A 71174-nucleotide genomic window follows, 5' to 3' on the forward strand; every position below is an offset into this window, starting at 1 on the left:
GAGTTACTTCACAACAGTATTGCCAAATATCTTGAGGGCTTCTCTTCATGTTGCCACAAACACTTAAGAAGTTATCAATTTTTCTAACCAAATGTCTTGCATTTTATACAAGTTGTAATATGTGTCCCTTCTGAACCATGAGGTCATCTCCTTCTTGGTAGGTTACTGACAACGACACAAGGAAATATTGCCAGTTCTATCCTTCATCCATTCTAATCTCTCAGATCGTCTGCTTCATGATTGCAGAATGCTTCATATTCTGGAATTGCTTATTCATCTTCTCCAATGGAGGCACAATGAGCCTCACCAGCTTAAAGGACTTTTCACATTTGAACTGTCCTATTTAAAAATGTTTTTCCCCTTTCTCTTATTTTAAGGATCAACGGATGAAAGAATTTTATAAAACATTGCCCCTTAATTCATGCTCACAATCAAATCAAATTATAAACATGAATTCACAAAATATAAAAAAATCAACAACTCTTTAATGCTTTTAGGGTTATAGCTCTTTGACAAGTGTCAAAATTGAGAGGTTGGCTTAAGATTGGCTTCCTATTTTCTAAGGTTTCGACCACCAGAATGTCATTTATTTCTTGATCATTGTGAATATCGCAACATGCCCTTCTTTCTTGGCTTGGTATTTTAATCGGATGCAGACAAAATGACGCAACTAGTATAATCAATTACTAGACTTTGTAGAGCACTTTCATTTCAGTTCTCTGAAATCTTTCATTTGTTCAAGCTTCATAAGCTCCTCTAACAAAGGCAGTGTAGAAATATCGGTCTAAAAATGAAATATCTGAGTGCTCGTGTGAAATTAACTATAACAGGTGTTCATTAACTCCCTTAGTCCATATTTACCGAAACTCCTTATTCATAAAATTGATTTAATTTGCGATTTTCTGGCTAGCTGAAATCAACTTTATTGTAATTTTCCTTTATCGGGCTAGCTGAAGGATTCATCTCATCACAAAGTCTTTGACTTGACAATCACAGTGGAGCATACACTGAATTGCCAGGTACCCGATCAAGGTCATGGTTTGAATATAATATATTCATAAAGTCAGGGCTTTCGAGTTTCCTCTATGACCAATTGCCTTAGCGGAATAGCTCAACTTTATTGTATACACATATATTATATATATTTTGTTGGGTATGCGGATTTAATTTCTTAAACTTGTAAAGAAGAACCTGTCATAGACTAAGTGTTGTGGAAAGTCAGAAAATCTCATCGTTAGAGCTCAATTTCCAAGCAACTGACCTAAATTAGATTCACCTACTCGACTATTCCCTCCGTAAAGATCATAATCATCATTGAACTTTCATCAACAAAAGTATGGTCTAGACAGTTTTGTGATGTCATACACAAAAGATGCCCCATGTTGTCCGCTCCTATGCATACCTAAATACCAAGCCTATTGCTCATTTCCTTATAAGAGGAGAAGGCTATATCGGTCCATGCAAAAAGGTACGGTGTTTGATTGTATCTTCTGGGGATAAGGTCAAGGTCCTTGTTTTATCAGGTTTTAACCTTGTCATTTTGTCAAAGATTTATAACTCTAATCCTTAAAGAGCTTTTAATTCAGTTGATATTCAAAGAATTTCAAGTCATAAATTTGATTCAATGCTCACCATCCTTAAAGTAACATGAATTCATTTAAATATCATTGCAAAACTGATGAGAAAGTTTAAAAAAACATGTTCAAACAAGATATTACAAATGACAAAAGGTTTCATGATGGACAGAATGGTTTCTGCATAATTAGGATGCCCCCATTATTCTTCTGATACAGTGGCGTTTAACTCGATCGGGTGTTATACGTTGCACTCTGATGCCCCACTCTAGTTCGTCATCCATTGTTCCACCATTTCTTGTGTCAACATCCCATTTTCAACCAGCTTCTCTATCTCTTTAAACAACTTCCTACAATTCCCTGTAGCATGCCCCAATGCCCCTAAGTGGAAATCACAAACATTATCTAGATCGTAGTTGGCATAAGGGTTTGGTGGTAATTTTATTGGCTTCGGTTTGAGGTGTTGACATTTAATCAAATGTGGGTACAAATCTAATATAGAAATTTGGAACACCTTCAAAGTATCTTTCGATCGTGGGACCTTCTTTGGACGACTCGAGTAACCAGCTGCTCCTTTTCTTTTACAACTATATGAGCTATGGACGTGACATTCATTTACCTCATCAGCTCTTCCCTCTTGACTTCTTGGGCTTTTTGAAATGACTTTCAAGTTTCCTTTGCTGATTGCAACTTCAATTGATTCTCCAGCCACCATAAGATCCTTGAAGCCATTCATCGAATTTCCCAGCATTAACTCAAAGTAAGGAGCTGGGAGAGAATCATGAAACATACATGATATTTCTTCTTCTAGCAAAGGAGGCTGAACTTGTGCCATCACTCCTCTCCATCTTAGGGCATATTCTTTAAAGCTCTCAGTAGTTCTCATCCTTATCCTCTGAAGGTTATGATGTTTTGGGGCTAAGCCTTTGACTTATCGATATTTCCCCAGAAAAGCATCAGCTAGTTTGACCCATGTCTTGATATGCTCTCTGTTCAAATGATTATACCAAACTACAGCTGGGCCAGTAAGACTATCATGAAAGAAATGAATAAGGAGATTATCATCATCTAAGTACCCTTCCATCTTTCTGTAAAACATTTTCAGATGAATTAGGGGGCAACTGGTGCCATCATATTTCTCAAAATAAGGCACCCTAAATTCATGTGGGATGACCAAATCAAGGACCAAACTGAGTTCTCTGGCTTCTAACTCCTTGTGAGTGGCATTAACAACCTTCATATTTTTAACGGCTTCATTCAACCACTTGAATTCGTTTTCAAATTGCTCATAATTGATAAGGCTCATCTCTGGGTTTGGGTTAGATGCTCCGGGGCAGATTATCACTTTTGACACATTAGTATGATGAGATTGATTTCTTTTATCCTCCATTTTATCTTTACCAGCAGCATGTGGTACCGGTACTTGGATCATTTGATTCGATGGGCCTTGCAGAGAACTCGATGCTTGATTCCTCGTACATTGTTGTAACCCGACCAACTGATCTTGTGATTTCTCATTAGATTGCTCCATTGCTTTCATTTATTTGTTCATGAATGAGGAAGTGGTATGAATGAATGATCTTGTTATTACTGTCACATAAACTCCCATAAGTTATTTCCATGTTTTCATAATTAATCCATAAAAATGCTTAAATAAATACGTGCGATGAAAATGCAAATGCTAAATGCAAATACAAAATGTGTCATTCAGAGTGACCATCTTAAAACAAGTTTCATTGAACACAGGTTTCGGTACATCAAACAAACTTTTATAGATAACGGACAGCTTCCACTCCTAGTTTTTCTATCTCCTTCAAAAGCTATTTTAACTTCCACTCATGCTCAGGGGTTGAGTTGTCAATCCGCTTTAATTCTCTTGCAAATCCAGCTAAATCAACCAATTTGTGAGCCACACTGCTTGCTTGGGTCATAGCTTCTTTCATGACGTTGTCCATTTTCTCTATCTTGAGTGTCGATTCTTGGAGTTGTAGACATTGCTGTTTATTTTTCCTTGTAAGAAAGTCATTATGGTTATGAAACTCTTGCATAAGATCACTACAATCATCCACCATCTTCATCAACTTCTTGTTCTTGGCTCTAGTGGCTTCTAGCTCAGCTTCATTCTCACGCATGTGGCGTTAATAAAAAATTTCCATAGCGGTAATAGACTTGTTCAACGTCTGATTTTCAACTTGATATTTACCCAAATCATTGATAGTTGTATCGCGCCTTCTTTCTGTAATTTGTAAATCATGAGAAAACTTCTCGACTCGAACTTCGTGCACCTTGCAATTCTTTCTCTTCTGTTCAGGATCATTCTTCAATTTAGGGACCCCTGCTATCCACTCCTCTGCGACATTCCCTATGCCGGCAAATTTAAAGGCTTGGCTGATTCTTTGAAAAACGTCCCGCATGGCTTCTATCTCCCTGCTCAATTTATTATTTTCTTTTCTTAGATGATGACTCTGAGCTTCGTACTTTGGCAAGCAATCTTCTTCTTGGATGTCCTCCCTGATACCCTTACCTTTGAATACTTTCGACTCCACCTTAATTGGATAATCAGTCACCAAACCCAATCGACCTTTCATTTTGAACTCCAAAACTACATGATCAAAAAGATATTGGACTCGATGTTTGAAGGTGGTGTAATTCTCAATGGAATGTTCTTGAACCCCGACATGATATTCACAACGAATATTGACGTCATACCAATTTGGATACGGAGGTTGCAAAGGCTTCATATAATGTAGGGCCACTTCTCGGGCTTCTAACACTGCATCATACAACTCCTTATATGATAATTGGATAGGATCAAAATGAGAGCCACCTCTCGACTTAGGTTGGACTGGAATTTCCCGCTTTAATGCCCCTGATGTGAGGAGTAGACTATCAAACACCAACGAGTTCTGATTGCATGGCTTTTCTTCATCCTTCTGAACTCCTATGGTTTCCACTATTTCTTTGGCGTTTCCAAACATCTTGTTGATACGAACAATGATTGTGTGTGGCTTCTTATACTGGTTAGGATCAGCAGGCTCTAAAGTAGTCTCTTGTATATTTGATACCTCAAGGTTGCTTTCGTCGAGCTCTTTCTTTTCTGTCGTAGAAGTCTCTCTTCATTTGGACAAAACATCTATCCTATCCATCATCCTATACATCTTCTCTTTTATCTCTCTTATATCCTTTTGCTCTTCCTCAGCCATGCGATCTTCGGGTGCAAATCTTTCCACTATTTTCGAAGCTTTCTTAGGATGTCATTTCTCATCCGTGTTATAGTCTGCTTGATCACAAAACCCCTTGTCCATCATAAAAACATTCTACTATGCTGACCACTCACAAATCGACACCTTTTGATTATTTCATGATCATGCAATATAGACAATGTAAAAACAAGTCAGTACAAATAAGGTAAAAAAAAATGACAAAAAGCAACAATAGCAAAATAAATTAATAAACAAATGCAAAAATAAGAATGCAAATGCAGATGCAAATGCACGAGGTGTTAATTACGAAAGTGACCACTTATAGAACAACCGTCATTTAGATGACAAGAATTCAATAAGCACACTATGTAGTCAACATATAAATGTGATTCTTCATCTCTCAATTTCCTTGAGCCGTACACTTCGTGGAATCTCCAACGCGAATTGGTTTTCATGTCTTTATGAAGGGTCTTCTCGTCCTTGGTATGACTGTTTCCATATCTTGAGTCAACATATTGGCCTCTGCACCTTTAAAGGAATTCCCCAATCAGCTTCAGGGTTCTTCATTCATCGAATGTCCTTCTTCATAAATCGTTTGAACATCTTAAGTTCTCCCGATTTTGACTACATGGATGAGAATTTCTTGCCTCAATATGGCCAGCCTTGTTATTAGTCAATCACTTGCGAATTAACACCCCTCGAAGACATGAGGATGCAAATGCAATAAAATCACAATAAAATAGACACATAACAAAAATAGGTTAGTACACATAAGATAAGCTCCGTAAACATCAAATGAAACCTACCCTCACATGCTAGCTACCCAATCATGCTTTAGTAGATCCTACTCAACATGATATCTACCTTCATGCTTCATTATTCACAAAAAATCCTAACTGCATGATATCTAATTTACATGCTTCATACAAAAATATAAAACCTAACCGCATGCTTTTCTAGTTCTCATACTTCTTGCAAAAATAAATACATTCGAGGAAAATGTTATAATGAGTTTCCCCTTTGTGTCTGCGGACAGAGATTCAGCATAAGACTGACAGAGGTTTTGGTATCACTAAAAGGGTCCTCGAATTGTCTTTTGTTGGTGCCCCCTTGGGCTTGCCAGACCCTCGATCCTCACCTATTATAGGCTTAAAACGGATCAAGTTCAATTCGAGAGGATACATTTCCCTATGTCCATGCGAGTAAACTCAATGTGTTGAAAACATTTTGATGTTTCGATATAACAAATTAAATTAAAAGAATTTTAATTTTGAAAATGATTTTTCTAAGCATATCAAATATATTAAATCGAATATCAAAATATTACTCAAAGTATTTCAAAGTTCATTTTAAATCCTTACTCAAGTGTAAAATTAAGTTTTAATCTTAAAATAATTTCAAAACGATTTTACAAAATATTTTAAACCATTTCAAAGCCAAAAATTACAGATTGCTCAAAGGGAACCGATTCCCCCCAAGGGGGTACTGATTCCCCCCTGAATGGTTTGGCTCAGAGAATTCCAGTATTCTCGGAGGGAACCAATTCCCCCCAAGGGGTACCAATTCCCCCCACTGTTCAACGGTCGAAATATTTGAATTTTACACTTAGGGAACCGATTCCCCATGAGGGGTACCGATTCCCCCACGCTCCAAACAGAAATATTAATTATTTTCACACTTAAACGGCTCCAATAACTTCATTAATGATCCCCAACGTTCAGAAGTGATTCAAGGTGTATTTAATCAAGCTTAGAAGCCATTGATCAACAACAAGAAACATCAAGCAATAAGAATCAAGGGAGAATCAAAGAGAAAGCATCAAACCTCAAGTTTGAGCATTTCAAGCCAATTTTTCATTCAATATTCATTTTGCTTTTAAGAACACTTATTGTGCTCAATTGTATTATTCTTGAGTGTTCTTTTCTTTATTCTAGAATTGTGCAAACAATCTACCTTGTGAGGATTTCCTTGTAAGTTTGCAAATTTGTATTGTTCTCTTTGGGAGAGAGTGTTCTCAAGAATTTGGGATATAATTCTTGAGAGTTTGTAAGGCTACTCTTTGTCCTCAAAAGAAAGACAATTTAGTGAATTTGTGGAAAATCCTTAGTGTGGATAGCTAAGGTAGTGGACGTAGATTTTGGTTGAGAAAGTCGAACCACTCTAAATCGCTGTGCAATTACTTTTAATTTTCTGCAAAAGCTTCCACCAAAATTTTAATTGCCAATTCACCCCCCCTCTTGGCCATATTCGTCGATCGATTAACTCAACAATTGGTATCAGAGCCTAACTCATTTGAAGGTTCAATCACCTCTTGAGTCGATTCGGGAAGAGTTACATCGATAATCAAAGTCATCAATGGTCTCTACTTCAAACTTCAACTCCGGTCTCGATTCGATGCCCGTCAACAAGCCTCTTTTCTTCAATGGGGCTAACTATGCCTATTGGAAAAATAGGATGATGTACTTCATTCAAGCAAGTGATATGGGAATATGGAATGTCGTAGAAGAATGATATATCAAGCCTCTCACTCATCCAAGATTGTGGAGTGAAGGAGAGACAAAAATGTTCCAGCTCAACTCCAAAGCCATCCATATCATATTTTGTTCTCTTGGACCAGATGAATCGGAAGAGTTTCATCTTGTACAACCACCAAAGAAATATGGGACAAATTTCAAGTCACTCATGAAGGTACCGATGAGGTAAAGAAATCTAAAATTAGTATTCTAATGCATAGCTATGAAAATTCCAGGATGAAACCAAATGAAGATATCAAAGCTATGACGGATAGATTCTCAACGATTTTCAATGGTCTCAAATCATATGGAGATATCATTTCAAATGAAAAGCTTGTGAGGAAGTTAGTTTACTCCCTTCCAAAATCATGGCAATCAAAGAAGACGACAATCATCTAGTCTAAGGACCTAACGTCCTTAACTCTTGAAGAACTAATCGGTTCCCTCCTCACTCATGAAATGATGCTTGAAGATGAGGTGGACCTCGATAAGATTGACGAGACACCAAAGGAGAAGGAGAAGAAGAAAAACATTGGAGTTGCTCTCAAATCTACAAAAGATGAGAGTGATTCTAATGAAGATGACGATGATGAGGAAATGACATTGTTTGCCAAACGGTTCAGAAAAATGATGAGACCTTACCAATGAAGAAAATTCAAACGAAGTGAAGGCCTCAAAAATGAACCAAAAGAGAAGGACACGATCATATGCTATGAATGCAAAAAATCGGGACATGTCAAATATGATTGCCAACAATTGAAGAGAAATGGTCAATCAAAGAATAAGCACAAGGCTCATGTGGCTACATAGAGCGATGAAGAAGGTTCCGATAAAGGGGAACAAGAAGTAGCAAACTTGTGCTTGATGTCATTTGGGGAAGATTCTAAGGTAATCTCTAACTCATCTGATTTTGATGATTTATCCTATTATGAGTTATTAGAGGAATATAATGGGTTGGCTTTGGATTATGAGAAATTGTTTTTAAAATATAAAAATGATGTTTCAAAATTGAAAAATGAAAATAAACTCATATCCAAAACCAACAATGATCTTGAAAGTAAAATCAAAGATTTGCAAATCAAACTAGAAGAGTTTGAAAAGAAAATTTTGGATTTGCAAAATTTACTTTCAAAGGTCAATGATGATCATCAAAAGAAAATTGATGATCTTAAAGTTTCTTTTGATAAAGTTGGAACAAAATGTTTTGAAAATGGAGAAAATTCAAAATGCAACTTTGTTAGAAAAAGTTTTAAAAACTACAATCATAGAGGTTCCCGAAAAACCTCTAATGGAAAAATCATTAAAAGTATATGGGTTCCCAAAGAACTCATTACTACTAAAAATAAGGATATCCTACATCAATGGCTAAGGGGACTAGGATTTTGGAAACTAATGAATATGGACCCAAAAGAATTTGGGTACCAAAAATTAGAAATTAATCTATGTTTGTAGGAAAATGAGCATTACTACAAGGCACGAGAAACAAATTCAAATTCATGGTACCTTGACAGTGGATGCTCGAGACACATGACCGGAGACAAAAGCTGGTTCATAGAGCTTAACGCCAAAAATGGAGGAGAAGTGACTTTTGGTGATAATTCAAAAGGTCATATTGAAGGTATAGGTATAATAGATAATACCTCTTCCATACAAATTAAAAATGTGTTATATGTGAATGGATTAAAGCATAATCTCTTGAGTATTAGTCAATTATGTGATAAGGGATTCAATGTCATATTTGAAACTAATGGTTGTAAAGTCATTGACATTGCATCTAATAGGATTATACTTGTTGGTCATAGAATAGGAAACATATACATGGTGCATTTAGACTCTATAGAAATCACTAATTTATGCCTAGTTACAAAGGATGAGCATGATAGTTAGTTATAGCATAGGAGACTAGGACATGCTAGCATGAGTGTTTTGCAACGGTTAGTTCAAGGAGAATTGGTTCGAGGGCTGCCTAAACTAAAATTTGATAATGATAAAATATGTGATGCTTGTACTAAAGGAAAACAAAAGCGAGTTTCTTTTAAATCCATTAATGATGTGTCAACTAGTAGAGTATTACAATTGATCCATATAGATCTTTTTGGGCCAACTAGGACTACTAGCTTGGGTGGAAAACAATATGCATTTGTCTTGGTATATGACTATTCTAGATATACTTGGGTTCTATTCTTAAGTACTAAAGATGAAGCATTAGAAAATTTCATCACATTTTCAAAAGTAATCCAAAACGAAAAAGGTTACTCTATCACTAATGTTAGAAGTGATCATGGCACTGAGTTTGAAAATATTGGATTTAATGAGTTTTTTAATTCTAATGGTATTAGCCATAATTTTTCAGCACCTAGAACCCCTCAACAAAATGGAGTTGTTGAGAGGAAAAATCGAACTTTAGAAGAAATGGCTAGAACCATGCTTTGTGAAAATAATTTGCCAAAATATTTTTAGGCGGAAGCCACAAATACCGCTTATTATGTTGTAAATCGAGTAATGATTAGGCCAATTTTAAAGAAAACTCCATATGAAATTTTCAAAAATAAAAAGCCTAACATTAGCTATTTTCATCCTTTTTGATGTAAATGTTTTGTTTTAAACAACGGTAAAGAAAACCTTGGCAAATTTGATGCTAAAAATGATGAAGGAATTTTTCTGGGTTATTCCTTAAATTCTAAAGCTTATCGAGTATTTAATAAAAGAAATTTAGTTGTAGAAGAGTCTATACATGTTGTTTTCGATGATAATCTCCTTCCGAGGAAGGATTCTTGTGTGAATGATGATGTAGGCATTATAAATGACATTAGACATGACGTTGGAGAACCATCATCAAAGGAAGAAACGAAAGATGAGGAAACTCATGATCCTCTCGAGAATCCAACCATTGCAGAAAGAGAAGTATCTTATCCAAGAGAGTATAACTATGTCAAGGATGGTGAGATTATAGGTGATCCATCCAAAGGGGTAACAATTCGATCTTCTCTTAGAAATATTTGTAATTATGTTGCATTTATTTCATGTATAGAGCCTAAGAATATTAAAGAAGCATTAAATGATGAACATTGGATTATGGCTATGCAAGAAGAATTAAATCAATTTGAGAGAAGTAAAGTATGAACATTAGTTGAAAGGCCTAATAATAAATCTACTGTAGGTACTAGATGGGTATTTAGGAATAAGCTTGATGAGAGTGGTAATATAGTGAGAAACAAGGCTAGACTTGTTGCTCAAGGGTATACTCAAGAAGAATGCATAGACTATGATGAAACATATGCTCCTGTAGCTAGGATGTAAGCAATTAGAATGTTATTAGCATTTGCATGTTTTCATGAATTTAAACTATATCAAATGGATGTTAAAAGTGCATTTTTAAATGGTTTTATAAAAGAAGAAGTGTCTGTGGAACAACCTCCAGGTTTTGAAGATTCAAAATTTTCGGATCATGTTCTTAAATTGACAAAAGCACTTTATGGTTTAAAACAAGTTCCTAGAGCTTGGTATGAAAGATTGTCAAATTTTTTAATTGAAAAGGGTTTTTCAAAAGGGAAGGTTGACACTACATTTTTTTAAAGCATAAAGGTAAAGATTTATTAGTAGTTCAAATCTATGTTGATGATATAATATTTGGTTCTACTAATGATGTTCTTTGCCAAGAATTTTTTAAGCTAATGCAAAGCAAATTCGAAATGAGCATGATGGGGGAGCTCTCATTTTTCTTAGGACTCCAAATCAAGCAAACAAAAGATGACATCTTCATCAATCAAGCTAAGTACGTCAAAGATATGCTCAAGAAGTTTGGACTGGAAAATGGAAAACCTCATGACACTCCAATGAGCTCTTCAACAAAGCTTGACTTAGATGAAGGAGGTAAATGTGTAGATGATAAATTATATAGGTCAATGATTGGATCTCTACTTTATCTAACTGCAAGTAGACCGGACATTATGTTTAGAGTTTGCTTATGGGCTAGATTTCAATCATGCCCTAAGGAATCATATTTACTAGCTGTTAAGAGAATCTTTATATACCTTAAGGACACTCCTAATTTAGGACTTTGGTATCCTAGAGACTCTAGCTTTATCTTGCATGCCTTTTCTGATGCGGATTATGGAGGATGCAAATTAGATAGGAAAAGCACCTCCGGTACTTGCCAATTCCTTGGAAATATGCTGATTTCTTGGTTTTCAAAGAAACAAAATTGTGTTGCATTATCTACCACTGAAGCCAAATACATTTCAGCTGGTAGTTGTTGTGCACAAGTTTTCTGGATGAAACAATAACTTTTTGATTATGGAATTGAAGTAAGTACCATTCCTATCAAGTGTGACAATACTAGTGCTATTTGTCTCACTAAAAATCCCATCCAACACTCTAGAACTAAGCACATTGAAATAAGACATCACTTCATTAGAGACCATGTCACTAAGGAATATGTAGTTCTAGAATTTGTTGATACTTTGCAACAATTAGTAGATATCTTTACAAAACCTTTAGACAAGGAACGTTTTTGGACACTTAGGAGAGAATTAGGTTTAACTGACCTATCTTCACTTAGTGTTTAAAATAATTTTAGAACTTTTAAGACTAAATGAAAAATGCTTATAATAGTAATTTCTTATTACATTCATTTCTATTAGTTAGGGGGAGTTTATGATTCTTGATGAAAAATTAACTTTATGAGTTGCCAATACCACTAGAGAAGATTAATTTAGCATTTTGAGTGTTTAAAATACAGATTTTTGAATTATAGGGCAGAGGGAATCGATACCCCCTGGGGTTCTGGTTTTATCGGGCAGAACCCTTATATTTTGCTCAAAACCTCTCTTTTTCTTCCTTTGCCACCGTTCCCCCTCTCTATTCTCTCCCTATCTCCATTTTTCCTCAAATCAACATTTTAATCAGAATTCACTTCAAATATCATCTTCTAAACCTACTAGCATCATTGAAATCAAGCAAACAAACATCAAAATCCACTCAATCTCATCTTTCAAGGTAAATTTTTCTAAACTCTCTATTTCATTGATTTTGAACATAGGACTAGTTTCAATTAGTTCTAAATAGAAATAGTGATCGGGCATTGCTTATTAGTGTTTAGAAACTAAATTTTTACAACTAATTTCATCAAAAACACAAGATTTTTCCAAAATTTTCGAAATAAAAAAAATATTTATTATTGTGTTTTGATTAAATTACGTTGTTGTTATAAAAACTATACATATATTGATTTTCCAAACCTTATTTTTCAATAAGTTTTTTGAAAACTTTGCCCATTTGGATTAGTTTAAGAGAACCTTGAAATATTGAGAACTCATGGGATTGATTGAAATGCATACATGTGTTTTATAAATTGCAGGTTATCCATTCTATTCCGATTTCCTAAACCATGCCCAATCCTAAACGTGCTAGGTCATCATCTAGTCGTTCAAACCAACAACCAAATCTACCTCCAAATCCTCCTCCTATTCCTGAAATTCCTATTCCTAATCCCGTTGATCCTAATATGACTATCCAAAACTCATGCTTCAATCATCCTGGACCTAGAAATCATCGTTTTTGGTATTATCAATATTTTGACTCTTACAAAATTAGAGAAGAACGTATCCCTTCTCGTCAAGCTATGATAGATATCGATTTTGGATATCTTCCTCTTTTACAATAGTGGAAATTTGATAAACTTTGTGACCTTCAACCTATAGTTTACCATCAACTTGTTCCCATATTCTATTCTAATGCCGTTTGTATTAAAAACTGAGCTCAAACCAAAACCATAGCAGTTCGTTCCTATCTCCTACGACAATTCATCCATCTTGACTCGGCTTACATAGCTAATGAATTATGATTAGATAATGATGGTATATCAAATGAAAAACAGTTTTTAGGTTCTCATTATAAAATAAGGGATAGTGCGAGCGTCTTAGATCTTCGTGATCATTTTCTTCATCTAATGATTTCTTGGTGGTTTCGACCATCCGGAGGTTGTTACTCTACTCTTCGTGCTTTAGATCTTTGGTGGTTACACTGTTTCCAAAACAATATTAAAATAAACCTACCTCAGATTATTTTTGTTGAAATTGTTGAAACCGTAAATCTTGATCCTAATAAGAAACTCTGTTCATCTCTAGTTTACGGTTGCATTCTGAGTAATCTATTTTCTAAAGCCAGGCTTAGAGTAGGTCTAGATGTCGTCTTTCTTCTCAACAAACAAATTGATCTTCTTTCGTTAACGAGAGCGGGATAGATAAAGAATAAGGACACTGGTGAATGGGTTCGATCTTCTGAAAATACTCCGGGAGCTAGCTCTTCTCAAGCTCCACCAGAAGCTGACGATGATCCCGAGCTTGAACAATTAATTCAAGATATTGACGAAGCCGACGATGAGCCGGAACAACACGAGGAACAAGCTCAGCAAGAATATCATGTGCCTCTATATTTTCAATAATTTATGGAGACATTTGATTTCCGTTATGCATCTTGGATTCTCGCTTCACTTCCATAGAATCTCACTTCTCGACTATGGAAGCTCAACAATTGGAAATTCTCCGGGAGATGCGTACAAACAATGAAGCAACCAACGCTCGTATTAATGAACTCACTCATGAAATGGCAGTTATGCGAGCTCATTTCCCACCTCCCGATCCTACTACGGATGCTTGAACTTTAATCTTTGCTTTGCTTGTTTGGATTGAACTTGGATATTTGCATTATTGTTAAAACATTTTGAATGCTTTTGGATTGTTTATTTTTGGTTGTTCGAACTTATGTTTAATACATTTGATTTGTATTTCGTGTTTATTTTGCATCTTTAGACATATATGACCAATTATCCATTACATGTTTATGAATATTGATTATGAAACTAATGGCTAACCTCTCTTTTTTGATTGTGTTCTTAGCAGTTTAAGCTATATATATAATCAATTGGCTAAATAATTTCAAAACCTTGTTTAAAATCTTTTACGAGTCTTTTTTATTTAACAAAGAGGGGGAGAAATGTTAAAAGTGTTTTTGAAGAGGAGTAGTGTTAAAGTAAGAGGGAGTAGTATTTTTCTAAATCAAAATTCATTTTGAAATTAGAAAATCTTAAAATGTTTTGTTATATAAAAAAGGGGGAGATTGTTGAAAACATTTTGATGTTTCGATATAATAAATTAAATTAAAAGAATTTTAATTTTGAAAATGATTTTTCTAAGCATATCTGATATATTAAATCGAATATCAAAATATTACTCAAAGTATTTCAAAGTTCATTTTAAATCCTTACTCAAGTGTAAAATTAAGTTTTAATCTTAAAATAATTTCAAAACGATTTTACAAAATATTTCGAACCATTTCAAAGCCAAAAATTCCAGATTGCTCAGAGGGAACCGATTCCCCCCTGAATAGTTTGGCTCCGAGAATTCCAGTATGCTCGGAGAGAACCGATTCCCCCCACTGTTCAACGGTCGAAATATTTGAATTTTAAACTTAGGGAACCGATTCCCCCCACGCTCCAAACAGAAATATTAATTATTTTCACACTTAAACGGCTCCAATAACTTCATTAATGATCCCCAACGTTCAGAAGTGATTCAAGGTGTATTTAAGCAAGCTTAGAATCCATTGATCAACAACAAGAAACATCAAGCAACTATAATCAAGGGAGAATCAAAGAGAAAGCATCAAACCTCAAGTTTGAGTATTTCAAGCCAATTTTTCATTCAATATTCATTTTGCTTTCAAGAACACTTATTGTGCTCAATTGTATTATTCTTGAGTGTTCTTTTCTTTGTTCTAGAATTGTGCAAACAATATACCTTGTGAGGATTTCCTTGTAAGTTTGCAAATTTGTATTGTTCTCTTTAGGAGAGAGTGTTCTCAAGAATTTGGGGTATAATTCTTAAGGGTTTGTAAGGTTACTCTTTGTCCTCAAAAGAAAGACAAATTAGTGAATTTGTGGAAAATCCTTAGTGTGGATAGCTAAGGTAGTGGACGTAGACTTTGATTGAGAAAGTCGAACCACTCTAAATCGTTGTGCAATTACTTTCAATTTTCTGCAAAAGCTTCAGTCGACGGTACCAGAAGGAGAGGTCGACCAAGGCGGAAATGGGAAGACTGCTTGAGATCTGATTTGAAGGATTCAGCCCTTACTGAGGACATGACCTCTGATAGGAAATTATGGCGACTTAAGACCATGGTAGCCGAGTAGGGCGAGTCACATCCATTGGGTGTATCATCTTTGTCTTCTTTTAATGCCTTTGTAGTAATTTCATTACTTATACTTTTTATACGTTTCTGTCATTGGAATTAATGAAGGCCTAGAACTAAGGTAGCGGAGTAGTGTTGCCTTAGTTTAGGTTTTAACCCATTTGACTTTATCCATTCTCGAAGCCTGCTATCGTTGAATTCCTTGTATACTGTTCTTCATGTTTCCTCTTTATAATTTTGGACGGGTCTTACTTTTCTGTCTATATGCAGATATTTTTACGCAGGGGTGTATTTGCAGGGATTACTTCCCATTACAGACGTGCATATGAAGACTGCATATGAAGATTGTCCAACTACATATTTTATTTATTTATTTAAACATGCATTGTATTTTATCTTTATTTTTAATTTTTTTGACTGCCGGAGGTCTTCCACGGAAGCTGCTCTCAACCTGGCATTGGGGGACAGCCTACTACCCTACCTCCCCCTTACCCCATTACATATGGGAATAGGGTTTTGTTGTTGTTGTTTCTGCAAAAGCTTCCACCAAAATTTTAATTGCCAATTCACCCCCCTCTTGGCCATATTCGTCGATCGATTAACTCAACACAATGTTTCACTCGTAAACTTAAGGCATGTACCCCAGAGGTTACTTGCTAAAGCCCATGCGGAGAAAAATAATTTTTCTCACGTAAGATTAGCTTTCACCCCTACCTAACGGGACAGAGCACAGTTAGAAGGCTCTAAATATTGAAAAGTTGTAGCGACAATAAGGGAAAACCCATAATCCTTTGCCTCGATCCAAGAAAATCAAAAAACTAAAGTGAAGGTCAGAAAACTGAAACATGCAAATCGCACATTAGTATAACTATTTATTTGTTAATCAAATTAAAAATTAAAATGAAACCAAAAAAAATTAAAATGAAACCAAAAAATTAAAACAAACCAGGGATTAAAAATCAAATTAAAACGAACTTATAACTTTCATTTGCAAAGACAATTAGTTAATCGACTATTGGCCTGACTCTATAAAAAAAGTCTCCAACAGAGTCGCCAAGCTGTCGAAACGATTTTTTTCTAAAAAGTGGGGCGAGATTTTGAAAACCACGTCATTTTTAATTATTGATCTCTTTACGATTGAATTTTTAATTAAAAAATAATGTGATTTTAGAAACCTCTCGTTTCGAAAAAAAAATTGAAAATTCCTTTACGATAAAAGAAAAAATCATACGGTTCGAGGAGTCGCCACCAATCTTTGATTATGGTGTGATTAGACTCCCAAAAATATTTTGCCATTTTAAATAAAAACATTAATTTTAATTAAAACGACAAGTAAAGGTCTGCATTATTAGAAAATGAGTTCGGGAGTCGGTTACGTGTGGGGAAGGATTAGCACCCCCACAACACCCTAAATCGATACCTAATCGATTAATTAACGTCTTTGCAATGAAATTTTACAAGTTCAACTTTAATTTAATTTTTGATCCCTTAAAACAACAAGAATGTGAATTTTATAACATTCAAAAGCAACAAAATATATTAAATTTAAATTACCAAGCCATTAGAAAGATAAAGAATATTCGATTATTTAAAAAAAATTGAGACCATATCTTTATGTGAGTTCTAACGATCTTTTCTCAATAAATTTAAATAGCCGAACATTTCTTTTTCTTTCATTCCCAAATTTTAAGGCGAAGAGTCAAATTTTTTAGTGACAATGATGAGACACACTTTTAATTTAAAATCGTCTAAAACGGCTCTCTTGTGAGTTAAGAAAAGCCAATCAAATAATTTTAAATTAAAAGAGTATTACCCTTAATCCAATTATTTTGATTCAAGTCAAGGGATGCTTATGAGACTAATATATAAAAATAAATTACACCTAAATTCATGCGTATGAACAACATGCTTAAAATAACTATTTACACACACAAGTATCATAATGATTCAAACATATGGTTAGCAGACCCTCAAAGCAAACCTAAACTGTCCATACATACATACATACGTGTACAAAAAAAACTTAAACATTGACTAAAACATAAATAGAACGAATTCAATGACCACATCATAAATAAAGTAAATAACAAAATATCACTAAAACAATTCAAACTTTAGACTTTACAAAGTAATATAACCAAAGAAAATATGAAGGATTAAAATAAGATAATAAAAGATTGCATATCAAATAAAAAAAATGTAAATTTAAATAACCTAACAAATGAATAAAATAAAAACGCATAAACTATGAAGACAAAATTAAAAGACTCAGAAATATCCATTTTAGGGACCAAAATATAACCATTCAAGAACCTAAAGGAACTTACTCAAAAATTCCCTTTTTCTTAAAACACGAGATTTCTCATCCCTCAATACACTACCGTTTGGCAATTTAACATATATAACATTTAAAATGAAAATGTCCTAACCCTTATTTGACTAACTCTCAACCGCATATCACTTTCTTCTTTACTCTCATCTCTCGGCCTTTCACCGAGAGCCTTAAGAGATTAGACTCACGGCACAAGCAGCTCCCCAGGTGGTTACTTCTCACTCTGGTTACCATGATCGACCACCATTCTCCACTAAAGAACCTATTTCTCAATTACTACACCCCGAGATCAACCAAACAAGACCCTAACCGAAACCTAGAACCCCTCCGGTGACCGCCCTCGATTGTTGAGCAAACTCCAAACAACCCTAAACTCGTAATCCCGAGTTCCTTAATCCGACGACGAATCCATATCAAAAGGTAAATCTCACTGCCTATTTACTTTATTTTGTTTTGTTCGAATCATGCTTTGAATAATAATGGGAAGGTAGTGGCTGAAATATGAAAATGGTTAAGCTCCTAAAGCAAAGATTATTTCATTGTTGATTTTGATTAAAAAAATAAAAACAATATATACCTTAAAAAAACCTCTGTTATGTATTTCATTTCCATATGAGGATTAACTTTCAAAATCCTTTCTATTTTATATTGTTTTTTCTGCATGAAATGGGGAAGAAGGATTACATTTGCTTTTGTTTTTTATTTTCTCCTTTGGTACGTATGTGATTTTCTCTGCTTGCTAATCGTTCGAATCCTTTTGTTGCCCCCGTTACAATTGTTTCCCCCTCGTATCTGTTAAAAACTGAGAAAACCCCCTCTGTTTGCCAATGGTTTTTCTGCTCGAAACGTTTTTTTTTTCTGTTCGAATCGTATTTTCTGCTTGTTACCCCTGATAATTTCTAGTTCTCTCGTTTTTGTTTTTTTTTCTTTGCTTGCTCCTCCCCTCTAATTTTTGTTTCTGGCCGAGCCTCCCTCTATTTACCGAGAGCCCCCCTCATTTTATTTTTTTTCCACCGAAAGCCCCTTGTCCTCTTCTTACACATTTTCTTTGTATTTGGTGTGACTTTGATAGGTTTAGGTATGATCGATTGACTTTTCCCTTGATTCAGATGACTTTATTGCAAGTTTCCCGTGAAATGCTGAAGATGGCATTATTGGCGCGAGCATGTGTCTTGTTCGGTGGGTGACAACAACACGTGGGAAACATAACTTGGTGATGACTTGAACCAGGTCAAGTTGATGGGTCTAATTCGAGTCTTGGGCTTGAGCCGGGTCTTGAGCTTGTTGTAATTTGGGTGAGGTTATATTGGGCTTTGGCCTGCAAATGTAAAATACAATAATTAATAATAATAATAATAATATATTTAATATTTATAATATTTTTTAAGCCCGGTCAAAAACGGGTGTCTACAGCTGCACCTCTTTGCGCATTCTTGTGTTAACAAGAATAGGGCAAAGACGAAAAAAACAAAGAGTTTTTGACCAGTTCCATCTTCCTACTTTAAAAATTTGATATGGGATCTACTCCACCCTTTCTGCTGGGGAAGTAGGACTCGAGATCGATTTACTTCACTACTCTTTGGTGAATGCTTAAGATGGATTTGCTTCACTACTCTTTGGTGAAGGATTAAGATGGATTTGCTTCACTACTCTTTGGTGAAGGCTTAAGATTGATTTTGCTTCACTACTCTTTGGTGAAGGCTTAAGATGGCTCGGAGGACTTAATCATCATGCTCGGAAGGCTTACTGATTGATTTGCTTCACTACTCTTCGGTGAAGGCTTAAGATGGATTGCTTCACTCCTCTTCGGTGAAGGCTTAAGATTGCCTGGGGACTTAATCATCATGCTCGGGAGGCTTACTGATGGATTTGCTTCACTACTCTTCTATGAAGGCTTAAAATGGATTACTTCACTCCTCTTCGGTGAAGGCTTAAGATTGCTCGGAGGACTTAATCATCATGCTCGGGAGGCTTACTGATGGATTTTCTTCACTACTCTTCTGTGAAGGCTTAAGATGGATTGCTTCACTACTCTTCGATGAAGGCTTAGGATGGATTTCTTTACTACTCTTCGGTGAAGGCTTAGGATTGTTTGCTTCACTACTCTTCGGTGAAGGCTTAAGATGGTTTGCTTCACTACTCTTCGGTGAAGGCTTAGGATGGCCCGGAGGACTTAATTACCATGCTCAGAAGGCTTACTGATGGATTTGCTTCACTACTCTCCAGTGAAGGCTTCAGATGGTTTGCTTCACTCTCAACATGATGTGGGTTCAATCGTGCCCCAACATTATCTTATACTTGTACGGGCCTTCAAAATGCTCATTTTTCATGCCTCCATGGTCTGAATCGTTTCATCTCAACATGATGTGGGTTCAATCGTGCCCCCAACATTATTTTATACCGGTACGGGCCTTCAAAATACCCCATCACCTCAAATTGTAAGGCTCATTCTCAATGCCTACTTGTTCTGAATCTGGTCATCTCAACATGATGTGGCTTCAACCATGCCCCAACATATCCTAACTTGAATGTTCTCATTCTGGAGTTACTTCACAACAGTATTGCTAAATATCTTGAGGGCTTCTCTTCATGTTGCCACAAACACTTAAGAAGTTATCAATTTTTCTAACCAAATGTCTTGCATTTTATACAAGTTATAATATGTGTCCCTTCTAAACCATGAGGTCATCTCCTTCTTGGTAGGTTACTGACAACGTCACAAGGAAATATTGCCAGTTCTATCCTTCATCCATTCTAATCTCTCGGATCGTCTGCTTTGTGATTGCAGAATGCTTCATATTCTGGAATTGCTTATTCATCTTCTCCAATGGAGGCACAATGAGCCTCACCAGCTTAAAGGACTTTTCACATTTGACCTGTCTTGTTTAAAAATGTTTTCCCCTTTCTCTTATTTTAAGGATCAACGAATGAAAGAATTTTATAAAACATTGCCCCTTAATTCATGCTCACAATCAAATCAAATTATAAACATGAATTCAGAAAATATTAAAAAAAAACAACTCTTTAATGCTTTCAGGGTTATAGCTCTTTGACAAGTGTCAAAATTGAGAGGTTGGCTTCCTATTTTCTAAGGTTTCGACCACCAGAATATCATTTATTTCTTGATCATTATGAATATCGCAACATGCCCTTCTTTCTTGGCTTGGTATTTTAATAGGATGCAAAAAAAATGACGCAACTAGTATAATCAATTACTAGACTTTCTAGAGCACTTCCATTTCAGTTCTCTGAAATCTTTCATTTGTTCAAGCTTCATAAGCTCCTCTAACAAAGGCAGTGCAGAAATATCGGTCTAAAAATAAAATATATGAGTGCTCGTGTGAAATTAAATATAACAGGTGTTCCTTAACTCCCTTACTCCATATTTACCGAAACTCCTTATTCATAAAATTGATTTAATTTGCCATTTTCTGGCTAGCTGAAATCAACTTTATTGTAATTTTCCTTTATCGAGCTAGCTGAAGGATTCATCTCATCACAAAGTCTTTGACTTGACAATCACAGTGGAGCATACACCGAATTGCCAGGTACCCGATCAAGGTCATGGTTTGAATATAATATCATAAAGTCAGGGCTTTCGAGTTTCCTCTATGACCAATTGCCTTAGCGGAATAGCTCAACTTTATTGTATACACATATATTATATATTTTGTTGGGTATGCGGATTTAATTTCTTAAGCTTGTAAAGAAGAACCTGTCATAGACTAAGTGTTGTGGAAAGTCAGAAAATCTCATCGTTAGAGCTCAATTTCCAAGCAACTGACCTAAATTAGATTCACCTACTCGACTATTCCCTCCGTAAAGATCATAATCATCATTGAACTTTCATCAACAAAAGTATGGTCTAGACAGTTTTGTGATGTCATACACAAAAGATGCCTCATGTTGTCCACTCCTATGCATACCTGAATACCAAGCCTATTGCTCATTTCCTTATAAGAGGATAAGGCTATATCGGTCCATGCAAAAAGGTACGGTGTTCGATTGTATCTTCTGGGGATAAGGTCAAGGTCCTTGTTTTATCAGGTTTTAACCTTGTCATTTTGTCAAAGATTTATAACTCTAATCATTAAAGAGCTTTTAATTCAGTTGATATTCAAAGAATTTCAAGCCATAAATTTGATTCAATGCTCACCATCCTTAAAGTAACATGAATTCATTTAAATATCATTGCAAAACTGATGAGAAAGTTTTAAAAAAACATGTTCAAACAAGATATTACACATGACAAAAGGTTTCATGATGGACACAATGGTTTCTGCATAATTAGGATGCCCCCATTATTCTTCTGATATAGTGGCGTTTGACTCGATCGGGTGTTATATGTTGCACTCTGATGCCCCACTCTAGCTCGTCGTCCATTGTTCCACAATTTCTTGTGTCAACGTCCCATTTTCAACCAGCTTCTCTATCTCTTTAAACAACTTCCTACAATTCCCTGTAGCATGCCCCAATGCCCCTAAGTGGAAATCACAAACATTATCAGGATCGTAGTTGGCATAAGGGTTTGGTGGTAATTTTATTGGCTTCGGTTTGAGGTGTTTACATTTAATCAAATGTGGGTACAAATCTAATATAGAAATTTAGAACACCTTCAAAGTATCTTTCGATCGTGGGACCTTCTTTGGACAACTCGAGTAACCAACTGCCCCTTTTCTTTTACAACTATGTGAGCTATGGACGTGACATTCATTCACCTCATCAACTCTTCCCTCTTGATTTCTTGGGCTTTTTGAAGTGACTTTCAAGTTTCCTTTGTTGATTGCAACTTCAATTGATTCTCCAGCCACCATAAGATCCTTGAAGCCATTCATCGAATTTCCCATCATTAACTCAAAGTAAGGAGCTGGGGGAGAATCATGAAACATACATGATATTTCTTCTTCTAGCAAAAGAGGCTGAACTTGTGCCACCACTCCTCTCCATCTTAGGGCATATTCTTTAAAGCTCTCAGTAGCTCTCATCCTTATCCTCTGAAGGTTATGACATTTTGGGGCTAAGCCTTTGACTTATCGATATTACCCCAGAAAAGCATCAGCTAGTTTGACCCATGTCTTGATATGCTCTCTGTTCAAATGATTATACCAAACTACAGCTGGGCCAGCAAGACTATCATGAAAGAAATGAATCAGGAGATTATCATCATCTAAGTACCCTTCTATCTTTCTGTAAAACATTTTCAGATGAATTAGGGGGCAACTGGTGCCATCATATTTCTCAAAATTAGGCACCCTAAATTCATGTGGGATGACCAAATCAGGGACCAAACTGAGTTCTCTGGCTTCTAACTCCTTGTGAGTGGCATTAACAACCTTCATATTTTTAACGGCTTCATTAAACCACTTGAATTCGTTTTCAAATTGCTCATAATTGATAAGGCTCATCTCTGGGTTTGGGTTAGATGCTCCGGGGCAGATTATCACTTTTGACGCATTAGTATGATGAGATTGATTTCTTTTATCCTCCATTTTATCTTTACCAGCAGCCTGTGGTACCAGTACTTGGATCATTTGATTCAATGGGCCTTGCAGAGAACTCGATGCTTGATTTCTCGTACATTGTTGTAACCCGACCAACTGATCTTGTGATTTCTCATTAGATTGCTCCATTGCTTTCATTTGTTTGTTCATGATGATGAGGAAGTGGTATGAATGAATGATCTTGTTATTACTGTCACATAACCTCCCATAAGTTATTTCCATGTTTTCATAATTAATCCATAAAAATGCTTAAATAAATACATGCGATGAAAATGCTTAAATCCATAAATACATTTCTTTTTCTTTCATTCCCAAATTTTAAGGTGAAGAGTCAAATTTTTTAGTGACAATTATGAGACACACTTTTAATTTAAAATCGTCTAAAACGGCTCTCTTGTGAGTTAAGAAAAGCCAATCAAATAATTTTAAATTAAAAGAGTATTACCCTTAATCCAATTATTTTGATTCAAGACAAGGGATGCTTATGAGACTAATATATAAAAATAAATTACACCTAAATTCATGCGTATGAACAACATGCTTAACATAACTATTTACACACACAAGTATCATAATGATTCAAACATATGGTTAGCAGACCCTCAAAGCAAACCTAAATTATCCTTACATACATACATACGTGTACAAAAAAAAACTTAAACGTTGACTAAAACATAAATAGAACGAATTCAGTAACCACATCATAAATAAAATAAATAACAAAATATCACAAAAACAATTCAAACTTTAGACTTTACAAAGTAATATAAAGAAAATACGAAGGATTAAAATAAGATAATAAAAGATTGCATATCAAATAAAAAAAAGTAAATTTAAATAACCTAACAAATGAATAAAATAAAAACGTATAAACTATGAAGACAAAATTAAAAGACTCAGAAATATCCATTTTAGGGACGAAAATATAACCATTCAAAAACCTAAAGGAACTTACTCAAAAATTCCCTTTTTCTTAAAACACAGGATTTCTCATCCCTCAATACACTACCGTTTGGCAATTTAACATATATAACATTTAAAATGAAAATGTCCTAACCCTTATTTGACTAACTCTCAGCCGCATATCACTTTCTTCTTTACTCTCATCTCTCGGCCTTTCACCGAGAGCCTTAAGAGATTAGACTCACGGCACAAGCAGCACCCCAGGTGGTCACTTCTCGCTCTGGTTACCATGATCGACCACCATTCTCCACTTAAGAACCTATTTCTCAATGACTACACCCCGAGATCAACCAAACAAGACCCTAACCGAAACCTAGAACCCCTCCGATAACCGCCCTCGACTATTGAGTAAACTCTAAACAACCCTAAACTCGTAATCTCGAGTTCCTTAATCCGGCGACGAATCCATATCAAAAGGTAAATCTCACTGCCTATTTACTTTATTTTGTTTTTTTCGAATCATGCTTTGAATAATAATGGGAAAGTAGTGGCTGAAATATGAAAATGGTTAAGCTCCTAAAGCAAAGATTATTTCATTGTTGATTTTGATTAAAAAAACAAAAACAATATATACCTTAAAAAAACCTATGTTCTGTATTTCATTTCCATATGAGGATTAACTTTCAAAATCCTTTCTATTTTATATTGTTTTTTCTGCATGAAATGGGGAAGAAGGATTACATTTGCTTTTGCTTTTGATTTTCTCCTTTGGTACGTATGTGATCTTCTCTGCTTGCTAATCGTTCGAATCCTTTTGTTGCCCCCGTTACAATTGTTTCCCCCTCGTATCTGTTAAAAATCGAGAAAATCCCCTCTGTTTGCCAATGGTTTTTCTGCTCGAAACGTTTTTTTTTCTGTTCGAATCATTTTTTCTGCTTGTTACCCCTAATAATTTATGGTTCTCTCGTTTCTGTTTTTTTTTGCTCCTCCCCTCTAATTTTTTTTTCTGGCCGAGCCTCCCTCTATTTGCCGAGAGCCCCCTCATTTTATTTCTTTTTTCCACCGAAAGCCCCTTGTCCTCTTCTTACACATTTTCTTTGCATTTGGTGTGACTTTGATAAGTTTAGGTATGATCGATTGACTTTTCCCTTGATTCAGATGACTTTGTTGCAAGTTTCCCGTGAAATGCTGAAGATGGCATTATTGGCGCGAGCATGTGTCTTGTTCGGTAGGTGACAACAACACGTGGGAAACATAACTTGGTGATGACTTGAACCAAGTCAAGTTGATGAGTCTAATTCGAGTCTTGGGCTTGAACTGGGTCTTGAGCTTGTTGTAATTTGGGTGAGGTTATATTGGGCTTTGGCTTGCAAATGTAAAATACAATAATTAATAATAATAATAATATATTTAATATTTATAATAATTTTGAAGTCCGGTCAAAAACGAGTGTCTACAAAAGTGCTTACCACGGTGAATGTACAACTCACGATGATGGAGCGACAATGAGGGAAAAGGGTTGCATGGGTTTTGATTGGAACTTCTCAAGGAGTACAGTGGCAGTGGCGGTGCAATGAACTAATGCCGGGATCGGTTGAAAACAAAGAAATTCAACGGTGGCCGGTGAGTTTTCAATGAACATTCGATGGCTAAATTTATGATGTTTAGCAGCGTTCCATGATAAAAGATCAAGAGGGTTTTGATCGGGAGATGCCAACCATCACGAAGGTATCAACGATGTAGGTCACTGTGACCGGGAGACGACGAAATCGACAGCAACGAGTGATGGGGAATGTTAATAATTTTGGGGATTTCAGATGCTCGAAAAAAGGGCTGTTTATTATTGTTCCCCCCTCCACAACAAAATCTGATTCAAATCAGATATAAAAAATGAGTTTTAATATTTTATTCCTTAAATAGTAGTCTAACATGTTTGCTAAGGCATGAGCAGCCATTTTTTGGGGCCCGGGTTTAAATCTCCTCAACCACATGTTTGTAAAATATTACACCTCAAGATTTGACAAAACTTTACAATTTGATCCCTTGAATGAAAATTAAAACAATTTAATTTGAGCTCTAATTATTGGGGTGTGACATAACAGTTCAACCATTGAGCCAGAAAAATTACTTGGTTTAAAATAGACTACATATAGTATATATTCTATTTATTAGTCTAAACTTAAATTCTTAATATTTTATATATTTTAACTTAAATTCACATATTAAATTAAAATCACATCTTAACATTAATTTTCTTGTTTTTATTTTAAATTATTAAATCTATTTTATTCTTGTCTTAACCTAAAAATATATTTTATTTTTATTTTAATCTTATCTTAAATTGTTAAATTTGTTAAATTTATTAAAAATATGACCGAAATGATAAAATATGTAAGTAATAATAACCAAATGTGTAATTATACTAAGTTTTTAACTAATATGTCAGCTTCTCCATTAAAGTTTAATGACAAATGACTTGATTGAATGCATTTAAATAGTTGGATGACTTGATTGACAAAATTTCAAAAATGATGGTTAGAATGAAAAGGGGCAATAGTTAAATGGTCGATTGTATAATTGACCCTAAAATTTATATTTTTAGTCACTGTTTTACCATCTCAAAATTATATTAAAATACATTTAGGATGAATCGTTTTATAAAGTTGATATTAAATTGTTTTAAAAATTAAATTTTTTAATTTTTATTTATGATAAATAAAAATTAAATTTTTTAATTTTTATTTATGATAAATATTTTTCTTATCGATCTATTCGAAGTACGAAAATATTATTATTAGTATGTTTCTTTACATCAATCCTAAATTATTTGATTTTTTTCAAAGGTATGAAACTTATTCCTCAATGGGTATAACATTTTCATCAATCAGTCAATTGTTTCGATTTGTTAATTCTTTCGTGGGAAGGGCAGCTCTTTTTGACAAATTGCATGAAAAACTATTTGGCCAATACCCTGCTGTAGGGGATGTATGGATTGGATCCCAATCAAATGTGATGGAAAGACATGTTCCAAGGTAGGCCTGGAACCCTACTTAAATATATGTAAGGAACTTGGGCATTGTTTTTCATATAATGGCTAGGAGTGTAAAATAAGTGATTCAGGTCGTGTTTATTTTCATATTAATGTTTAATTCATGTTCGTATCTATTTATTTTTTCTTGAATAAATTTATGTTCGATTCATTTAATAATTGTGAACATATTTATTTATATATTTGGGAATATGTATATGGTTTGAACTCTGTTTTGAAAATCGGATCGGATCGGTCGGTTTAACTGGGAACCGTTGCTTAGTCCGGTTCAATCTAAACCGGTTGAACCGCTATTAGTGAACCGGTCAGAACCGCTGAACCGTTCGAACCGGACCGGCTGAAAACCAGAAAAAACCGGGAAAAACCGGGAATTTTGTTTTTTTTAAAAAAAATTAAACCAAACAACGTCGTTTGTTAAACGAGCCAAGTCGAACTCGAGTATTGCTGAGCTCGACTCGAACTTGAAAACTTTAAAAGTAAGTTCAACTCAACTCAAACTCACAAGCTAAAAATTATCAAGTTCAACTCAAACTCAAAATATAATATTAAAACTTGAACTCAAAAATGTTTGAACTCAAAAAAATTTAGAAGCTCGATTGAAGCCTAAAATTCGAGCTTGATTGAAGTGAAAGAATAGTTCACTCAATGCTCTCCAAAAGGCTCCATGATTTTGAATGCCAAATTACCTCTATTATTTATAGAAGTTAGTTGTGATGCTCTTCTATGTTTCTTAGCAATGTGATATTGTTTTGTTCTCATATTTTGACTCTTTAGACTTTTGGGATGCTCTTCTATGTTTCTTAGCCACGTGGAATTGTTTTAAAAAAAATTAAACCAAACAATATCATTTTGTTATGATTTTTTTAACCCCAAATTTATTTTTTAATTATAGTTATATAATTATATTTATTATTTAATATGTTTTACCTTAAATATTATGTTGTAGTTAATTTGAATCATTTTGTTTCACTTGATTTTATGATTTTTAACTTATATATGTTATGACTTGCTTTGAATATGCCTTGTGATATAAAAAATTATTTTTTATTAAATATTTTTGGTATTTTTATTTAATTTTTTAAATAATTATGACGTCGTCCAGTTCTTCCGACCGATCAAATCGATTGAACCAGTGAACCGATAGCATGTCTGGGGTTTGAATACCCGTAGCAACGAACACGCTCATTTCACTTTTTACCAAAGAAAAAGGTGAAATTACACCACTAGTACTTGGGTTCCTTAGGCTTCACAGTTTAAACTTCAAAGTTCACTATGTGTTCAATTTAGTCTCTATCTTCACCAATGTTTAAAATATAAAGAAATAAAAAGGAAAGGAGAAATGGGTAAATAAGCTTATAAACGAGCTAATAAATAAGTTTATTCGTGAACATAAATGAATTGGACACATCTTTGTTTGTGTTCGTTTATTAAATGAACATAAAATTTTTATTCATACTCATTTATTTAACTTAATAAATTAAATTTTATACAAATGATTCATAAACAATTCATTCATTTAGATTCCTATAATAGCCGCTTAAGTAGGTTATTCTCTATAACCAGTGGCGGACGTATGTATTTTTAAGTAGGCACGTGCCCACCTTAAAATTTGTATTTCTTTATATTAGTTATTCGTTTTATATTAGTTATTCGTTTTACTGATGGTACACACCTTGAAAATTTATTTATGCTTACCTCAAACAAATATTTTTTATTATTAATACATATTCAAGATATTTCTGGTAGGTAGGTTATTCAATTAAATATAGGTTTGATGGAAGTGAAGTTGAGCGGTGACGTAATCGTAAATATAGTTATTTGGTTGATGGAGTTGCCCTAAAAGTATTGATTTCTCATCTTGTAAGACTTTACCCACAAATTATCATGGGATTGTTGTCTTCTAATGCAAGATTATGAGTTCCCCAGGGCTCAGTTGGAATTTTGAGCCTGTCGATGTCGATGCATTAATTATATACAAAGCTTGGCCATGGCATTCAAATTCCCATACCTACTCCATTCAAGAATAATCATACAACAACAATGTCAAGCAGTAATAATGATACAGAGTTACAGCTTACAAGTGCATTTATTTAGCATCTATGGCGTTTCTAATTTGTGGGGATGCTGTGGAACGATTTCAAAGCTTTGATGGCCGTTGCTCTCAGTATGTATTGATGATACGCCGCCGCCGCCATCGCTCCGATGAGCGGACCGACCCAAATATCCACTGTTTTTTGTCATCAGGTTAATATTGAATCCATAAGTGGTGAAGCTGAGAAATGAAATTTTGACCATAAAGTATACTCACCTGATCATCCCAGGCTTTTTCATCGTTGTAGATCACGGCAGCACCGAGGCTTCTGGCCGGGTTTATTCCGGTTCCGGTGATGGGAATAGTGGCCAGGTGCACCACAAACACAGCGAATCCTATTGGCAACGGAGCTAACACCTAATCAAACCACACACGGAGAAAGTTTAGTTATAAAGTGTAGTCATGTTACGAGTGATGTTTTGTTTTGTGTTACACTGTTACTATAAATATACTTACAGGGACGTGGGAATCACGTGCACTTCTTTTGGGATCGGTGGCGGAGAAAACGGTGTAGACGAGGACGAAAGTTCCGATAATCTCGGCTCCCAAGGCGGTGCCATTTGAGTATCCAGGAGCCACGGTGTTGGCACCGCCCCCTAGTTTATTGTATGCGTGCCTCATGAATGCCTTGGCTAAACCTGCGCCACAAATGGCTCCCAGGCACTGTGCAGCCATGTACGCCACCGCTCGAATCAACGAAACCTTCCGGGCAACGAACAACCCGAAAGTGACAGCTGGATTAATGTGACCACCTGCTCAAGTTTAACTGTGAGCTTACACACACACACACACACACAGACATGGCAATTAGTTTTCGGTGATACCAGAGATGCCGGCGGTGCAGTAGACGAGAACGAAAATCATGCCACCGACAGCCCAGGCAATACCAAGAGGACCAACACCGTCGCAGGGACCGGTTTGTTTCTTGTGACCGATAACGGTGGCGACTAAGATGTAAAGAAACAAAAGGGTAGCAACGAACTCAGCTAGGAGAGCTCTGTAAAAGGACCAGCTCTTGAGCTCTTCCATGTCCAACAACCGCGCCGGAGGCGGGTCTACGTAATCCTTGCCGCTATTTTCCATGGCCGCTACCTATCTTCCTACTGTCTCAGCTCTTGCAATTAAGGCTAGGCAGTGGTACTCTCTTCCAGAATAAATAAGCACTTTGACAATAATGTTGGACAGCAAATGCATTGGACTGTATCAGTTCACAGCTAGCCAGTGACCGAACAATTAATGCCCCAATAATTTATTTTGTTGGCAAAGCCCACCTTGTGTGCCCTCTAATCAAAAGGAAACATAGCCCCAAAGCAACTTTGTTGTATGGACAATTGATTTCCCTTCCCCCTAAAGATGTGAAGTATTATTAATTTATTAGATAATTGATCAAATTTTGTTGACGGCTTGTTCTATCCATTAAAACGTTCGATGTGAAATCAGACAGTAAAAAGATCGTTTTGATACCATTTATCATAAAGTTATTTATTATTTTCTTTCCAAAAAAACACGTATGACAACACTACCGATTATAAATTTTAAAATCTTATTTTCCTTTTTTATATGAGATTGACGTTCCTTACTTCTCCAAAAACATGGCACGTGAATAGAGACAATAATAATGGGTTATCTTGCACCCGGAATAGGATTCTGAAGGCGTAAGATTCAGGAGAAAATGAAACCGCAAGAACATGCTTTCGTGAAGCTTAATAAACGTTGTCAATGCCACGGATATCTGCACGTTAATTGAATTATCTCAACGTGTAGACTTGTTTAATAGTGCCATCGATTGAGCAGGAAATCAACAAACAGATCTTTTCCTTTCCCCAAGAACAAAGGCAACCATAAATAAGTTGTCTCGCAAGCCTCTCTTTCTTTGTTTCCAAGGGAACATGTAGCACCCACCGTTTTGTTTTACCATGCATGTATATGGCTCAACATAAGTAAATGTTTGGAATAGAGTGAATGAAAATTTGTGTAACATTTTTAATTTTTCTTTATTAAATTCAATAAAATTTTAAATTTATTTTTGCATAAAAATGGTTTTTAATATTAATAACTAATTAATTTGATAGAATGAAATATTAAATCTCTTAAGTAAGACTAGAGATTTAAATTTTGACGTTGTGAATAGAACAAATTAAGCTAGAAGGTAGCCCTCATATTCCTATAATTACTTTAATTTATATTTTTTATTTATATGGCAGAAAATTATTTAGTGTATATCAACTTCATGAGAAATTGTAATAATTTTGCAAATGACATTTTAATTTTAGATTTTAGATTTTTTTTAGTTTCGTTACAGCATATCCTAGACTCAGTCCAACAAATTCAACCAAAATGAGTTGGGATTATCATATCCTACACTCAGTCCAACAAAGGCAATGAATGAGCAGTGGGCAGCGGTCAGACTCAGCCCATTTCAAGGACTCAGTAGTCAGGTCTTCAAACCAGGACTCCTCTCCTCCTATCCTAATGGAGTGGATGGGTGTTTCAATGTCCAACAAGTGGAATTTCAAAAGGTCCCACCGCAGTTATTACACCAAGATGACTTCCCCAGCCATGGATGATATATCAAGTAGATGTAGAAACCATCGTATTTTTAAAAAAAAATTCAGTTCTCTTATAATTAATTAAATTTTTAATAATTTAATTTCGCACTTCTTAGATTTATATAACTTAAAATACCTAAACTTGAACTTTTTAAAGAATTCGTGTCCCTCACATCCAAATAAGATGGATGGCAACGATAGCAGTGGAAGTAGAAGAGAAGATAAATAGGGGGCATGAATTCCATAGTTTCCATTAATAAATTTATCTATAATCAGATTACAGATTTGAAGGGTAAAAGAAGAAATACCCAACCAGTGAAAATGTACATGTATACCCCACCACAGACAACACCAACTCGCATATCCAGAAATAGCTTCTCAGCAGTGAATTCAACGGACCACATGCCATGAACAATAACTATAGAAAAGAGGCTCCTTACTCTGCTCACGGAGAAGAAACAAAAACCCGGAAATGTTGCATCCTCATTGCTCTCCACCCTCAAAAGTTCTATTCTAACCTATTGCATCTGATTTTTCTGAGAACGAGGTCGAGGACAAGCACCAGGTGCATGTCGTGAGCCAACGCTTGCATTTCGTAAAAGTCGTCGAAATTCAGAGAGGCTTATTTTTCCATCTTTATCAATGTCAGCCTCCTCAAGCAAAGGGTCAATGGAACCTTTTAATCCCGTGTGCTGCAAAAATAACTACACATGGTTAATAATGGAACTTAATTATTAACATTCATCATAGAGTACTTACCAATCGAAGCTCCTCCGTAGTTATAAATCCGTCTCCATCTACATCAAATTTCTCAAAAGCTGCCTGCGACCGCATCTGCCACTTCTGGGAATCATGTTCTTCCATTTGATTCACATGTAGAGTTGCTGCAACGAACTCGGTGAAATCAACAAGCCCATCTGTGTTGCTATCAATCTGAGATCGAAGGAAATAGACAAAGGCACAAAAATCAAAACCAATAAAACAGAAAGATGAAACCAAGAACACGAAACAGGTACTCACCGCTTGAAGAATCTCTAGGACACGTGAATCCTTCATCTTCCAAGGAACATCTTTAGCAAGGGCCTGCATGAATCCATCCTTATTAGGCCGAACAAAAAGACCCAGAGTAACCTGATAGATGTTCGGAATGATAGAAATGTTTACCTGTCTCATCTCTTCAAGACTAATAGAACCATTCTTATCCACATCAATTGCATCAAACTGATCCCGAAGATCGGCTATCTCCTCTTCATTAAGTGTGCTAGCCAATGCCTATAAGATAATTATAATTATGCATCAAGAGATGAACAACCAAACGAGGGAAGAGTATCCTCTAGCACACATAAAATAATCCAGTAATGTTTTGAGAGGAAGAAAAACTAGGTTACCCTCAGAGCAAACTGCTTCAATCGACTATACTTCACAAATTGCCGCATGTTGCTCAGAACAGATATATCAACAGGAATCTCAGATGCATCCCCTCCTTCTCTAACCCATGGGTGTGCTGAAGAAATTGAAACTAATCAGGTATTCTCGACAAAATCCGAGGAAAAAATGAAAACAAAGTAGAATCTTTGTTTTGGGAGCTAGATGTAAACTTGACGTGCAAGAAATGATTTAACGACATACATAGGGCCTGAGCAGCTGTTAGTCTAGCACGGGGATCCTTCACTAATAACTTCTTCACAAAGTCTTTAGCACTGTCACTAATTGTTGGCCATGGTTTACGACGAAAATCAGGCTTGTTCCTCAAAACCTGAAGTCATAGGCAATTGCATATGAATTATCCAGAAAATAAATCCATTAAATAATAAAACCAGAACATAACACATCTGAGACGGTAAAGTAACTTGGAAGGTGAACAAATATGCATAAATTTTCCTGGACATTTACATAAATAGAGAATAAAGGATTGAATGGAGTACGAACATATCCAAAAGTAAGTCATCTTCATGTGACATCTGCGTGGTGCAGAAACAGGCATAGCACGAATGCCTAAAAGTAGAAAGCTATAAAAGAACAAATCAAGATCCATGAATAGGAAATGTACCACACCTCCTTAAATATGCCGTCCTCTGTCTTATTCCAAAAGGGTCTCTTCCCACAAAGCAAAATGTAGGTAATTACACCGATACTCCATACATCTGATTCGGGCCCCGACTTTCTTTTTAATACTTCAGGAGCAACATAGTAGGCACTTCCAACAATATCTTGAAACCTCTTCCCTGCATTGATTTGTAGTCAGATTATATAGCTTTGATGTTTGTCACATGAAGATTATGTCATTAGCAAGCCAAAAGTGCCATATACCGGGTCTGATAAAGTCTGACAAACCGAAATCTGTAGCCTTCAGAGGAGAGTCCTCTCTGGTTGACTTAAATAGGAAATTCTACACGGAAGAATGAATGAGGGAACCATAAGCATGCAGCAAGACTTCCTAAAAAGGAAATTTTACAAGCCAAGTTAATGTAGTTGAACACGTACCTCAGGTTTCATGTCACGATGAACCAAGCCATGCAAATGACACTCAGCAGCAACTTTGAGCATCTGCCGTACAACTACTGCTGCATCTTTTTCACTATATCGGCTATCCTTCCTGATAGAAGATGGTTAGCATAAGTTACTGCTGGAAGTGAAACTATTGAAAACATTGATAAAAAATATTGACTCAATTAAGTATCCTTACTTGGCCAATATCCGGTCCAGCAATTCTCCACCCTCGCATAACCTAGAATCAGATTGCGCCAAAATGTAATATAGTCAAGATATAAAAAGATGTGTCACGAGGAAAACAAAACTATTTTATGCAAAACTGAATATCAGAAAACAAGAGAATGGACATGGCAAGATTAAGAGCAAATCAGAACTGAATCGACATCCAGAAACAAAGATAAAATCTAGAAACTTACTCCATAGCAATGTATACATAGGAAGCATCCTCAAATGCATCATAAAACTGAACAACATTCTCATGGCCTTTCAGGGCCTTCAATATCTTGACCTCTCGCTTGACATCCTCCACCGCAATAGGAAGAACCATCTGCTTATAACGAATTCAGTGTTAGTTAGAAAATCAAAGCTGCGAGCGAATTTAAGCAATTGTGTATATCAATCGAATTCCATTGCAGCAAAATGGCAATCACGAAAATCGTATTAAGCAAATTTTACATACCAAGATCTTAAGACTGTAATAAATAAGATTGCTAAACAGATGCAGGATCCTCATAGCTCAACCAAGCTATTTCATATACCCCACCAAGTTTTTTTCATACTTACGCAATGATTATTCTAAATAAGGCCAACCAAAAGGATAAAAGAACAAATTCTCCACATTAGATTACAAAACAGAACAGAGAAAGGTTCCCAACATCCCATGGCCATGCTTCATGCTCACGACAAAGGAAATTATAATATATATACACACATATTCACCAATAAGAAATCCAATATACAAGCAAAATTTCCCAAATCTGCACCAATATCTAAAATTCCAATCCGAATTATTCATAAAGCTCTCATTTTTAAGTTAGCAGACAAAAAAAAAATCCCATCTTGAATATGAAAATATCCCAGAAGCATAATGAAGCAAAGGATTATAAAAAACGTTAAATGAATTACCTTTTCTTTATCAATTTTCTTAACGGCCACACGATCACCATTTTCCTTGTCTATGGCAACATAGGTATAACCAAATTGCCCGTGCCCCAACAATTTCCCAGTCGTGTAACGCGTGTCGAAATCCTTACGGTACCCAAAATCCGTACGCTTACCACAGGGCACGTTCCCACTTTGTTTCCTCGAATGAGCCTTCTCTTTGGGATTGTGATGCTGAGAACTCCTCACATGTTGTTGCTGCTGGTCCTGTTTAGTGGATGACCTATGAGACTCTTTTTTCTCATTGCTCGTCGTTTTTGTCGGTGCCGTGGCGGAGGACTGTTCTTCCTTGCGGTTGTGGACGGCGGGGCTGGTTCCGTTTGAGCCGCAGACTTTGGCGGTGGATAAACAGATCCCCATGACGATCACGAAGAGAAAAGGGTATCAAAAGGAATCAGCTTTAGTGATCAAATTCCATAGGGAGAAATAAATAGCAACAAAAGGGGTCAAATGATTAAACCTCCCTCAAACAGAAAGAGAAATCAAAGGAAGGAGAGAGACAGGAAATCAAGGAAGAAGATACACTGGTCAAATTAACTTATTTTATTTTATGATCCAAAATAAAAATATTTTATTCTATTTTGTTAATTTTTACCAAAAAAAATATATGATCTGTCTAACTAATTTGGTTCGATTCCAGTACCTAAACTAACTGTTTTATCTATTTACACGTGTGAACTTTTGCAGCTAAAACGATTTTATTACAAAATCTATAGTGATTTAGTTAAAGATAATAACATTTAACAAATTTAGTGATTAAATAGCTAAATTTCAAAATCTTACGTCCTAATCTTTTCTATAGTCTTTCTGTTTATGGCTAGTTGAGTTTCCTAATTAAATGTAAGGGATAACATATTTGAGCAAAAAAAGCCAAGACAAACCATGATAAAATTAGGGAAATTTTGTGAAATATTTACTGAATTATATTAATTTTACCATATTCAATCAGATGATGACTTTGTCTAAAATAGTTGTTAATGAATATATATATATATATATATATATATATATAAGCGTAAATTATTACATGATTACTAAATGTTTACGACATTTATATTTTGGTGATCTGGTGTCTACCATCTCTTATAATATGTTTCTGTATTTATCTTATTGAATCTATCTGTATATTTATCTATTTATGCATTCACGGTTTTCCCTTCATAACATCATATAACTATAGGCGAAAACATAACCTCTTGCCTCTAATGCAAATTCTTCAGAGGCATCACTCATTAATCTGTCAGCTTTATATGTGGTATTTGTTGATAGAGATGGATTGAGGGAGTTCGGGATAGTCGTTTCCATAAAAAAAATTATCATATATTTTAGATATATTTTATTGGTAATATGTTTTCATATTGTAAAATTTATAAGTTTGTCTCTTAGTATAAAATCTTACGTCCACCCTACATGTTGATAATGTCTCTATACCAAACACTCTAAGTTCTCTACCAACTGCATCTGGACAGAACATTTCATCAGTTGATTTTTCTACAGCAACACATGCACCTCAAATTTTTGCAGTACAAAGTATGATTGGCTCTTCAACTGTTCCACAAGTTGTAATTGTCCCACAAACACCCTTTCAATCCAGTCCTTCAAGCAACACTGATATAAGCAAGTAGACTCAATACAGCTTATTGCCGACAATTACACTGCTTTGTTTTAGTTGCCTTAACTAGGGGTGTAAATGAACCGAGCTTGAACGAACAAGATTATGTTCATGTTCGTTTGTTTATTTTTTGAACGTGTTCATGTTCGTTCATTTAATGTTCACGAACGTGTTCGTTTAATGTTCATGAACATGTTTGTTTGGCGTTCGTTTAACGTTCATGAACATATTCATTTAATGTTCGTTTAGCGTTCATTTAACATCTTAAAACTAATAAGAAGTGTAGCAAAACAATATCTTCCCAGCAAACTCAAAGCTCAAACCTAGCAGCATATCAAAATGCAATCTTCACTCACCGAGAACCAACTAACAACTTATTCACTCACCTCTATTTGTGTTTGTTCGTTAATTAAACGAACATAAAAATTTTGTTCATACTCGTTTATTTAGCTTAACAAACGAACATAAATAAGCGTTATATAAACAATTCACTAACAGTCCTTAACCTTAAGTTTAACTAACTGTTATCTAGTCAGTTGATGATTATATTTTTTTATGGATATAACACTAGTTTTATATAATAAAAGCTTATTGGTTTTTTCAAGGTCCACTGGCATGGCTTCCGTTTCCCTAACGATATTAACATCTTTTGTAATTTTGCACTTGCTCTAACCTTCATTTGCTAACTGATATCTGTTCTGTAGTTTCCTTCAATGGCATCTTTCCTAGCTAGGATCCTTCCCTAGTGTCCAAGATCCGATTGCCTTATCTCATGCACCCGGATTGCCTATTGTTCTGTAGTTCTTTTATGCCTTCGTCAAACGAATTGGAGCTATCAGGCTCCATGTTTTTATCACCCCCCCCCCCTGATTTCAGTACCTGTTTGCATTGATTCGAAGCAGAGAATTTGTGCACAAAACTGTATGTTTTTCATATCTTATTCAAAGAGGGTAAAATACAAAAAAAGGGGTTCTTTGATGGTCGGTAAGTCGGCTGAAATGAATTTAATGTAGTTGTGGAGAGCCATGACCGTATGCACATGCAACCATGTGCCTTAACCCTAGTTTCCCATGGATGAACTTGACCATGAAACAAGTCAGTTTAAGGCAAGTTGGGGTGTGGTGTGTTTTAACTCTAACATGCATGGTTGAGTTGTCATGAGACACTACAAATCAAACAACTTATATAAAACCAGGTTTTGTCCTGCTGGTATACTGTGATTAGTTTATCAAAAGAATATAGTACACATGATTGCATTTGTGTTTAAACTTTTTTAAGTTTAATTATTGATATCTTGTCTATTTATAGACTAATTTGGAACGAATTATGCATATATATATATATATATTACTTTAATAAGCTAAAGCTAAACAACAAAAAACTTGCATATATATAATGCAATAGATTCTCCCATGTAGACAGGCTCTCTATTATCAAAGGCAAATGGAGAAAGGAAGTCCCAAGAAAATGAAGAACAGCAATCTGTGCATACCAAGGATGAAAGGGAGCAACAAGAACAAACGGTTATCGCCGATGAGTCTGCTCGAACGATTCCGAGAAGCAGTTTTTCGTCTCATAATGTTGTCGACTCTCACAAAGTCGGCCACGCAACCGCAAACCACCTCGTCCGCCACCACCACCCTGCGAAAATATTACCGGCCGGCCGACGCTGACCGTAGTGAAGCCGTGGCGGATTGCATCGAGTTCATCAAGAAAAAGGCGTAGAAGGAGGAGAATCCGACGCAGTTCCACTAGTGAAGTGGTCATGGCGGTTCCAGTTATTTGATATATAACATTTTCATGATGTAAATGTGAGTTTGTTTTACATTAAACTTATGTTTTTAGTATGAAGATTTGTAAATTGGTGTATGAAAAAAAGGAAGTTGTAGAATCATATATTTGGACTTGTTTCTGTTTGTATTGGAGCTCTTAAACTTGCTTCTTCTCTTAAAACTTCCTTCTGTGTTTTGATACTGATTGTTTGAATTTATTCATATATCAAAGCCACCAAATAATGAAAATTTAACTAATTTAAGATTATTTTAAAAATCACAAAGTTAAAAACTTCCTAGACCATGTTGAATCTCTATTGATTAATGTTACTACAGCAAAACAGGTTTTTAGCGACTTTTTTAACTCTATAGCGGTGTTTTTAAGTATTACTTAAATATTTTTCGATGCCAATAAAAGCACTGCTAAAACCAATGCCGCAACAGTTAGTGGTGCTTGTGAACAGAAAACGCCGCAAAAGATCAAGCTCTATAGTAGCGTTTCTCTTAAAATGCCGCTAATTATCTTGTCTTTAGTGGTGTTTGATTTCTCAAACACCGCTATATGTTATATATAATGGTGTTTTTCTTCACAAACGTCGCAAATGTGTACACCATTAGTGACGTTTCCTTCACCAAATGCCGAAAAAGAACCTGACTTCTGTGGCTCTTATTTACAAACGCCGCTATGGTTAATTGATTTCTCATATATCATTCTTTACTCTATATTTCCCAAATTTAATATCATGTTACATTATTTAACAATAAAATTAAAATTTAATTACGACACAAATTATGTAGGAATATAAATCAAAATTTATAAAATTAAAATGAAATGTAACATAGTTCAACATTACTAGAATTTAGTCTATGTTCTCTCACTTTCAATTAAAAAAAACATTGTTCACTGGAATAAAAAAACACTTCTAGTGGCAATTTTGAGCATTGATATGCAACTTCAGTTGATTCTTTTCATCAGGAATGTACATTCAATTCAAACAACAGTAAAAATAATGAATTCATGGTCAATATTACAAGGAGATGAGCTGAAAGAAAAAAACATGATAAGATATCTACTCGTATACACGAGCAATACAATATCGTGACTCGGATCCAACATACTCAGGTAAGTTTGCAGTTTTAAGAATACTCAGATCCTTCAAACAAAAAAATAAAAACAAGTGAAAAGAAATCGACGACGATGATGTTTACCTCGACGGCGACATAGAAGAAATATATGGTGCTGGAAGGTGATGATGGTTGGACTGACTCGAAAAACTAATGGCGGCAGCCTTCTCAGCTTCGTGGGTAGAAGGGTAAAGGACGGACCATTGAGGAAAACAAGTGAAGAAAAAAAAGATGAGAAAGGGGGTCTGTGATAAAACACTAAAACCTTTCGATATTTTAATTAAAAACGTCGCTAATGCATTCATAAATTACGGCTTTTTTTAAAAAAACGACCACAATAGATAGGTTTATAGCGGCGTTTTTTAAAAATGCCACCAAAGACGGGTTTTATAGCGACGCTTTTGGGTTATCATATGTGGCGTTTGACATTTAAACGCCGTGATATTTATAGAGTTAGCGGCATTTACTCTATAGACGTCGCAAGAAACGCCGCTACAAACATGTTTTGTTGTATTGAGTTAATACAATAAGTACACTAAAAAACTTTGAACCTTGATTGTTATTTTATTTTGAATAATCACTGTTATTCCTTGAAGTTTCAAGTTCGAGCACTATGAATAAATGTCAGGTGTGTGAGCGTTCAAAATCAAATAGTTGAGAATTACCTTTAAACAAATATTACTTTATATTTACCCTATGTTAATAATAAAAAAAAAACTTTAAACTATGTTTTTTATTAAGTTAAAATGATTATAAATAATATTTATTCTAAATATTCCTAACCATTTAACAATATACATTCAACCACGAAGACGATTTGATTCTCGCACAACTTTAAACTCTACCATTAAATAATGAGACACATTCTTAAAAAAATATATTTTTAAAAAAAAATATGATTAAATTGATTTAACTAAATTTTTGTGTCGGCCCTAATGGAAGAGAAGAAATACTTAACCAGGGGTCAGGCCATTCTTTCATCATAAAGGCCTACTTACATCTTGTAATTCTCTGTACTTTCTATCGTCTTTTTAATCTATTTGATTTTATAAAATCATATTCATTGATTTATTTTAAATAAAAAAATTAATATATTTATCGTTGAATTAGTATATAATTAAATAAAAATAAAAATAAAATATTGATTACGTGTTCCAATCAAAATGTAAATTAATTTGATATTACTTGAAATTAATTAATTAATTTTTATGATTCTATCATAAAAATGTTGTATAGAAATGATAGGGAACACATAATTGACAGGGATTGGTTCAAGCGATGAGCAGCTTGATTCTGCTTAAGCAATGTCTCAGGTTCGATTTTTGTGTATGCAGAAAATCTCTGTTGGGAAACTCACCCACCAAAATCAAGTGTGCGACACGGGTCGATCTGAATTAATCAGAGAAACCAAAAAAAATGTTTACACATAATTTTTAAGATTAACATGACAATCGCTGAATCACACCCGCAATTTAAAATATTATAATTTTTATATATCATGTTATGATATAATATCCGTAACAACGACACTACAATTGCATCAATGACAAATGAAAGGCTTCATAAACTCTAACTTAAAAAATGTAAGGTTTTATTTATCCACAAATTGTTGTCGTAAAATAACAGTTGTATTATAACAGTTTTTAAGGTCATCGTAACGCCGCAATTACATTTATAATTTAAAAATATTACGATTTTTTAAAAACAAATCATGTTGTAAAATCCACAATATCTATAACCGCGACACCACAATAAACACTATAACTATAATTTAATACTATGAACATCCATAAGTCCATATTTTTTTAATAGGTTGGACTGTACAAGATAATATCTATTCAAAATCATTATTAACTATTGATAACGTATACGCACTCTATGCAGTTACTCGAACTCAGGATCTCAAAGAATAATAACGTTCTTTTTAACTATTAAGATCACATGATAGATTTACGTGTCCATATATTTACATATAATATATACAACATTGTTGATGGACAATTCCACAAACATTTAACCCAAGACCCAACAAAGTTCAAACTTGAAAACAATGGTTTGCCCCGCTAGTGGTAGAGACTCAGTCAAGATACAACTAGTACAACGAGAAGTGGAAACTTGTGGTCCATACCCAATATTATTCTCATAGGACAAAACCCTAATTTCATCTAATTTGGGTCCACTCTACAACTGATGTATGTATTATATCAAAGACACTGTCTCTTATCAAACTTGAGTACGGGTACTGTGTCTGTCCATCATCCATTATTGGTAAGTTATGTTTAAGCTTGAAAGATTAAAAAGAATAAAAGAGAAGGTTGTGGACAGGGTTTGGATTCGCCAACAGTCACTTTCTTAGAATTAATAAGACAGAAAGCGAAAGAGAGAGATATGGAATGATATTGTGATGTATGCTTCACAGATAGGGTGGAGAAAATAACAGCAAAAGGGATGATTACCCGAAAGAAAAGGGAGTGTACTACTACACGCTATACGTAATAGCCATTAGCCCACTTCTTATGACTTATGACCCATGCACACTATATCTATACATATATATAATATTAAAAAAATGGGGTTTTAAATAATATAATTTGGATCTAGTAATAAAACATTCATCTACCTATTAAGTTTATTACATTCGAGTCTAGCCCATTAATTTCTTTTATCTATTTAATGATTTAATTGAGTTATCCTAAGATATAATCGTGTTCTACTTTTGTTATTAATACAAATATGTTACTTTTTTTAAGTTTCTTGTCGAATATAGCAACACAAACGAGTTTTATTTTCTCACTTTAGGTGTACAAAATTCAGAAGACTACATTAACCCTAAGAACAATATTTATTTTTGAAATTAGACCAATCCCTGTGAATTACTCTTAAGGTCATCTCTAGCGCATCGTTGGAGTGGCGAAGATCTCCACTTTGAAGATGATTTAGTGCTCCAGCCCATCGCCACTTTGTAGCTGCATTGTTGCGACAGCTACAGAACACTTTACAACTGGCGTTGCACTATAGCTGCGCTACATTTTTTTTGTTAGTTTCGACTGAAGTTTAGTGGCCATGGATTTTGGCCTCTGGTTTTCATCGAGAAGAAAGGGAGAGAAGTGGAGAGCTTGAGCGGCTGAGGTGTTTAGGTTTAGTGAATTAACTTAGGTTTTTTTTAGTTAGTTTATATACTAAAATATTTTGGGTAAATTAGGGTCTAGTCACTGTAATCTTATGGGTAAATTAGCCTTAGATCCTCCTAGGTATAGAGCTTATTTATACGGTATTAATGTTTGAGATGTTAATATATTTGTATTTCAGTTTGAGATGTTCTGTTTTTATTTTTTGTATTTCAGTCACATTTGTGTATCACATGTTAATATATATACGGTATTAATGTGTTGGAGACGTCTAACCTTTTCGCATATTATTTGAATTATAATTTTCTTATTTATTTTTATTTTCGCAATGTTATTTATGAATATTTTATTTATACTTTTTATCTTGATATTTATTAGAAATGTATATGTTTTATTTTATATTGTAAAATCAATATTATAATAGTTAATATTGAGAATAAGTAGAGTTGGTGGTAATGTAGAGATAGTGCTGGAAATGAATTACTATTTCATCTTTAGAGTAAAGATAAAGATGTTGTAGAGTAAAGATGAGAGATGAAGATGACCGGTAACTTTTAGCATGATAAATCGTTATGTTTTTATATTATTTTTCAGCAGTATTATTTTCTGATAACTTTTCCGACCAAATCAATGACTAAAAGAAGTTGGGATCAAAAGAAAAGACTGGACTAGAATTTTCCATTAGTTACCTACATACCCACACGAGGAGGAAGAGGTTTTTTGGGGGAAGAGAAGCTTTAGTGCAAATTCATGATAAGGAAATGAAATCTCATGATGCTAATGTCAGAAATCAAGCAAATAACACAGATCTGAAAAAAAGCATGAAAGAAAGAGGCTGCTGCAGCAGCTGGCACAGCCATAATTGTAGGAGAAAAAGGGAATATAAAAGACTGCTTACAAGTTGAACTCAAGGAGAATAACACATGAACAACATAACTCCCACACACACTAAGCAAATAAGGATCAAGTAGTATTTTTTTTTCCTTCTGTCCAGTGCACCAAAATCTCTAGGAACTGTAATAGAAGATCCCCTTATTGAATGCCATTAATTGCATTTGTTTTTGTGGCGCATGCACGTTTCCTATAGCGTGTATAGGGTTCTAAACTAGAGACAGCAAAATCATTGTTCATCTCTCTTGTTGAATTTTCATGGGATTCATTTCAAATACTGTATCTTGGAAGAAATAAGCATTGTTATTTGCATTATGGAAGAACATAAAATTTAGGAAAATAAAGCTGAAACTGGTTCGTTAGTTCGGTTAAAAAACTGGTTTGCCAAAGCTGCTTATTTTACTGCACATAGAAGCTAGTTTTTCGTAAGATGTGAATTCAATTTCCAATACTGTACTTGCTAGACCTAGCTATGGAGGGTATCCTCTTTAACAGCGTTTCATATAGGAACCGGGAGCTCCAATCCAAGCACAGCATCGTGTGAAGCAAAAATCCCTGAAATTCTTACAGCATAGGGTAATCAAAAGCTCTATAAAGAATAAAGAAACCTACTAATGGAAGGTTGCAACATCTGTAAATGACTAAAGATATACTTTGTTTAATGTGTGATTCTCTTCACCATTCACCAGAATGAATTTGTACCAAACTATACCGGATGAGGAGGGGGATTTTGTAATTCATCCCTTTTAATTTTAACGGAGAATTATTGTTGATGAATAACAACCATTGGTTGATATTTTTTTTTGAGAGATATGAGAAGATGGAGTAAACTAGGAGAAGTGGTTAGATCCTCTCTCAGTATCATTGTTTGAAGGAAATATAATGACTGAAGTTGGTGGTGTCAGACTTAAGATAATTATGATTAATTGTAAATTGACTGACTAAATATTTTGATAATCAAATCTCTAGTTTTATTCTAATAAATCACCATGAGCCGGTTATACAAAAATATTAACTAAAGGAGATCTTATAGTTTCCAATGGTTCTCCGGATGCATAACCGACTTTTAAGTTTCTAAAGCCTCTTCTTTTACATTAATATTGTGTTTGCAGTCGATTTAAGGCATTCATCATTCTTTCATGGACAATCTCTTTCATTCTTTTTCTCTTATATCAAGGCTGCTCTATCATCATTTCATGCCCCGTCATGCCTTTTCATCCAAGTAATTCCAGTGATGTCCTCCCTTTGTATGTCTCTTTTGTCACTTCCCTTTTACGAACATCGCTCTGTCAACTTCAGTCCTTCACTCTCAGATAATTCTCTTATACCCTCTCTTCCCTTCTTCTCTCCTTTATATTCTCACTGCTTACTCTTTCCATTCATGCACTTGCTCTCTTTGTAGCTAAGCTTTTGTTTGCTTCCCCTTTTTTCTGCCACTATGGAACCCCAACAACAACCAAATGAAGATAATGGCGGCAGTGGCAAAGGAGGGTTTGTTTGTAGGCAAAGTAGTACACGGTGGACACCCACCACTGACCAGATCAGAATATTGAAGGACCTTTACTACAACAATGGAGTTAGGTCCCCCAGTGCGGATCAGATTCAGAGGATCTCCACTCGGCTTAGACAGTACGGAAAAATCGAAGGCAAGAATGTGTTTTATTGGTTTCAGAACCACAAGGCTCGTGAGAGGCAGAAGAAAAGGTTCAACACCACAACTGATCATCATATCCCCATGCAAAGACCTAATGCTGCAAATGGTAATAACAAGTATCCCACCATAACTCCAGGTTGTTTCTGTTGTTTCCTATTTCCCTTTCTTTTCTTGTTGATTGTTTGTTTTTCAATGGATTTGTTTGGTGATTTCTTTCTTTCTCTTTTGCAGGTTATGCTTCTTCATCTCCTTCTTCAAATGGTGTGCTTACTGTTGGGCAGATAGGGAACAATGGGTATGGATCCATGACTATGGAGAAGAGTTATAGGGTAAGTGATGATAATTAATACTCCTTTGAAGCCTAATCTGTAAAATGGAATACTTGTAATTTGAAAAAGAGAGTTTTCCTTTTGGTTTTTAAAACCAGGATTGCTCAATATCAGCATACGGTAGCAGCAGTGGTGGTGCTACATCTTATGCTTTCTTTGACAAGAAAAGATTCATCGGAGAAGAAGAAGATGAAGAAGAAGAAGAAGAAGAAGAAGAAGAAGAAGAAGAAGAAGGTTTTGCTCCACATATTGAAACCCTTCCTCTCTTTCCCATGCACGGAGAAGACCACATCAATGCTTTTTGCAGCAATCTTAAGCCCCAATCAGAGAGCTGCTACTCGGCAAATTGGTACCGGTCTGATGACGGCGGCTACACCGGAGCTCGTGCTTCACTTGAGCTCAGCCTCAACTCCTACACCGGCAGACCACAGGACTATATCTGAAGAAATCTTGTATTGAATCATGTTAGAGTCTCAATTAGCGTAGCTAGTGAATGTTACGGTGTAAAAACTATGAGTTGGTGCATTGTTTCTTATAAATTAAGCTTAATTAACGAGTGATTATGAAGTTTAAGCTTACATAAACCTTGGTTTTAGCAACAGAGATACAGTGCCTTGGTGTCGGAGCTAATGACAGTATCAATGATCGGGTCCTTTTCAAGCAGAAAATTGTACAGAAAAGTAAATAAGATAATATAAGAGATCGTTTATTCATCGTTAATCATGGAATCGAATCAACAAAGTCATTGAGGTATGTTTACACAGTTTCTTAAGATCGATTCAGTTGCTCTTACAGTGATAGAGAAACATCGATCGACTATCTCTCATGATACAACAAAAAAATGAAGATTGTATTAACATTGATGCAGTGATCAACGAAGTGTAATTAACCTCGCCTTTTTCTATCATCGAAAACGTTTGAAATTTGAGAAAATATATTTTACGAGTGTGTCTAATCTTATAGGTTTACACAGTTTAAATAATAGATTTATACTGAAAATTTGTTATAATATAACATTTAACTAAATACATTAAAAAAGTCGACATTAATGTATTTAAAAACTATGATAAAATTTGAGATACGTAATTTAAAAAATATATATATATTTTGAAAAAATATGTAATTTCATTAACCGCACCGGAAGTAGCATCACGAAGTCTAGTAAATCATAAGTAAATGACATAGATGAACTCGTGGACGATGCCATTGTGCCAGAATATGAGTGGTAATGTTTGTTGAATGCCGAATAGAACGAACCTCAATATTTGGATGAGCATCCAATAACTGTCTCACTTCAATAAGGTCATAACTAATTACAAATCGATGCAATGATTAAGTGATTGACGAATTAAATTATAAGTATCACTCTTAATAATAATATATAGAATATTCGATTAATCAAAAAATAAAATTTTATATTCTAATTAAATTAATCAAGCATGATAATTTAATATTTTAGGTAAACTGCTAATTATTCGGGACAATTTTATATTTTTATGAAAACAATGTCATTGTAGTAAATTTAGTGAACTAAAACTCGCTACACCTCTCACGCTTTATTTTGTTGTTTGACGGTGGAGTGCTCGATAGAGATTTAAATAGTAATTCGTTGTTAGATTAATAATTATTTTTTATTAAATTAAATGTGATTATAAAGTAATATATGTTCTAAGTACTCTCAATCATTTGACAATAAACGTTCAATCACCTTTACAGTCGCTGATGCTCGAACCTGTGACATTTAAAAATAATAATTGTTATATAGTAAGAAAGGTACTGCTCGAACTAAATGTTTCATAAATGCGATACGTATAATAACTATAATAGCATATGTTATTGTAACAACTATAATGCACACAATGCACAAGGTTTTCAATCATTTATACAAGAAATACCAGTCAAATTATACAATTTATAATTGTACAAAAGTTGTATATAAAGCTCTCCTCCATTCTCAATTCAAAACTCATAATGGCTATCATAACTAATGGAAACCAAAACTAGATAGCTTTTGTTTTTTGTTGTACTTGAAAATAAGGGGAGAGAGAAAAACAAAAGAAACCTGAGCAATGTACTGGAGAAATCTTCATGAATCAAAACCGGCAGTAAATGGTGACAATGCAGCATTTATCGGCTGGGTCACGGTCTCTCTCTGAGTCTTACACCTGTATAAGGAGGGGCAAGGATAAGGGCATTAGGGACTCACCCCTAGCTTTGCAAAGATGCAATGAAGTGGATGTCTTAAGAAATAAAAGTTTTCACAATTATCATATATTTTCATGCAACGATTTAAGTAACTAGTGTACGGGAAACCACCGATAGAACAAAGTAAATTGCCATTATCTAGCGCAGGCAACTTCAAATAAAGCAGTTTTCCTTTCTAATAGTAAATCACTTCAGACATCAAATGATCAAATTATTGATAGGTATAAGGCACATCAATCGCATCATATTTATGTGGATCACAATGCTTGCATAATTCAGCATGTAAAAGGTAAAAAACACTAATTTATTTCCTGACCTATTGCATTGAGCTCGAGAGGCATAATTGTGATTGTTGCATTTTGCACACATCCAATCTCCACTACGCCATTGCTTTGCTCTGATAAATTGAGGATGTTAAAATTAGTAGATCTATAAAGCAATCCTCTGAATCTCATGAAAATTATCATATTTGCTAGACATATTACTCAGCATCTTAACGCAAAAAAACTGAACATAAACCTGATTGGATTCTAAACACAGAAGTTCTTAGAACATTATCAACTAAGTGATCATCTCTTTAGCATACTACATTCAAGCCTACAGTCAGCAAGAAGCAAGAGAACTGAAAACAGAACTAAAATCAATCCCAGGAGCAGTTCAGAAGCTAAAAATCATTTACAACTTACAATATCCAACAAGATTGAAGAATTGAAAAATAAAATAAAGATATTACTGAAACAAATCATGAATTTGTCCGAGATATATAAAAAGCGTGTATATAAGGGTCAACTTAATCGAAATTTACCCTTTCCCAAGAAGGGTTGTTGTTGCAGCTTGAGGGAATGACACGGGCCCTGGCCAATTTGAAGCGACAACAGGGTTTAGACTGGGATAGGAAGGATATGCTCCAGGTTTTGAGTCACTTGTGGCTCCTACTATTTGGTTAAATCCAGGACCCTGCAAACCCAGAAAAGGACAACCGTAGTTCAAAAAGTCAAAGCCTGCTGGAAACTACCATTAATTATACATGTCATGACAGAAACCGATTACTTACGTGTCCTGAATTCAATCTTTTATGATCCCAATCATGTAAGGATTCTTCAGATGCTAATCGCTTAGTTCCAAGTGCTACATAACCCCAAAAAGGAAAATAAATAAGAGGTAAAGATTTGATTACTAGAAGTAGAACAAACCAACAGATCAGAAAATAAGCATTAACACCAAAACAACACAAATGAATGTACCTGGTGGTATGGATGCATTGCAATTTTTGCACTGCAAAAATACCAGATTGATCAGAAAAATAATGGCACGTCATATTTTGTAGAATTTGTTACAAGCACAAAGAATAACACATATAAGCAGTAAGATATGACCTGTGAACGAGAAGAGTAGTTATGGAAGCCACAGTTGCAAATCCAGTCACCATTTCTCCATCCCCTTGGAACGGATAGTGGTTGATTACCAGGACTGGCATATGGAACCCCAGGAGTTTGGTTTCCACCTAAAGGCCATGTGGATGCTGATTGAAGTCCATAATTATCAGCACCACCTAAATGCCAGTTGGAACTCAAAGGAAGCAACTGCTGGGGAGCACCACTGCCGACAAATCCAACATTCACCTTTTGTTCCAGTATACCTCGGGCCCTGGTAAAATAATGTGAATAAGTGGGGAGAGAAGCTCCGGCCATTGCAATTGCTGGCATCGCTGCAATATCCTTCGATTGCCCGCACTTTTTGCACTTTTCTCTTGATGCATAATTGTTGTTAGTGCAAGCTATTGATCCATTTGCCACACACACCCCAACCCAGAATGCAGCCACGAAGAGGACAAGGAAGCCAAGCACATACGCACACCAACAAGTTCATCTCATAGTACCAAAGTACACGCACAAAAAAACACAACACTCAACCTAATTGATACTCATTTCCTAACCTCAAATTCGCAAAGCACATATCAATATATATTTCATTCAACAGGTTGCATTCATAGAAATGGCAACTTTGTCAACATTACAAAACACCAAATTAACAAAACTAAAACAGAAACAAGTTCAATAAAGCTTTCCAAAATCATTGTTTAAAGATAAACCCATTTTCAAAATATTAATTAGGGAAAGCAATAAGCCAATAACTAATCTTTACATGCCTTTTGTTCCATCTCAGCTCAAACCACAGATAAACTCCAGAACCCAAAGTTCTACCAAAGAACCCACTTTTGACATTTATTCTTAAATTTAATAATTGAATTAAAACGGACGAAGAATCATTAACACAATAATTATAAGAAGAAAAAAGCATGTGTAAGAGAAAGAAGTATGAACGGACCAGTGCAGATCCAATCACCAATACGCGGGAGCCATTTGGAATCAGCAGGGGTTTTGGTGTCAACAAGAAGCCGAGGCTGCTTGCATCTGTTACAGAAAGATCTAAAGGCGTAGTTCCTGTTTTTGCATCCGCTGCACTCCCAATCCCCTTCTTTCCCTTCTCCCATTCCTTCCCCTCTCCCTATTAACCGTTAGTTTATATATACGATTGATAAATAATCATAAGAGCTTGTTGTTGCTTGAAGCTGAAGAAAGTGAAGGAGGAGGTCAGGGTCACCCTGTCGAAAATTGGAAACCTGCTGCAAATTATGAAGTCTGGGGAGTTGGGATCGAGCGAAGGGTATCGAATATCAATCAAAATGGGGTGATAAGAAATTTCTTCCTCGGACAGGGCCTAAACCATGACAGAGATCATGCCTAATTAACCCATTCTTGGTTTGGGTTTCTAGTAGTTAAGCAATTCTGTTAAGGCTTAATATATAAGTCTATACACGTCCATGTACTGCTCTTTGACCCATCGGGCTTATTTAATAGAATTGTTTCTCATCCATCTGTTTTGTTTTTCATTTTGTTTGTAACCCTGATTTCTGCCTCTTTCATTCTCTTTGGTTCTTTTTGTTCAATAATGATATCAACGTTTGACATGGTATCAAAGCTTTTTGATCTGCTTCGTAGGGATATCATCAACGTCGTTTGAATTTGATACCAATAACATCTTTTTTCTTGTTCAGTCGTAAACCGAGCAAAATATATCACATTGATTATTTAAAATTTAATCAGAGTCAAATTAAGATTAAGTTAAATAATAAATATATGAACAATCATCAAATATCTAGGCTGTTAACGAACCGAACGCACACGAACGGAGGTATGTTCATGTTCGTTTAAACGAACATAAACGAACATGAACATGAACATAAACGAACAAATTTTTTTTTGCTCATGTTCGTTCATTAAGTAATATATTTGTTCATGTTCGTTCATTTAAATGATAAATGAACATAAACAAACGTAAACGAACAAAAATAAACGAACATAATAAATGAACATAAACATACATAAATTAACACAATAAACGAACAACACAAACACAAAAAATAAACTTATTCGAACACAACAAATGAATGTAAAAAAAAAAGATAAACAACAAGAATAACAACTTAAAATTCATTAATACAACTTTAGATAAAAAGATCAAATCAGAAGGTTCAAGGCAATGGTCCAAGCTAAGAAGTTGGACTTTCTTAATCATGTTACAGGGAGTGAAGGTGATATTGTTTTGTTCAATAAATTGTTCAATAAATTGTCTCATCCTCTGTTGAACAGGGCAGACAAATAGCTGAGAAACAAAAGGGTAGGCTAAGTCCCACTTAATCATAGTTGTTCTCTTTCATTTCATTACTTAAAATATTTAGAGAGAATCTAACCTATACAATTTTAAAAGATAAAAATATATTAAAAAGTATGTCCAAATTATATGATAATCCGAAAAATATTTTTGAGAGTGACACATATATATATATATATTAATCACATAAAATTTTTGTACGGATAGATGCAAATAAAATTTTAGGATAGATACAATCAATAAAATAAATAATTATTCGAAGAAAATTCAAAATTTAAAATGAACCCATATTCACCTTAAACTTTTAATAAACCCGTCACTGCGACCGTCCCGTCAGTTCCCCTTGATTCATACCCGCACATGCTGCATAACATTGTTTTCAACACAAAAATTTTCTCCCCCACGCCACCTACTTATAAATACCTATATTCCTTCAAAAATTTCAAAGCTTGAGTGATCTTTTTTCCTAGTAAACAAGCATATGGCTATTAAGGCATCGAGCAAACTGCCTCAGAGGGCAGCTATCAAGCATATTCTGAAGAAGTGTTCGAGTTCTTTCGGCTACGGTCACGAACGAAGCCTTCCCGATGATGTCCCTAAAGGCCATTTTGATGTCTATGTTGGAGAAAACAGAAGCAGATACATAATTCCGATATCATGGTTGGACCGCCCCGAGTTTCGGGTCTTGCTTCAAAGGGCCGAAGAGGAGTTTGGGTTTAACCACGACACCGGTCTTCAAATCCCTTGCGAAGAAGTCGTTTTCCGATCTTTAACGGCCATGATCAGATGAACAAAGCTTGATGTATAGGGTAGAGTCAGGGAACTGAACAAAAAAGATTGCCGTATAGCTCTGTTGCTTCGAACCCTCATGCTGTCATGCATTACATTAGTGTTTTATTTTCTTTTTTGCTGACAATTAGCAATTGACATTATCCTTTTTATTACTTATTTTATGTTTTGTATGATGTTTTTCCTCGAGTGACATAGAGAATATCCTCTAAAAAAGAATAATGAAAAAAATTCATGGGAAAATCTATGTTCTTTTACTTCAGTTACGTATTTTCTTGTTCTAAAAAAGAAGGGGAAAATTATTTTAATATATTATATCATTAATTTATTCTGTTGCATGATGTGTTGAGTCGGCATGTTCATCTGTTGATAAGATGGAGGGGTGAGTCAATGGAAATAGTCAAGTGTTTACATTGCTGAATTACACTTTGCACATGCATTCGGGGGTCCATTTTGAGCTACCTTAGGGTTCCTTGAGCAAATTGTCCCTTCCCATTTAAGCAGTCCAGAAAGCAGCTGGATTTCATAGCAACTCACACGAGCAAAACCCATTTTTGAAACCTTATTCACCCTTATCTGTCATTCAAAGTAGTGGTCCTCGACTTGTATTAAATGCTTCAAACTTTCTCTTCCATGTCTGTCTCATATTTAACCAGTGGGTGCCACCATGAGCTGGGACTCTCATTTTTATGGATTTGTTTCCCTTCGTCAAGGAGTGAAAATAGCAATCTGTCAATGACCTCAGGATGGCAATGAGACACAACGGGATGGATAAAACTGATGTTACCAATTTTTTTTTGCTCTGATTTGAATGTGTAAAATCAAAATGTATTATCATTTCGTATTATGTGTTTCCCTCGATGTATCATTTATTGTGTTTTCTTTTATTTTTATTCTCCTATCGGTTGTCATTTTTCTAACAAATTCCTCTGGTTGTTACTCGTGCTTCTTCTCTATTCTAAAATGATTATACGATAATATTAATTCATAATTTTTTTTAGTTATTGACATCGTACACACACTCGCAGATGTTGCTTGAAAAAAATAGCGTTTAGGTTAAATTATGGTTAAAACTATGACCCTCATTCTAAATTGGCCCCCAGACTTTTAAATCTTTCAATTTTATCCCCAAATTCATCCAAATATTTAATTAGTTTTAACCATAGTTTAACCTAAATGTTTTTTTCAAACATATAACAATATAGCTTGGTCTAATTATTTTATTAAAATGGAATATAATTAGTATATACATATAACTTGGGATGAAATTGAAATGTTGAAAAAATTTGAGGACTAATTTAGAATGAAGGATATAGTTTGAGAATGAAAATAAAAATTCAAAATTCTGAGGATAAATTTAGAATGAGAATCATAGTTTAGGGATGAAATTGGAATATTTAAAAGTTTAGGGACCAATTTAGAAATAAGATCATAATTTGAGGACATATAATGCAATTAACTATTTTTTAAGGACCTAAGCCTTTTTCCCCCTTTTTTTCTTCGAACTTAACTTCTTTCAGTTCTCCCAATTCATCACTCGAAATTCCTAATTCATCACCAAAACGAGATTTTAATAATTCAAAGCCTTTAAAACGAAACAAAACGACTTCGTTTTTGATAGATACAAGCTAAAAACTGCATTAGTGCATTTAGGCCAACCCTAAATTTTTTCTTTGAGTTCTTCTTTTCTCCATTATTAAACAACCAAAAGCCCAAAATTCAAAACCCAAACCCCTAGATTCAGGTGGAAAAAATCACCCTATATAACATGTGTTCTCGCAAACCCTAATCCTCTACCCTCTGTTTTATCGTCTCCAAGAGACAGATCTCCAAGCCGCAACACTCACACACAAAAATTCACTGAATGGGTCGAGTCATCAGAGCTCAACGTAAGGGTCCCGGTTCCGTCTTCAAGGCCCACACCCACCACCGCAAGGGTCCCGCCCGTTTCCGCAGCCTCGACTTCGGCGAACGAAATGGCTACCTCAAAGGTGTCGTCACCGAAGTCATCCACGACCCCGGACGCGGCGCCCCGTTAGCCCGAGTCGTCTTCCGTCACCCGTTCCGTTACAAGAAGCAGAAGGAACTCTTCGTTGCCGCCGAGGGCATGTACACCGGACAGTTCGTGTATTGCGGTAAGAAGGCTACCCTTGTGGTCGGAAATGTTTTGCCTCTTAGATCTATCCCTGAAGGAGCTGTCGTTTGCAACGTCGAACACCATGTCGGTGACCGCGGTGTTTTCGCTAGGGCTTCTGGTGATTACGCTATTGTTATTAGTCACAATCCTGATAACGATACGACCAGGTTCTTTTTAATTCTTACTTTGTTTTAATTTTAATTTTGATTTGGATCTGTTCAATGTTGGATAGTTTTCTGGGTTGTTACCAATATTTTCTTATAGTGATTGATGATTTCTTAGCTCTATTTATATATATTTTGCAACAATCTAAGGTTTACTGTCAATATTTTGCTTGAATATGAGAAAGAACATTAATTAATTGTTAGCTGTGAAAAGCTAGGATTGATCCTACTTGAATTATGAATTGATGGAATGCAAATTGAAATAACATCTTGATGCACAAGGATTATAGGTTCTATTTCGTTTTTAGTTTGATTCTTGGAAGCGAGTGGATGGTGATCATTTATAGTTTAACTTGTTAGTGAGATTCTTGGATTGTAACTTTACAGGATCAAGCTTCCATCGGGTGCGAAGAAGATTGTTCCAAGTGGTTGCCGAGCCATGATTGGCCAAGTTGCTGGAGGTGGTAGGACTGAGAAACCTCTGCTCAAGGCTGGTAATGCTTTCCACAAGTATAGAGTGAAGAGGAACTGCTGGCCTAAGGTTCGTGGTGTGGCTATGAACCCAGTTGAGCATCCTCACGGAGGTGGTAACCATCAACACATTGGTCATGCTAGTACCGTTAGACGTGATGCTCCACCCGGTCAAAAGGTTGGTCTTATTGCTGCAAGGAGGACTGGTAGGCTCAGAGGGCAAGCTGCTGCCACTGCTGCCAAGGCGGATAAGGCATAGGCCAAGTAGGTTACTACAACTTGTTTTAGTTCTTTTGGGGTTTATATTTATTATATGTTCAAGACTATTAAAGCACATTTATGCTAGAAATTTTGTTTGAATTTTGAGATAATGCTACTGTCTGGAGTTTGTATGATGGATGTTTGTGTTTTGAATTTGGGATTTTACTCAAGTGTTTTATGTCATCCTTCTATTTGTATCACTCATAATTATATGGTTTACCGTGTCGTAATGTTTTCCTACATCACACTTAAAGAAACTCATCCTTTATCTCCTGCAAATTAAGTTAACCTTTAAGGTTATTCTCGTTTTCCTTCATGGTAACCGGAAACAGGCTACTTCACTTCCCTCGTCACATCAACACATTGTACTTGCAAGAATCTATGTTTTTGATCTTTTGCAGAACCACTACCATCTTTGGGACTTCGGTCATGAACTTTTAGGACACTTGCATTTTGGTCATGAACTTTTAAAACATATACACAATCATTGAACTATTAATTTGTTTATTATTATGGTTATTACCGTCAACTGCTGATAAAAAAACTGATGACATACTAAAGTATTCTAAAAAGTTTTAAGCCTCCAAATTGATATAAATGACTCAAGGATAACTTGTGCTGTCATTGTTTGGTATTCTTTTGATTTTTTTTTTAAATTTTTTTAATGAACAAAGAGGATAAAAGCACTGATCAAAAGCTTCCAGAGCAGGACCAGAACTATCCTTTAGCAGCAGCGGGATAACCTCCAAGGGTGGGTTAGGATACACATTATCCACAAGTTCTCCAATACCAGCCATTTTAGCTAGCTTATCGGCTACGTGGTTGACTTCTCTTTTGCGATTCAATAAAGCTGAAATCCGATCCAAAAGAATAAAAGAAAAATCTACTTGTCTTCTCTGTTGAATGCACCGAATAGCCTCCATACTATCAACTTCCACCATTACTTGCCTCACACCAAAGTTCCAAGCATGGAGTAAGCCCCCATAAACACCCCAGAGTTCTGCTTCAACTACAGAGTATATGCCAATCACCTTTGAGAATCCCACCATCCGTTCTCCATTACAGGATCTAATAAGTCCCCACAAGAGGCGAAGCTATCTCTACTGTTCCGAGCAGAATCAGTATTAACCTTACACCAGTTTTGAGGAGGAGACCAGTTAACATCCACAGTAGACTGGGATGAAATCATGGCTGATTCAAGGGCTCAGTGAGCTTCCATCTGTAAATCGCCTGCTTCTTTCCAATACCGTCACATCTTCAATGTCTTCGGGGTCAAATATTCTCATATTATGATTAATCCAAAGGGACCAAAGAAGAGAACCATAGAGCAAATCCCATCCAGCCTCCTCACGTGCTTAAAACGAAGGGGACATTAAATTAATCTGGATCCAATCTTTTGATCATTGTCGTCACTAAATACAACACTTATCATATTTAATAGTTTTATTATTATTATTTTCTCATGACTGTTCATCGAAGTTTTAAACACAATTCAAACCTTCTCACCATTTATGATCAAATCAATTAAAACTTGAGCCACCATTACCAATTTCATTTGATCATCGTTCACAATACAATCACCAATAACAATAGAAAATAAAAAACTAAAATTAACAAAGAAATAGAGGGGGAAAAGAGAAAAGGAAAATATAACTAAAATTAACAAAGAAGTAGAAGGGGAAAAAAAAAGGAAAATAATCCATTTCGGTCTTAACAAATTTCTATTGAATGTAACAGTCCTCGATCAATCTTAATAGTAAGCTCAGGGCTTTTTAGATTTATCTTAACGACACTTGATCATAATAATAGCGAATTAAAAGTTTAATGAATGTATTTTAAGTTTTAAAAGTTTAGTAATAAAAATGTAAGCATCTAGAACATTCAGGGACCATTGTGTAGTTTACTGAATAATTTATAAAGTTGTCTAAAAGCAAAATCAAAGCTTAATATTATTCTACTTATAAACTTGGAAAACACCAGCTGCCTCACGCTCACTACAATAACTGTTCCTTTCTATTTTTTGTTCATTATTTTTCTTTTGTAGTCTCCCAAAAGCCGTCAAGATAGATTCAGATCGCAAGAGGAAGAAATCTCCGATCTCATCCGTAGATCGACCGCCTGCGAAGGAGGATAAACATAAAGATAAAGCTCCCACGACCTCCACCCACCACCACCACCACCACCACAAGAAGAAGAGCAAGATGTCATCTTCATCGGCGGCCGATAAAGTGAGGGCATCGCACATACTGATCAAGCACAAAGGCTCCCGCCGTAAGGCTTCTTGGAAGGATCCAGAAGGTCAAGTCATTTCCAACACCACCAGAGACGCCGCCGTCTCACGGCTCAAAGCCCTCCGTGAAGACATAGTCTCTGGCAAGGCTAAGTTCGACGAAGTGGCCAGTCGATACTCTGATTGCAGCTCCGCTAAACGTGGCGGGGATCTCGGTAGTTTTTCTCGCTTGATTGCAGAAGTTGAATATTTTAAATGATTTTGCGGATTTAGTTGTTATTTAATTAGAAATTATTTGTTGTTTTGTTGCTTAGAAAATTGTCAGAAGCTGAATTGTGGAAGGAAAAAAAAAGCTTTGAGTTAACAATTCAAAAGATAATCCCAATTGAGGCAAACAATTGTGGAAACTTTGGTTATAACTAGGGTTTGGAATACGTTAAAAACAGAGTTTTTAACTAAAGTCTTAAAGATGCTAACTTTGGGATATTTAAGATAATGGCAATTGAGGCATATAGATATGGATTTTTTCCTATTGGGTCGCTTTGGTTATAACCCGGGTTTGGAATACAATAAAAACAGAATTTTGAACTGAAGCCTTAGATACCAGAATATTGGGATTTTTCAACTGAAAATATAATCGCCATTGGAGCATATAGTTATCAATATTTTTTTCCAATGGGCCACTTTGGTTATAACTAGGGTTTGGGGTGCTTTAAAAACAGAGTTTTGAACTGAATTCTTAAAAGATGCTTGAATTTTGGTATTCCCTGCAATCAGTTGGAGATGAAATAGTCAATTTGGTTTACTTAATATGTTGTTGATTCATTCCCATTCGCCAGCATAAGAGTGATCCAATATGTTAATAACCCTAGTTTTGTTGATTATTTGCTTATGTGCAAGCGCATTCCTTTGAAGGCTTAAAGTTATCTGTTTCAATGGTTGTGTTTTTTCTTTGCAAGTTAATATTTTAACCTGGCAAACCAAATTACCTGATTTTGTTTTATCATTTTGCAGAATTGCTCTGCTTTGGCAATTAATAGATGCCATTTTAGTATATTAGAATTTGACAGAAGCACTTCGCATTTGTTTTTTTTAATCTGTTACCCACTTCCATACTCTTTCTATAGTGATGATATTTCTGCAATTCTCTTACTAGGTAATATTTATATTTATACATTTATAAATGACTATTTTATTTTATTTTTCTGTAACTCTACTTGATTCTTATCCATATGGGAGGTTTTAGGGGTTGATCCCAAGATTCCAAGGCAAACTAGCTCTTTTGCGTTGGAACCTAACCTATAGTTATAGTTAAGATCTTGGACATTTTGCACTTTTGTTCATTTTGTGATATTTTATGTCATTGTTTTTGTTTGATACTTAAGATGAAGAAGAACAAAATGTTTACAGCCTAATGGCACCTTGTACACCAGCGTGTGCATGGAGCAAGGACATCAAATTTTCATTATGCATATCCCATAGCATGCCCCAATTATATCATTGTTCATCAACCATAATCGAAACAAAACCTTATACAAACTTTTCCTTTTGCAGGTTCTTTTGGTCGAGGGCAGATGCAAAAGCCATTCGAGGATGCATCATATAGCCTTAAGGTTGGTGAGATAAGTGACATTGTGGACACCGATAGCGGAGTTCACATCATCAAGAGAACAGGTTGATTATTGGTGACTTCTTGGATATGTTGAGCAACTAGTTCAATGTTGGGAAAGTGTATCCAAGAATATTCCGAAATTACTTTCGATTCTGCCTACTGCCTATTCGAGTGAAATTTAACACTTGACAATTACCTTTTAGATGCTTGGGACTAGTTTGCTGGGGGCATTTAATTTCTGAACCATATTGAGATTATTTGCTTGTTTATAATAAAAGGCTTCTGGTTACAATTTCTCCCTCGACCCCCTAAACCCTTCTTTCTACTAACTATGAAGGAGTTCTTGCAGTTTTAGTGTATATTCATTTCTGTTGTATGGTTGAACGTGGATTCGTATTAGAACTTGGAAGCTTAGAATGGGGTTTACCATAAGAGTTTTTTTTTTTTTTTTGATGTTTGAAGTTTGGAAGACTTAATATTTGGTTATCAGCCTCCAGTCTTAAAGTTTGTGCTTTCCAGTCTTTAGTATGTTAGCATGACCTAATATAACGTTCAAATTAGGCAAGTTCATTAAAACGTATTAGAGTAGCATCATAAAACTCCAATTTCCTCCTCTCATCAGCCAATCGAATTGTCCGTAGTTTGGGAATGCTTCTAGCAATAGAAATATGATTTTAAATCCCATAAACAATGCTAAATGCTCAAAAGTTGATTTAAAATTATAGTTAGAAAAGTGATTTTTAATTTAATCTTATAAATTCAAATTTCTAACTTTTTTTTTTTGTAAAAAAAATATTTTTATGTGAAATTATATTTTTAATTTATAACATAATATCTAAAGGGGATAATTTATCTTTTTAAAATCATTTTTAACAGGAAATCTAAATAATTAAATTTAAAATTCTACTTTTCAGAAACGTTTTCAAAACTAATTTTTCACGGTAATTCTAATATCATTTTTCAGAAACAATCAAATTGCCCTAAGGTGGCGTTTGGTTCGCTGGAATATTTATGAGGAAATTGAAATATGAATTTGAAACCTGTTTGGTTGGCAGAAAATTGAATTGGAATCCAAATCAATATTCTGTTTGGTTCGCAGACATGTCAGATGAATTTGATTTTAGTAATGTAAAAGGACATAATTGCCCTTCTTGTTTTTTTTTTGTTTAATTTTAGTTTGTTTTATAACTTACATGTAGCAATATATTATAAAAATTTAAAAAATATTAAATTTTCATTTTATTGATTGATTATTCATTTCAATAAATTATAAAAATCATACTAATAAACATCATAAGTTAAAATCATCCCAATTAGGGATAGCCATGGGTCGGGTTGGGTCGAGTTTTTGGTCCACCCGACCCGACCCGAGAACAAGGGAACCTCCACTCGAGACCCGACCCGACCCAACCCGAATATATGAATTAGAAACCCAACCCGACCCGAAATAATAAAAAAATATTTTTATTCAATAAAAACAGTGACTTAATTGAAAAAATATATATATATATAGAGGGGTATTATTATAATTGTTTCTAAATATATAAGGTAAAATTATATTTTTTTTGAGTCGAGTCTGGTATTTTTCACCCTAGACCCGACCCGAATATCACACTTAAAAAATCCCAACCCGACCCGAATATCAAACTTAAAAAAGCCGACCTGACTCGAACTCGATTTTTTTTTAAAAAAAATCTGACCCGATCTTGAAATTTTTTAAAAAAAATCCAACTTGAATACCAAAAAATATTGATGAGGGTAGTATGATTAAATTTCACATCCTCTCCTCCAAAGGATTTCAATTCTATCATGTTATGGATGTAATTCACTTTCCCTCCCTTGATGGAATTGGATTCCAATTCCTCATTTGAAAACTTGAACCAAACATGAAAAAGTGGTGAAATTTGATTCCAATTCCTCATAATTCCAAGAGATTCCAACGAACCAAATGCCACCTAAACCTTACGAGCGCATAAGCTTAAAACGCTAACGTAAGTTGTAAAGTACAGGTTAGGAGACTGGTGCAACTGATGGGGAATATTGACGTAAAAGTTGAAAAAAAAAAAAAAAACTATAATTAGTCAGCTAACCGTCCGTTGTAGTCTAGTTGGTTAGGATACTCGGCTCTTACCCGAGAGACTCGGGTTCAAGTTCCGGCAACGGAATATTGCTTTTTGAACACTAACATGCAAAGCCATTGATTGCTTAAAGCTTCTCCACTTTATGGAGAGCTTGCAATGGAACCTCCTGATAATCACTTGAATTTGAATTCCCCAAATGTTTTCTTCATAAAAGGGTCCACAAGTTCAATGGAGCTTGGTAATCCTACTGCCTCTCTCTTTTAGTTTTTTTTTTAAACAAACACAACAAATCCTTGTTTGTTCTCTCCCCTGTCGTCTTCTTAAACATAAACGTCAAATTGAATGAATCAACAATCAACCTGCATGAAATCAAAGCTACTAAGTTCCTCTCTTTTCCTCTTTTGCATTCTTTGTAAGCTGGATCATGTTGAATCCAGGACATTGAGGAATGAGACTGAAATACTACAAGCATTGCTTGCCTCCAAGGCTCGAATACTAGTTGATCCTTACGGGGGTCTCCGGTCTTCACCTCACGAATGATTCTCAACATTTCTGCACTGATGATGAGTAAAGTGCGCTCGACGACATTGGAGATGAGTGACTGCCTTGCGTCTATCATCTCTCAAGTTGGCAGGTGATCTTTCTCCTCACATAGCTAGCCAACCTCACGTTCCTTAGGTTGATCAATATCGGCTTAATAAAATAAACTAAAATAATGTTTTGAATAAAATAAATTAGTATACCTTTAAAGCAATAATCTGTTGTAGTCTAGTTGGTTAGGATGCTTGTCTCTCGTCCGAAAGACCCATGTTCAAGTTCCGACTACAGATTTTTTTTCTTCGTAGTTGCTCACTCTTTTTTTTCTCATTAGGTTTGAAAGCATTGATGGCTAAATGATAAGATTTGCATCCTACTGAATCATAGGCTGCTAAGACAATGCACTGCAAGAGCTTTTATGCTCTTTTTGCTAAACAATAACATGAAATGGTCGCATATGATAAAAGCTGAGAGAAAAAAAATGGTTATAAATTGCATGAGGCTAAATATTGTACCAGTTGAAAAGTTAAAATTTGTCTTGTATTATCCTTGTCATTTCTGCCTTATTTTCCTTCTCAACAATACAACTTTGCTTCCATTTTTGCAGGTGCCCAACGCTAATGCCGTTGCGATTTTGTACTCTAATTGAACTTTCTTTCCATGGTGGTTGTCTTGATCTGTTTTGGTGTGTTGCTCGATTGGTTTCGGGCTCTTGCAGTTGGGAGCCTGGTTTTATGCCTGTTCGACTAGCAGGGTTATTTACTTCATGTCATTTATTTCGCTGGAGTTTTGTAGTTTTGTTAGTCGTATGCTTAATCCTGGCTCGTGTTATGTATATTTGTTAAGGGGCAGGAATCAGAACCTGGTTAGATCTGTTGGCTGGATGTTTTGTTTGAATTTTGGTGGGTAACCAGAACTGCTAGTGCTTTCCTAGTTTTTGCTGTGGTTTCATTTTTATTGGTTGAGTTTGCGGTAGCTTATGTGGGGTGATGTCGCTTGTTTTATGGATATAGTTGCTGTTGGTTCATTGCTGCTCGTCAGTTGTTGGTTAGATTGGGTGCTGGGGTGGGATTTCAGGCGGTTCTCTGTAGAGTGGCTTTGGTGGCCTCAGCTGTTTGGCCCTTGGGTCATTGTTCACCCAGAGTTTAGTTTCAGGTAGGGTCTTGTGTTTTTGGTTCGATTGGCTATTATTGTTATGGAGATCTTTGTGAAGGATTAGTGTGGATGGTCTTTGTTTTGTATTTTATCTTTAGTTTTGGGTCTTTTTCCTTCGTCTATGATTAAAAAGATTTTTTAAGTCTTTGTTTTGTATTTAATTCATTTTATAATACAAAAAAACATTTTTCAAAAATATATTAACAACAAAAATGTTTCGGGGTAAGCAAATATAAAATTTCAGTGTGGACACCATCAATAAACTCAACAACTAATATAAGAAAATTCGCATTTCAAGGTAGGCACGTGTCCACACTAACATCCATGTACATCCGCCACTGATTATAAAATGATATTTATTTAAAAATATTAACTATTGGCAATATAGATATAACTATTCGAATACGGGTACTCTTAGAAGAATTTCATTCTCTTTATCATTGAGACCACTCAACGAACTAATCGTCGGTAATTCTTAAGATTTTAAAAACAAGACGAATACCTATACAATATTTGTATAGAATCTTCAATTATTTTTCTTAAGGTTTTAACGATATCATATCAGTACAATTATTATTTTAAAGAGTGTGCACATTATTAATGATTAAAAAATGATTTTATACAAATATATCTTATAATTATTTTATATTATTAAAAAATTATAATTTAAAATAGAGAAAATCGCCTCAGTGACCAAAAAAAAAGTTATAATATACGATTTTAACCAACTTTTTTTGGATTTGCCAAAATGACCAACAAAATCGCAACGCGAAATAAAAATCGCAACGCGATCCCCAGAATCGCAAATCAGTTTCCAGAATCGCAAATCAGTTTCCAAAATCGCAACGCGATTCTTGAAAATCGCGATGCGATAGTACAAAATTCGCATTGCGATTTTCCATAATCGCAACGCGAATATGAAAATCGCAACGCGAACACATAAATCGCAACGCGTATCCGTAAATCGCAACGTGTATCCGTAAATCGCAACGCGTATGGGTAAATCGCAATGCGTATCCGTATATCGCAACGCGTATCCGTATATCGCAACGCGTATCCGTAAATCGCAACGATAATACATAAAATCGCAACGCGTATCCGTAAATCGCAACGCGATATTTAAAGCGCCATTATAATCGCTACGCGTATTTTATTTTCAAATTACAAAAAGAATATTAAGACAAAATCCCGTAATCGCAACTCATAACCTAAAACCTAAAATCACAACTCAGTCCCATCTCCATCTCTCACTCTCTACGGCGAAGAAATCCGTCCCCATCTCCGCGAAATCCCTCACAACCATTCACGGTCAGAAATCCCTCACAATATTCAGAAATGGAAAATCAACCTCCGAGGGTTAGTTTTTTTAATTATTTTTATTTTGAAATGTTTGCATTATTGTAGGTTTTTCATATTGAAACTGATGATAAGTTTACTGGTCATTTCAATAATAGATTAACCATTTCACTTAGATTTCATTTCGCGTTACGATTCTGTCGTTGCGATTTTCATTTCGCGTTGCTATTCTCTCGTTGCGATTTTCAAGTTAGTATTTGTCTTTGTCTTTGTTCTGTCTTTTGGTTGAAGTAATGCAATCCATTCAAGTTTCAATTTGCAGAAGAGTCGCAACGAGATAAATGAAAATCGCAACGAGAGAATGACTGTCGCACGAGAGAATCGCAACGCGAAATGAAAATCGCAACGAGAGAATCGCAACGCGAAACCAAAATCGCATTGCGATTTTCATTTCGCGTTGCGATTCTCTCGTTGCGATTTTCATTTCGCGTTGCGATTCTCTCGTTGCGATTGTCATCTCACGTTGCGATTCTCTCGTTGCGATTTTCATTTCAACCAAAAGACAAAACAGTGTTGCAAATTTTAGTTTCAAGAATAAACTACTACTTTTTATGTTTATTGTTTTTGGTATATCTTCACAGTGTAGTTTTTGGTATATCTAACTTGGTATGTTTATTGTTTTTGTAGAAATTTTTTTCGGCTCAATTGACCTTGAGAAATAAAGTCAGCCTGGCCACTACAATTGCAAAGAAGCTTTCACCTGCTCAAAGACAATTGTTTGAGGAAACCTGCTTCGGGCCATGGCTGAGAGTACAGCATCCGGGTGGAGATGCTAATTTGACCCATTTGTGGCTTCAGACCATGACATCAAATCTACCCGACAGTATACAACGTGGTGAGGAAGAGATATGGTTTCATTTTCCACCAGCGTATACTTGCTTTGGGCGGAAGGAGTTCTGCTTAATCACTGGTCTACGATTCGGACACGATGATGTAGGCCGGTACACTCGTCATATCGCCCGCCCATCATGGTTATCCCGGGTTTTTCCGGATGAGTCAATGGAGAAGCCGAACCTACATGTCGACGACCTGAAGAAATTATTTAATAAGAAAGCTGGTTTCACTCGGATGGAAGACGTCGATGTTGTCCGAGTATGCCTTCTACTACTTGTGTATGCCGGCTTTTTAGGCAGAGAGGCCAGACAACCTATTCATCGGGAGCTAATAATATTGGTAGAGGACCTGAATGCATGGAATCTGTTTCCGTGGGGTTCGTATATATGGAAAGCTACCTGGACTAAGTTGTCGTCTGCCTTTGATGACCGCAAAAGTTTGCGGGGCGATGGGTCCAAATACACTTTGTCAGGCTTTGTTTGGGCCTTTAAGGTAAGAATTTCTATATAATGTTTCTAAAATTATAATTAATTATTTAACAATTACTAATTTTGTTATTATATTGTTTGTAGATTTGGATATTCGAGGCTTTCCCCAGCATGCGTACATATGCAATAAAAACGTCAAATGATATTCCCAGGGCTATTTCCTGAAGAGGAAAACTCTGTTGGATTGGGAAGACTTAATACCATATGCCACAATAAATAATGTAAGTTAACACAAATACTTTCATATAATATATAAACAAGTTATTAATAGTAGACGTTTAACTTTGTTTGAGTTTTTATATTTTAGGAGGCCAACATTCCATTACAAAGACTGACACCCACGGAGGAAGAGCTTGCCACTGATTGGTGGCAAGCTAGTCAGAATTTTTTTGATGGCACGGATGATGAGCAGCATCCACTTCCTCCAATTCGAGAGCCATCACCTCACCTAGAGCCATCACCCGATCGACCCGACTATACATCTCTAGAACGAGAGCCATCACCTATCCCGTCACATCATCGAGCCTCTTCTCCACCATCACCTCATGATAGGCGACCGGCAAAGATGCCACGACTCCTATCTCCCTGTTCTCCACCTCCACCTCAACGGGATGAGTCAAGGGAGTTACGTGATGAGGTCAATGCCTTGCGTGAGGAGATCGGTACTCTACGCGATAACGATGGTGCATGGCGTGTGGAGGTGTCAACTTTACGTGGTGAGGTTGCCGCTCTACGTGAGATGATAGTATCGTTGCAGAATGAGGTTCATACTCTACGCAACGAGGTAAGTTTAAGATTTTCCATATTTAACTTAATGATAAATTTACTCGTAATTTCACTTAGATTAGCCATTTCACTTAGATTGCTTAGTAAATTTATTCGGTTGCTGCCAATTCTGCTAAACTGTGTATTCTTTAACACTGTGAAATAGTATTTGTCTTTGTTTTGTCTTTTGGTTGAAAGTAAATTTGTTCGTTGCTGCCAATTCTGCTAAACTGTATATTCTTTAACACTGTGAAATATATTTGTCTTTGTTTTGTCTTTTGGTTGAAAGTAAATTTGTTCGGTTGCTGCCAATTCTGCTAAACTGTGTATTCTTTAACACTGTGAAATAGTATTTGTCTTTGTTTTGTCTTTTGGTTGAAAGTAATTTGTTCGGTTGCTGCCAATTCTGCTAAACTGTGTATTCTTTAACACTGTGAAATATATTTGTCTTTGTTTTGTCTTTTGGTTGAAAGTAAATTTGTTCGGTTGCTGCCAATTCTGCTAAACTGTGTATTCTTTAACACTGTGAAATAGTATTTGTCTTTGTTTTGTCTTTTGGTTGAAAGTAAATTTATCCATTCAAGTTTCAATTTGCAGAAGAAGAAATAGTTTACTTTCGCAACACGAAACTTAAAATCGCAACGCGAAACCAAAATCGCAACGCGAAATGAAAATCGCAACGACAGAATCGCAACGCGAAACCAAAATCGCAACGACAAGATCGCAACGCGAAACCAAAATCGCATTGCGATTTTCATTTCGCGTTGCGATTCTTTCGTTGCGATTTTCATTTCGCATTGCGATTCTGTCGTTGCGATTTTCATTTCGCGTTGCGATTTTGGTTTCGCGTTGCGATTTTAAGTTTCGTGTTGCGAAAGTAAACTATTTCTTCTTCTGCAAATTGAAACTTGAATGGATTGCATTACTTCAACCAATAGACAAAACAAAGACAAATACTAACTTCAGGGTATTAGTTTGAAACATATTTTTCTTTGTTATCTGATGCATTTTGTGAACTATGATAGAATAATGACTTGGGTGAATACAATGCAAGTTTGAAACATATTTGTCTTTGTTTTCACTGTTTAAATATCATGTCTGTTTATTTACTGATTTTTGTATTTAATTATTTAGCGGCCCGATAGAGTGGATGCTTTACGTCGGGTTATGCTTGCACGACGGAGTTCACGCATCAGACAGCATGCACGTGCTATTAAGTCTCCGTACACCCCAATAGTGCGAAGACACCGCAAGAAGAAGCCCGACTCGCCTGTCATCCCTCAAGAGTCCACTCCTATCGTTGAAGAGGCCCCCCATATCATTCCTCGAGAGTCCCCTCCCACCGTTCAAGAGCCACTGTCATCATTGAAGAGGTCCCTCCCACCATTCAAGAGCCCGATTCACATGGCGTCATATGTAGGCTTCTTGAGAAACCCTCTGTCGTGCCGGACATGATGGATTCAAGTTGGCTCTCGTATGAGTTACCGGCCAGTACCATACCGGTATCTGAAGAGGAGAGGGAACAACTACCGGACACAATTTTGGATAACACCCTTTGGGCTAAGACCGCAGTTGATTTTTATCTACATGAGCGGAGCAAGGGGTGTTTCACTGACATATGCAAGCTCACCGATGATATCTTTTGTTGCTTGAACGGCCTTGGTGGGGCGTATTATTAGGGGTCGAAGACAATGGCTATTTCGATGGGGGGGTAAGTCTTATATTTTTCTTATATTTCAATTTGATTAATTTTTTTTTAAATTTATGTAAGTCACTAATATATGTATTTTTTTGTAAAACAGCATATCGATGCGTGGGTGACACGTCTTCTAATAATAAGAAAACTTAAGAAAAATAAAATATACGATATACAATAATGCCGACGTCTTTTCACGCCGTTCACTTGAAGAATGCACGAGATGAATCATTTGATTTGGGCAATGGACAAGCTAAACTTTATCCTGCATGGTGGGAGGTCGATAAGGTTAGTATTTATTTTAGATTGAGTTTAAAGGTTTTATGAAATAAGTGCGCAAATGAATGAATTATTACTTATGATTGCAGGTGTTTATCCCTGTTTTGGAACGTAAACATTGGATTCTCGTCGAGCTTCAGCTCCCATCCCTTAAGACAATAGTGTATGACAGCATGATAAATTACATATCATTGGCTGATTTAAGAGATGTTATTAAGGGATGGAGCTCTCATTTGGCTAAATTCTTGGATGCGATCAATTATTGGACTCGTTCTGGAAACAAGAAGCCAAAGAAGCTCAATATTACAGTTATTAGAGACGAGACCGCGCCACAACAAACGAGCGGAGCCAGAGGAGATTGTGGTCCTCTCGTATGCTTGGCGTTGGAGCGTTTGACGACGGGAAGCATCAAGTATCTACCTCCCACCGATAGAGATAAAGCTGCAGTAGGCTTGTGGTTTCGGCATTATATGGCTAAATCGATATATACGAGACGCTGCCTACCTGCATCCACGTTATAAAAATGTCCATAAACAATTGGTAAGTTTATATACTTATAAATGAAAATGTTTGGTTAATTAACTAGAATTCAATAATTTACGTAGAAAGTCTTGTTTGAACAAATGTTTGGTTTCTGCAGGTTAATCTCAGAAGTGAACTGCGTGAAAATGATGTCGAGCTGCAAAAGTTGATTCAATAGTTTAATTGATTGTTTTTTGATTGTTTAATTGATTTGTAAAAGTTGATTCAATAGTAGATGATCGGAAATAAGAATTATTGCTTATTTTTTGATTGTTTAATTGATTTGTAAAAGATGATTTGTAAAAGTTGATTTGTGTAATTGATGCGAACATAATTCTTATTTGTGCTTGTTTAATTGATTGAAATGTAATGGTTGATTTTGTTGATTTCAATCTGCATTATGTTGAAGGCAAAAATGACTATCGCAATGCGAAATGAAAATCGCAATGCGAAATGAAAATCGCAACGAGAGAATCGCAATGCGAAATGAAAATCGCAATGCGGAAATGAAAATCGCAATGCGTTTATAATTTCGCATTGCGATTATCTCGTTGCGATTTTCATTTCGCATTGCGATTTTCATTTCGCATTGCGATTCTTTCGTTGCGATTTTCATTTCGCATTGCGATTTTCATTTCGCATTGCGATTTTCATTTCGCATTGCGATTTTCATTTCGCATTGCGATTTTCATTTCGCATTGCGATTTTAATTTCGCATTGCGATTCTGTCGTTGCGATTTTCATTTCGCATTGCGATTTTCATTTCGCATTGCGATTCTCTCGTTGCGATTTTCATTTCCGCATTGCGATTTTCATGTTGGGATTTTCATTTCGCGTTGCGATTGTATTTTCCGTGTTGCGATAGTCAATGCATGCCTAATAGTGATAACAACTGAATAACAAGAGTTGGTTAAGTCAAAATGGTTGGCCTGAGTCATTAATTCAACTGAAAATGTTAAAAGTTCACACATAAAATCCACATAATACAACGTTTGCATTTAAAATCACCTAAGTTAACAGTCTCAAAAGGTGAAGCCAATCGTGATTGGGATTTTAAAGATGATTGCCTTTTGCTTGACACCATATGAGCTTTGGATTTTGATGAGGATCCATATTTTGGTAGAGGAAAAGATGATTTTGATGGCACTGGTGATCCACATGTCAACCTTGTATGACCACTTTCCTTGCACCGACTACATGTCGATCTCTTCTTCTCTTCACCCTTAGACGGTATACGATCGTGACTTTTTGGTCGGCCAGGTAGCCTTCTGTCCATGGCTGGTGGCAAAACTGTTTGTAAGTCATCTGGTATGTCCCACTCAGAAGGATGTGGAATAGGGTAGACAATCTCGGCATAAGTCTGTCGATAAACTTCTGTAGTGTAGCAATCCATAGCGTATGCGCTTGAATCATCTTGGTTTAAATGAAGAGCAACTTTTATAACATGGCCACACGGATACCAGATGTTTGCCATTTCATACAACTACACGTCTTTGCATTTAGATCGACTAGCCCATTTAAGTTATTCCAGTACTTGAAACAAAGTGTTTGAACATGGTTCAACTCTCCATGACGTTGACTTCACAACACGTTTCGTTATCTTTTTTTCAGTCCATGGTGTAACACGATGTTCCAATGTTCCTGTAAATTTAAATAAACAATACTTAGTAAAATATAAATATGATAAGTTACGAATTCAAAGAAATAATACCTGCATGGTTTCTTTTCTTGTAGTACCACTGTTGAATAGAGGCTCGAAAAAACTCCATTAACATAGTAATGGGTAATTTCCGGGAATGACGACTTAGAGCGTTGATTGATTCTGCACTATTAGACGTCATGAAAC

The 71174-nt window shown here is 35.4% G+C and overlaps 7 protein-coding genes and 1 long non-coding RNA gene across 11 annotated transcripts; 5 read left to right on the top strand and 3 right to left on the bottom strand.

Annotated features, from left to right (window-relative positions):
- The first annotated feature begins 11544 nt into the window (after nt 1–11544).
- Nucleotides 11545–29684, top strand: LOC120159599. The gene is made up of 3 exons (XR_005519366.1): nt 11545–11555; nt 14308–14311; nt 29543–29684. It is a non-coding gene; the product is annotated as an uncharacterized LOC120159599 (long non-coding RNA).
- LOC120159597 (aquaporin PIP2-7-like) lies at nt 29298–30484 on the bottom strand. 2 transcript variants are annotated; one of them, XM_039170173.1, is made up of 4 exons: nt 30182–30484; nt 29814–30109; nt 29574–29714; nt 29298–29492 (listed from the first exon to the last, which is right to left on the bottom strand). In XM_039170173.1, the coding sequence occupies exons 1-4, from the start codon at nt 30438–30440 to the stop codon at nt 29427–29429; spliced, it is 762 nt and encodes a 253-aa protein (XP_039026104.1). In that variant the 5' UTR covers nt 30441–30484; the 3' UTR covers nt 29298–29426. The 2 variants fall into 2 exon arrangements, with proteins under 2 accessions (XP_039026104.1, XP_039026105.1); XM_039170174.1 differs by having other exon boundaries at nt 29570–29714.
- Nucleotides 30449–55881, top strand: LOC120159595 (60S ribosomal protein L8-3-like). The gene is made up of 5 exons (XM_039170172.1): nt 30449–30462; nt 32675–32681; nt 46771–46775; nt 54566–55044; nt 55429–55881. Exons 4-5 carry the CDS (start codon nt 54605–54607, stop codon nt 55769–55771), a joined length of 783 nt encoding a protein of 260 aa, XP_039026103.1. The 5' UTR covers nt 30449–30462; nt 32675–32681; nt 46771–46775; nt 54566–54604; the 3' UTR covers nt 55772–55881.
- Nucleotides 32135–36054, bottom strand: LOC120159591 (calcium-dependent protein kinase 28-like). Of its 2 annotated transcripts, XM_039170167.1 has the most exons (13): nt 35863–36054; nt 35525–35829; nt 34816–34946; nt 34593–34634; nt 34391–34502; nt 34217–34295; nt 33962–34131; nt 33536–33662; nt 33295–33410; nt 33071–33178; nt 32927–32989; nt 32666–32839; nt 32135–32598 (listed from the first exon to the last, which is right to left on the bottom strand). In XM_039170167.1, exons 1-13 carry the CDS (start codon nt 35918–35920, stop codon nt 32425–32427), a joined length of 1659 nt encoding a protein of 552 aa, XP_039026098.1. In that variant the 5' UTR covers nt 35921–36054; the 3' UTR covers nt 32135–32424. The 2 variants fall into 2 exon arrangements, with proteins under 2 accessions (XP_039026098.1, XP_039026097.1); XM_039170166.1 differs by having other exon boundaries at nt 35525–36054.
- Nucleotides 45324–46522, top strand: LOC120159594 (protein WUSCHEL-like). Its single transcript, XM_039170170.1, has 3 exons — nt 45324–45878; nt 45974–46071; nt 46170–46522. Exons 1-3 carry the CDS (start codon nt 45527–45529, stop codon nt 46512–46514), a joined length of 795 nt encoding a protein of 264 aa, XP_039026101.1. The 5' UTR covers nt 45324–45526; the 3' UTR covers nt 46515–46522.
- Nucleotides 47928–51003, bottom strand: LOC120159593. 2 transcript variants are annotated; one of them, XM_039170168.1, is made up of 7 exons: nt 50605–51003; nt 49653–50053; nt 49521–49551; nt 49331–49404; nt 49082–49233; nt 48593–48673; nt 47928–48236 (listed from the first exon to the last, which is right to left on the bottom strand). In XM_039170168.1, exons 1-7 carry the CDS (start codon nt 50768–50770, stop codon nt 48158–48160), a joined length of 984 nt encoding a protein of 327 aa, XP_039026099.1. In that variant the 5' UTR covers nt 50771–51003; the 3' UTR covers nt 47928–48157. The 2 variants fall into 2 exon arrangements, with proteins under 2 accessions (XP_039026099.1, XP_039026100.1); XM_039170169.1 differs by having other exon boundaries at nt 49653–50025; nt 50605–50723.
- Nucleotides 52433–52864, top strand: LOC120159598 (auxin-responsive protein SAUR50-like). The gene has a single exon (XM_039170175.1). It carries the CDS (start codon nt 52433–52435, stop codon nt 52739–52741), a length of 309 nt encoding a protein of 102 aa, XP_039026106.1. The 3' UTR covers nt 52742–52864.
- Nucleotides 55882–57756: 1875 nt separating the features above from the next.
- Nucleotides 57757–59904, top strand: LOC120159629 (peptidyl-prolyl cis-trans isomerase Pin1-like). Its single transcript, XM_039170207.1, has 2 exons — nt 57757–58218; nt 59558–59904. Exons 1-2 carry the CDS (start codon nt 57975–57977, stop codon nt 59680–59682), a joined length of 369 nt encoding a protein of 122 aa, XP_039026138.1. The 5' UTR covers nt 57757–57974; the 3' UTR covers nt 59683–59904.
- Nucleotides 59905–71174: the final 11270 nt, after the last annotated feature.

The sequence above is a fragment of the Hibiscus syriacus genome, unplaced genomic scaffold (genome assembly GCF_006381635.1).
Source record: "Hibiscus syriacus cultivar Baekdansim isolate YM2019G1 unplaced genomic scaffold, ASM638163v2 tig00111366_pilon, whole genome shotgun sequence".
Classification (NCBI taxonomy): domain Eukaryota; kingdom Viridiplantae; phylum Streptophyta; class Magnoliopsida; order Malvales; family Malvaceae; genus Hibiscus; species Hibiscus syriacus.

Excerpts from the sequence above, each read along its gene's own strand:
- LOC120159629 (XM_039170207.1), top strand. The coding sequence starts at position 57,975 with ATGTCATCTTCATCGGCGGCCGATAAAGTGAGGGCATCGCACATACTG. Across the intron at positions 58,219-59,557 it reads TAAACGTGGCGGGGATCTCG|GTTCTTTTGGTCGAGGGCAG; the intron begins GTAGTTTTTCTC and ends TTCCTTTTGCAG.
- LOC120159595 (XM_039170172.1), top strand. The coding sequence starts at position 54,605 with ATGGGTCGAGTCATCAGAGCTCAACGTAAGGGTCCCGGTTCCGTCTTC. Across the intron at positions 55,045-55,428 it reads CCTGATAACGATACGACCAG|GATCAAGCTTCCATCGGGTG; the intron begins GTTCTTTTTAAT and ends GTAACTTTACAG.
- LOC120159597 (XM_039170174.1), bottom strand. The coding sequence starts at position 30,440 with ATGGAAAATAGCGGCAAGGATTACGTAGACCCGCCTCCGGCGCGGTTG. Across the intron at positions 30,110-30,181 it reads CTGCACCGCCGGCATCTCTG|GTGGTCACATTAATCCAGCT; the intron begins GTATCACCGAAA and ends AAACTTGAGCAG. Across the intron at positions 29,493-29,569 it reads AGCCTGGGATGATCAGGTGA|TGGATATTTGGGTCGGTCCG; the intron begins GTATACTTTATG and ends GACAAAAAACAG.
- LOC120159594 (XM_039170170.1), top strand. The coding sequence starts at position 45,527 with ATGGAACCCCAACAACAACCAAATGAAGATAATGGCGGCAGTGGCAAA. Across the intron at positions 45,879-45,973 it reads GTATCCCACCATAACTCCAG|GTTATGCTTCTTCATCTCCT; the intron begins GTTGTTTCTGTT and ends TCTCTTTTGCAG. Across the intron at positions 46,072-46,169 it reads CTATGGAGAAGAGTTATAGG|GATTGCTCAATATCAGCATA; the intron begins GTAAGTGATGAT and ends TTTTAAAACCAG.
- LOC120159591 (XM_039170166.1), bottom strand. The coding sequence starts at position 35,920 with ATGGGGATCTGTTTATCCACCGCCAAAGTCTGCGGCTCAAACGGAACC. Across the intron at positions 34,947-35,524 it reads AGAAAATTGATAAAGAAAAG|ATGGTTCTTCCTATTGCGGT; the intron begins GTAATTCATTTA and ends CGTTATAAGCAG. Across the intron at positions 32,599-32,665 it reads CTACGGAGGAGCTTCGATTG|CACACGGGATTAAAAGGTTC; the intron begins GTAAGTACTCTA and ends TTATTTTTGCAG.
- LOC120159598 (XM_039170175.1), top strand. The coding sequence starts at position 52,433 with ATGGCTATTAAGGCATCGAGCAAACTGCCTCAGAGGGCAGCTATCAAG.
- LOC120159593 (XM_039170168.1), bottom strand. The coding sequence starts at position 50,770 with ATGGGAGAAGGGAAAGAAGGGGATTGGGAGTGCAGCGGATGCAAAAAC. Across the intron at positions 49,405-49,520 it reads CAATGCATCCATACCACCAG|CACTTGGAACTAAGCGATTA; the intron begins GTACATTCATTT and ends GGGGTTATGTAG. Across the intron at positions 48,237-48,592 it reads TCTCGAGCTCAATGCAATAG|GTGTAAGACTCAGAGAGAGA; the intron begins GTCAGGAAATAA and ends CTCCTTATACAG.